Source organism: Pseudophryne corroboree, chromosome 11, assembly GCF_028390025.1.
Source record: "Pseudophryne corroboree isolate aPseCor3 chromosome 11, aPseCor3.hap2, whole genome shotgun sequence".
Taxonomy (NCBI): Eukaryota; Metazoa; Chordata; class Amphibia; order Anura; family Myobatrachidae; genus Pseudophryne; species Pseudophryne corroboree.
In genome coordinates this window covers 16667494-16739582 of record NC_086454.1, presented here as the reverse complement: position 1 = coordinate 16739582, position 72089 = coordinate 16667494, and positions in this window count along the sequence as shown.

The following is a 72089-nucleotide window of genomic DNA, read 5'->3' as shown; positions in this document are numbered from 1 at the left end:
GACATTTCTGCAATGGTACAAATGTGGCAATTCGACAAAAGTATATTCAATTGAAGTTTGGAAAATCGACAACAGTGCTTTTAGACAGTAAATTCGTCATTTTCAATCCGCCACACTTTGGTGGCGGAATCTAATAAAATTTAAAAAAAAAACATGTTTTTTTTGGTGTTTTTTTTTATTGGTAATAGCATATCTATTTCTATTAGAAGGGATTAGGTACTTGGTTTGTCTATTTAGGAGGCACAAGTATTATTTATATATTTTTAAAAATATATATATATATTTTTTTAAATGGAATGGTAAAAATCAGAAAAAAAATTGCGTGGGGTCCCCCCTCCTAAGCATAACCAGCCTCGGGCTCTTCGAGCAGGTCCTGGTTCTAAAAATCGCTGACCGCGGGTAACCCCACCGCTGAACGCAAAGTTCCCACCATTGAAACTAATGGAGGGAGCTGTGCGATGCGCTGTCTGACAGCAGACGCACATACAGCCAATCAGGAGAGTGCCACAAAGTAGCGCTTCCTGATTGGCTGAAGGGACCTTCTGTGACAGCAGTCACGGGGGGTCTCTGCATTCGTGGAAAGGGGTCCCATGTGTAAACATGGGACCCCTTTCAGTCCGTTTGGTCCGGGTGTTCGTTTTTTTTTTTTGCCAAGTACGTGGATTATAATCTGGACACTGGATCAGGTGAGTATAATTTTATTCACAGGCACACGTGGATTCTACTTGGACAAGTGGACAGAGGTCGGCGTGTGAACATAGGTAAGTATGTGTGTGTCGACATGTGTGAAATAAAGTTGTACTTTCAAGGTGTGCGTGTCCTGTTTTTATTTGGGTATTTTTTCCCCAGCAGAACTACAGGTACCAGCGGGCCCGTTTTTCTCCCGCATGCTGGTACTTGTGGTTCTCCAAGTACCAGCTTGCGGGGGAGGCTTGCTGGGACTTGTAGTACTACTGGAAAAAACAATATCCTTTCATTTTTCTCAAGGCTATCAGTCCCCCATCCGCAGCCCTTGGATGGGGGGGGGGGGGGGGGGGGACAGCCTCGGGCTTCACCCCTGGCCCTTGGGTGGCTGGGGGGGGGACCCCTTGATTGAAGGGGTCCCCACTCCCCCAGGGTACCCCGGCCAGGGGTGACTAGTTGGATATTTAATGCCACGGCCGCAGGGCGCTGTATAAAAGTGACCCCCGGCTGTGGCATTATCTGTCCAGCTAGTGGAGCCCGATGCTTGTGTAAAAAATACGGGGGACCCCTACTCTTTTTGTCCCCCGTATTTTTTGCACCAGCACCAGGCGCAGAGCCCGGTGCTGGTTTTAAAAATACGGGGGATCCCCTGTCAGTTTTTCCCCCGGATTTTTAGAACCAGGACCGGCTCGAAGAGCCCGAGGCTGGTTATGCTTTGGAGGGGGGACCCCACGCAATTTTTTTCGGGTTTTACACAGTTTTTTCCCGTTTTTTAAAAATCGGATCAAAATCCATCAAATCGGCCGTTTTTCGACAGCGGGACTGTCGAATCCGTTTTTTATTGAATATGTTGAATTGCGGCACCCACTTGCCGGAATTCGACGGTCGAATTGTGTCGAATTAAAAAACGGGCGAAAAATTGCCGCGATTCGCCGCTAATTGCATATACCCCTTAGTGCTGTATAACCAATACCCAATAGAGTGGGATACAGGGAGACTTACCCCGCTTCCAGGATCGATCAATACGTCTGCGAACGCCGAGTGGATCAAGACACTATTAGTGTACAACGCCGCTCCGTGAACCTATAGTGAACACAGACGCCCAAGTGAACACTGACGCAGCAATCACACAGCTGCCTATGCTGCGACTGGGTCCCTTAGTACACAGTGACTCAGACGGAAGCGGGAAAACAGTTCATGGCGGGAAACTCAGAGGAAACTGGTCATGAACCGGGGGAGGGAAGACCAGGAGAGCGTCTGACTCCCCACTGCTGACATCAACCCTAGGGATCGCGGTCTCATACTACTCCTGGAGCCTATGATCCCCAAGGGCTAGCGCTGGAGCACCCGAGGTGGCAGCCGCATCAGCGACTGTTTGGTAGTCTCCTCCCAAAGCAGTGCGGCTGTGTCCGTATTCCCCCTCTAAGCGGGACCGATGCCTTACCTTCTCCCCGTGCTCCAACCACAGCCTGGTAACGTCTGCTGGACATGCTAGTATATCCGACACAGACGCCCGCCGAAACAGCACTGTACTCGTCCCGGCGGAGAGTTGTTGGAGCGACTCTTTCTAACGTACGTATAAGGCGCTTTTTGGAAAGGTCACTCAAAAAAATAGTAAGACTATAAAAATAAAATAAGAAAGCTTATGGCTGCTAAAAACCAGCGGCCCTCTGACCATGGTCCGGCTCCTGCCGCACCAAACAAAAAACTGATTTGTCTGAGCCAGGAGGCACAGATATATGGACGGGCCCATTGCCAAAAAACTTTGACCGATTAGTGCAAATCCGCTGTCGCTTCATCATATCCCGAATGTTATCCTGTGGATAACCTGTGGACCCTGCCGGAGAAATTTAATTTAGTACATTTGAGGATTAAAACGTCAAATCAGTTTTATTAATGTACTTTCATTTTGGAGAAAATTTTGTCACTTTTTGACATTTTTTGGTATCAAGACAATTCCATAGAAAACAATGAGTTCCTAAACTGGAGATACAAAGTATTATTTGAAATAAAAATAATTTAATTCCAATTAATCCCATCCAAGGCAAATTAGAATATCATTTTATTCCTCCTCCACGTTTATAGAACACTCCTTTAATTCAACCGAAAGGATAACTGCAGCTCCACATTTACCATATTTCGGCAATGAAACTGCAAAGCGCGGTCTTCCTACCAAATTCTATTAGTATAGAGGAGGACTATGAAAGCTGTCTGTTTACGCAGATGAAGAGTCAGGTATGAAAGATGTGCTATAAGGTACAAAACCACCAGACAAACATAGGGGCTGATTTATCAAGGAGTTTTACCATGTCCAGTCAGCTCCCAACTGTCATTCTTCACACACGTGACAGTTGTGATATGAATTCCTGACAGTTGGGAGCTGATTGGCTGGAGTGCCATTTATCATATGCAGCTCCATTTATCAAATGAGCCCCATAACCTGGGACATTCATGGAGAATACGCAGAACGGAACACACTTTTGAAGCTATGAATCTGGAGTTGGTTGTTTTGGACGTATTTATTTGAACAAATCAATGTGAAACAAAAAAACAAAAGAAGTCAAATGTAAATGAAAAATCAGGTTCATGAATTACATTTGGGGATTTGTGAGTGACGGCGGAGGGCAATGCTTACCACTGCACACGACCGAGCTGACGTTGTACAGCAGTGGGTACAGCTGCAGGCACCGGATCATCTGTAAGCTTCCCTCGCACTCGGGACACTGTTTGCGCAGATCCAGCGCAGAACGGAAGACTTGGAGGGCAGCTGACATGTTCTTGAGTGACAGGTACGCGTTACCCAGGCTCAGAAGAGTAAGAGGCTGAAAACGAACGTATATGTTACACGACTGCTCACATAGTATACGTATCATTATTATAATATAACGTGCTCTTTCAGGACCTCTAAACCTCATTTGTCTTGTCATACATAAAAGGACTACCAATAACATTCACAGAGATATGTAAGAAGGACCCATTAGATGATCACCACTATCAAAACCAATTCTCCACAACACAAACCTCCTGGCAGGTTATGCTGTGACTTGTAGTTCTGCAACGGATTATGAGCATTATGAGTGTGAGTGGAGGTGGGACGTGAGAGGGAGAACACTCCCCACAGTGGAGTAATTTACCTATATATGCTTGGATACACCATAATACCAATATTGGGAATGTGAACACAGGTTAAAAGTTGGATGTAACCTTGTAGGAATGTGACGGCCAACTGCTCAGATAAAGCATACATGTGCCTTCCGTTCATATCAGAACATTTCCACTGCCTCGTGTTCTAATGTGATCCAGAAAAATGTTCCCAAACCATTGAGGGGGCTTATTACACTGAGGGGTCATAGTTACACTGTCCAAGCTATGGCTTACAGTAGAAGACAATGTAGGACCAGTACATGGTACATAAACATTGCTGCATAAGCGAGCAGGACACTAAGGTAATTATCATTGTGGCTGAGGGTTAGGTGCCACTATAGGGAGTATGGAGGTGAAATGTAGTCTTATACCCCTTTTCCACTAGCTCAAACAACCCGGGTTTTTGAACGGGGGTGCACATTTACCCGGGTTTTTTGGTAGTGGAAAAGGCTCTCTCTGAAATAACCCGGGTCAAGTGACACAGAATGACCTGGGTAAGGGTGTAGTGTAAACGGGTTACCCGGGTCATCTGACCCAGGACCCGTTTACAGAATGACAAGAGCCCATTCCTCCCTGACCACAGTGTCCCGCGGGCGGTCAGGAGGTTGGGGGGGGGGGGGGGGGGAGACAGCGCTGCTGTCTGTCCTATTATCCAGTGCGTGCCAGAGGCTGGGGGCGGCCCAGTAGCTTCCAGAGTGCTGGGCTTGCCCCAGCGTGACGGTGGGCAGCATTGCATGGGGGGCGTGGCCTAACGGGACTGAGGACATGCCCCGAGGGTCCCAATCTGACGGTTTTCCCCACGCTTGGAGATGACGTCATCTTCAAGCGCTGACCAGAAGACACGGTACCCGGCGCCGTTGTGGAAAAGGATTCCGTCTCGGGTCTGACCTAGCTTGGAACCGTGTTACAAATCCCGGGTCAGACCCGAGACTTCTAGTGGAAAAGGGGTATTAGAAAGGAAAAAGCACACGAGGGGAGAGGGCCCTGCTTGTGAGAGCTTATATTCTGAAGGGGAGGGGCAGACAGACGGGTGACACAGGTGGTGCAGACTGAGCGTGGAACACAGGGTTAGGATGAGATTTGGCTGGGTTTGATGAAGAAGTGGGCCTTGAGAGCCTGTTTAAAGTTTTGTAGAGAAAATGACAGTTGATAGGAGAGGCAGAGAATTCCAGAGGTAGGGAGCACCACGGCCAAAATCTTGGAAGCAGTAATGGGAGGAAGCCGTGAGCAGGAGAGGCGGCGTGCATTTGTGGAGTGAAAGGGGTGGGTGGGACTGTTAAGGGAGATAAGGTCAGAGATGTAAATGGGAGAGAGGTGAGGGCTTTGTGAGTGAGTGTAAGAAGCTTGAATTGGATTCAAAAGAGGAAGGGAAGCCAGTGTAGGACTTGTAAGAGAGGGGAGGCGGCATTGAGGATAGATTGAAGTGGAGAGGTGTCTGTCAGGAAGGCCAGATAGGAGATTACAGTATTCCAGTCTGTGAGTGGATGAGGGTTTTAGTAGCATCCTGGGTGAGAAAGGGTCTGATGCTGGAAATATTTTTGAGATGGAAGCAGCAGGACTGTGAGAGCTACTGAAATGCGTGGTTTGTAGGAGAGGGAGGAATCAAGGATACAAGACTCCAAGACCACGAGGGCTAGAGGAGATAGTAGTGCCATCAAAAGCTAGTAAAAATGTAGGAGGTGAGGTTATGCTGGAGGGTGGACAGATAGTCAGCTCAGTTAAGTTTAAGAAAGTGCTGAGACATCCTGGAAGAGACAGCAGAGAGACAGTTGGAGATATGAGTGAGGAAAGAGGAGGAGAGGTCAGAGGAGGAAAAGTAGATTTGAGAATAATCAGCATATAGATAATATTCTAAGTCGAAAAAGCGATTGAGCTCACCTAAAGAGGACATATATAGAGAGAGAGAGAGAGAGAGAAAAGGAAAGGTCTAAGAACAGATCCTTGGTGGACACCTACTCTTAGGGGAAGTGCGTGAGATGTGGAGTCATGAGAGGAGACAGAAGGAGCAGTCAGAAAGGTAGGAGGTCAGCCAGGAGAGGCCAGTCACCAGACTGATGGAGTGAAGGATTTGCAGGAGGAGAGGGTGGTCCACAGTGTCAAATGCAACAGTGGTCAAGGAAAATATGCAGAGTAGTTGCCCTTGGATTTAGTAGCAAGCAGGTCATTGCAGAGGGCAGTTTCAGTGGAGTGAAGAGGACGGAAACCATTCTGAAATGGGTCGAGCAGGGAGTGGGAGGAAAGAAAGGCAGTAAGGCGGCTGTAGACAATATGCTCAAGGAGTTTGGAGGCAAAAGAGAGGAGAGATATGGATTGGTAGTTGAAGAGAGTGTGTTAGGATCAAGGGTAGGTTTTTTAAGCATAGTGGAGAAAAAGGGCATGCTTGAAGGGGGCAGTGCCTGAGAGGGAGACAACGGGCAAGATGGGAACAGAAAGAAGGAGATTGGCAGCAGAGGTGGCGGAAGGTGATAGGGTCTAGTGGGGGGGTGGGGGGTGTACCGGAAGAGGACCATTATTTAATCTCCAGATACAGGGGAAAAAGAAGTCAGAGTTGGTGAGATGGATGCGGAGGGGTGGCAAGGGAAAGGAGGTTGCTGATTGTTGATGGTCTGTTGAGATATGATGTCCTGGCGTATAGAGTCAATTCTGGATGTGAAGTAGGTGTCAAAGTCAAGGGCAGAGAGTGAAGAAGGGAGTTGGGGTGGGGGTGGGAAGAGGAGGGAGTTGACAGTGGCAAAGAGGCCCCGGAGGTTGGAAGACTGGGAGGATATGAGGTTCTTGAAGTATGATTGTTTAGCGAGGGAAAGGGCAGCACTGAAGGAAGGAAGAGAAAATAGGTGTGAAATGAGGAAAATCTGCTATAGAGCGCGATTTCCTCCACTGTCGCTCGGCAGTACGTGAGCATTCTTCTTTTTTTTATATCTGGTAAATTTGGAATGTCAGGGTTGAGATGTTGATCTGCAAGGATGAATAGTGGTTGAATGAGTAACAGAGTCAAGGGCAGAGGTAAGGGAAGCATTGTATAGGGAAGTGACTTGTTCAGGACAGGAAAGAGAGAGAATGAGAGAAAGTAATGAGTCAAGCAGGGAGGATAAGGAAACAGAGTCGATGACTTCAATGTTACACTTAGTGATGATAGCCTTAGGAAGTAGAGATGGAGAAGCAGAGAGGCATTAGTTAAAAGAGAGCGGGTTATGGTCAGAGATGGGGAATGGTCAGTTGGAAAAGTCAGAAATATCACAACAGTGAGTGAAGACAATATCAAGTGAGTGCCCACTCACATTGGAGGGTAAGGAGATCCACTTGGAAAGACCACGCGATGTGAGATTCTGTTTAGAGGTAGAGGATTCTGTTAGACTATTGATTGGGATGTTGAAATCATCTAAAATAATGGAGGGAATGTCTGTAAAAGAGGAAGTGAGTGAGTCAAAGCACAGTGATCAAGGAATTTGGTCAGAATGCCAAGGGGACGGTAAATGACAGCTACATGAACGTGAACAGGTTGCAAGACACATATAGTATGGACCACAAAGTAGAGAACGTAAAGGAAGGTTCTGGTGGTATGAGGTGGTAGGAGTTACCGGAGGATAGACGGACCCCCAACACCACCACCACGATGACCCCTGGGCCAGGGGGTGTGTGTGAATGTAGGGCCACCAGCAGAGAAAGCAGCAGGAGAAGTGGTGCCAGGGGGGGAAATCCAGGTTTCTGTAAAGGCTAGGAGATTCAGGGGCAGATTTATTAAGCTCAGTGAAGTGATAAATTGGAAGGTGATAAAGGACCAGCCAGTCAGCTCCTAACTGTAATTTTTCAAACCCAGCCTGTGACATGGTAGTTAGGATCTGATTGGCTGGTCCTTTATCACCTTCCACTTTATCACTTCACCGAGCTTAATAAATCTGTCCCTCAGGGAGTTGGAGATGAAAAGGTCATGGGTGGCCAATTTGTTAGACATATCTGTCATTCCAGATGTGAATGAGATTATCAGGGTTGCTGTAGCGTTGAGGTGAGATTAATTTGGAGGGCCGGGATGATGAGAGAGTATTGATGGTGCAGGTGGCTGAGCTAGAAATACAAATTTCAGGAGGTGGGTAGGGAGGGAGATAAGCGTGATGCGAATAGAAGTGAGAGGACGGGGGGAGCAGGGCTGAGTGGTGGGGTAGTAGGACCATGGTGGTGCAGAGGTGAATTAAAGTGGGGTAACAGGAGAGGAGGGGAAGGGAAGCAGACGGGTGGAGGGGAGACAGATGAGAGGAGAGATGAGGAGGTCCATGAGACTAGAGGTTTCAGTGCTGAATATTCAGGTTTTTCCAGATTTTTGATACAGTGTTATCCTTCGGTTTTCTTTGGTTTAGAGCGCATTTATCCACTGTAGACTTCACTGTACTGTATCGGGGGCAGTAACATTGGGTACAGATATGTCTGACTCCTCCAGGAAGTGATCCCTAAGTAAGAACTAAACGACAGCACTTACCGACCATTCCCCCAAAGACACCAGCGGACCAGTCTTCTCATTATGCTGTTAGACTGGCCTATATGTCGTAGCGGCTTCCAGTCAGCATGGTTTCCTCTGGTTCCCACCCAGCTGGGCCTGGTTAATGGGTATAGGACATCCCCACCATTACTGTGCTCCTCATCTGCCATTCATTTGGTCACACTCGCATCACATCAAGCCCTAAATGGCATCAGATCTCTCCCTATGGCTCTAAGATGTTGCCTTGTGTTGCATTATCACATCAATAAGACTGATAGGAAGGTTTCCCAGAGCAGACAAATACAACAGATGTATGCTTGCAGACTGTCATGTGTGTAAAGTAGGGACACATCAATATACACTGGCATCTTGGCGTTTGTATCACAGGGAATAAACAGAGAAGAATAAAGTAGTATTGGCTCAGACGTGTGCACTGCAAAACACGAAACCTGCCACAGAAATCATCGCCTTAACATATTTACCCATGGGTTCTTCAACACAGGACAAGGGCAGCAACTCACCTGGGAGTGATCCATGGCCATCGCGTGCAGCAGTAATTTACTGGCATCCAGGTGCAGTCCATGATGCATTAGTAGGTTGGCCAGATTAAAAAGCAAAACGTGCTGCTGCGGAGCCGGAGCCAGGTGCAATGCTCTGCGCAGGCAAGCCACGGCCTGGGTGCAGTTTCCTATGGCTCGCCAGTACAGGGCCGCCTCGTTCAGCACCGTCCACAGGGGCCCAGCTGGCTGGAAGGAAGGAAAGCACCATGTTAAGCCAAGTCCCCAAATTTCGTAGCAGTCTGCATTACATTTTCTGCATGCGTATGGTAATATCAACGTAAAGTATACAATTACATTTCACCCAAAAAATACAAGACCAGGCATACGCTGGAGGCAGCCAATTCCGCATTATTAGCAGCCATAATGTTACCACTGGGTTTGAATAACCCGATTCCATTTTCAGGAATGTTTATTTAAACAATGTGGAGGAGACCGCTGCTATTATGAACATTTTCCTCATTTAATGAAACTTTTATATATTTCTGTTAAATCGTTTTCTCAAAATTCTCTGGGGAGACTGGAACACTGGGGTATAGGGGATTCATGCTGGAGTTTGGGCACTTAGCATTCAGAGTCTGAACTCCACCCCTCTACACCCCCCACAGCCTGGGCTGCTCTGAGGAGACTGGAGCACTGGGGTATTGGGGATTCATGCTGGAGTTTGGGCATTTAGCATTCAGAGTCTGTACTCTACACCTCAATACTGTCACAAAACGGAGGCTTTCAGTCCTACCCAGCAGCGCTCTGTCTTACCTCCGCCGCAAACTCTGGCGCGGTCCGTCATCTGTGCAATCTCCAGGCGTCCTGCACGGTTATCTGCTACAGTGTGGCTGCCCTGTCAGTGCTGAAGCATCCAGCGGCCATAGCAAACCTCCTAGGCCGCACCACGCCAGTGTTCCCGTGAAAGTTCCCCAAGGACAGCGCAATGACAGTTCTTGATCAGCTGATCGTCCAAGGCCCAATCGGGAATCACTTCCTCGTCATATGAACCGTTCATCCAATCAGCAGTGAGCTCAGGGTATAAGTTCCAAGTCCCAGCACTGGCAAGCTGTCAATGCTTTGTTGTCTCTCAGTCTGTAGTGAGCTTTTTCATCTCCAGCTGTATTAGACTAAGTGCTTTATCCATCACAGCACCACCTGACTTTCCCTGGCTTATATTAAAGGGCCATACCGCTAATAACATCACAGTGTATCCAGGTGCACTGGTGTGCCATCCCAGTGTCCCCTGGGACTGTTCTGCATTCCACCGCGGCAAAAAAGCTGCATTGCTAGCTCCATCAAGGATTTTCTGAAAACCTGCGCTGCTGGTTCCGCTCAGCACTCCAGAAAACCTGCAGTGCTAGCTCCATCCAGCTTTCTCTGAAAACCTGCACTGCTGGTTCCGCTCAGCACTCCAGAAAACCTGCATTACTGGCTCCATCCAGCACTCCTAGTGAACCTGCATTGTTGACTTCATTCAACATTCCAAGAAAACCTGCATTGCTGGTTCCGCCCAGCATCCCAACAACTTGTCTAAATTAAGACTTCCCGTTTCTGGTGACATTCCAGCTACACTTTGCACTGGTGGTCCACTGCACCAGTGTATCAGAACCCGTATAGCTGGTCACCTCCACTCCCACGTTCCTCAGCCAATGCCAACTCTGTATGAGGAGATCGTACTTAAAGCCTGCACAATTCTGTCTGCAGCTCTCAAGCTCAGACCCAGTAATCTGACCTAGTCCGGTTTCACAAATACCCACAGCTGTGACATATACTGTACTCCCCACATCCAGGGCTGCTGAGACAAACTGCAGGCTTGGTAGAGATATGGTTGAGGCCAAATTCTGCAAGGTGTGGCCATACATTTTCTGAACCTTCCCCCCCATAAAAACAATGAAAGAGATTGGTGGTATGTGCTGCAGAGGTGGTCATTTCTCACCCATCACAGCTCGCTATGCCACTCAGTCAATGATGGGCCTGGGTAATTAGTACCCGCTCCTCTCCCTCCCGGCACCCCTGCCCACAGCACGCCACAGAGTATAGAACAAGAGTAAGGGAGAAGGGGGAAAAAAAATGGAGTTTGGTTCCTACATGCTAAATCTTTTTCAATGAACCTATGGGGGACACTGGAGCACTAGATAGTTACATTTTGAGGGCAGCTCAGGCTCCTCCTCCCTATAACCGCCGGTCAGGGGAGAGGTGAGAAGAGGCAGAGGAGAAGAAAAAGAAAACACCAGACACACAATCCTTCAAATAGGAGGGCAGGGTGTCTGGACAACTAAACCATGAACACAACCAGAAAACAAAAATCAAGGAGCGTCCAGTGTCCCACATGGCTTCAGAGAAACAGATTTAGCAAGGAAGAACCAAAATCTCTTTTTTTTCTGTCAGCTCATGGGGGACACTGGAGACAACGGAGACATCACAAAGCTGTCCACTAAGTTCCGCCCCTGAGCTACACGGAGAACCCTTCGCCCAAAATCAGCATCCCGGGAAGAACCAGATGAAAGTGTGTGCAGAGGACCAGGCGGTGGCCCTGCATAGCTGCTCCGCTGAGGGCCCAAGCCCAGCCGGCCAGGAGGTCACAACCGACACTGTAGAACGGGAGAAAACCAAATGAACCAAAGTCTGTTTGGAAGTAGGCCATCCCCTCTTTTGAATACCAAATAAAGGACATAGAGCGAGTCCGTCAAAAGTCCTTAGACCCATCCACATAAATGTGGAGAGCTGGAACCACGTCCAAGGATTCGAGAAAAGGCCGGGAATTTCCTTCACCCTGGAAGTATGAAACCACAATGTCCTGATTGATATTAAACTTGGATACCACCTTCAAAAGAAAAGACAGAGTAGTGTGCAACAACGCACGGTCATGGTGGAATATCATAAATGGAGCCCAATGCTATAATGCACTCAGCTCTGAGACCAGATGGCCTGAAGAGATGGCCAAAAGGAACACAGTTTTCCACATGAACCATTGGGTATCCCACCAATTCCGGAGGTTAAAAAGAAGAGAGTTGGAGAGCCCATAGAACAAATACCAAATACCAGAGGCACAAACAGGGGTTGAAGATGGAGAACCCTCCTGTACAAAAGTTTGAATAGCAGGAACAGTTGTTACCATCTCTGGAAATATACTGAAAGAGCAGAGACATGGACTTCCAGAGATGACAAGCGAAGGCTTACATCAAATCCCGACTGTACATATGACAAGATCTTAGAAACCCAGAAAAATCTCTTGCTTCAGTTTCTGTCGAGCACATCAGGCAAAGTAGGCTCTCCAGACCCTGTGGTAAGCCTTAGCCAAAACTGGCTTCCCATCAGTAAGCATAATACGGATAACAGAATTCGTAACACCCCTAGCCTTCAGGAGGGCTGTCCCAACAGCCATCCCGTCAAAGCCAGACATTGAGGAACTGGGTGGAAGCAAGGCCCTTGGGAGAGAAGGTCTGGCCTGACCGGAATTTTACAAGGGGCTGTTATCAACAGATGCATGTGATCAGCATACCACATCCGGTGTAGCCAATCAGGCAAACAGAATAAAGGTCCACCCCCCACCTCCAGTATCCACAGGTAGAAGGGATAGCGGAAGAAACAGGTATATCAGAGGAAAAAGTTCAGGGCAACGACTGTGCTTCCATTAGAAAGGGCCCCAGATCCAGACCTGCGCTCGCCACAGGTTCTATTCCCACTCTATGGGTGTCGTGGACACCCACGAGTGTGAATAGACCCTTCTAGTCGGCATGCCGACTGTCAGTCTTTTTACTGTTCGAGATGCAGGGGGAGTTATTGTGACAGTCGGTCACATAACTACATCCCGGCAGCTGAGATACTCTGCCTCCCAATTTTCTATTCCCAGAATGTAAGCTGTCGACACAGCTGGCAGCAAACGTTCCGCTCACTTTGTGCATGGCCTGACAGCTTCTTGTGCTGCCTGATGGTTTATCTAGCCGACAGAGGTGGCGTTCTCCGACCAACTCTTGACTGAAAGGCCCTAGAGAAGACCCTGAACCTGACAAAACCCCCCGTAGATTGCTCGAATCTCCAAGATGTTTATGGGGAAACAAGATTCCATGTCCGCCCAGCGACCTTGAAAAGTCACTGACTGTGCGACCGCCGCCAGCTCCTGAGGATGGTGTCCGTAGTCAGCAGGACCCATTGGCGTACCAGAAATGGATGGCTGTGTCCAGGTGAGATGTGTGCAGCCACCAACAAGTGAGATGTGTGCAGCCACCAAAGAAGTGAGTGGCGAGTCTCTGGGGACAATGAAAGGAACGGAGACTTGATCTGAACAGGACATTACTTCTACATGGATTGAGAGAATTCTGGAATGGAACTGGGCAAACTCCACCATAACGAAGGTGGACACCATCTTCACCAAGGCCCTCAAGCAACGATGCATGGATACTCCCGAAAGCCTGAGCAGGGATTGGATCAGCAACTGCGGGGAGATAATCTTCCCCCAGGGAAGAAACTCTTTTTGAGCCCGAGTGTCCAAGAGGGCCCCCAAGGAGAATTAGATGTTAATAAGGCATCAGACTGGACTTGTGCCAGTTGATGATCTACCCGTGAGATTGAAGGACCTGAACTGTCAGGGAGAGGTGAGTCTGTAGCATGTCTTCCGACTGGGCTGCTAGTAGTAGGTCACGCAAATAGGGGATGATGCGAATTTCCCAGAGCCATAGAGAGGCTGCCATCACCTTGGTGAATACGAGAAGTGCCGTGGGTCCGAGAAGATTGCAAACTGAAGGCACCATTAAAGTTCCTCCCGAATCAGGATTAGTAGGTAAGTGTCCTGGACATCCAGGGATACAAGGAAATCAGCTCCAGCTCCTGAACAAAGGACATTTACAATCTGGGGACTCAGAGGTAAACGTTTAGAGACTTGAAGTTGAGGACGGGCTGGAAGGAACCATCTGGTTTTCTCACAAGGAAGACGTCTGAATAGAAAGGACTGTTGAAAACGGGTAGTGAAAAGGTCAAAACTTAGAAGGCTTATACTTAGCGATGGAGAACAGTAAAAATGCAGAAGTCCAACTCTTCCAACTCCTTTATAGATATCTGCATCAGCCCTCCAGGTGCGAAGCCAGAGAGCACTCCTGGCTGTCCCAGAAGACGCAGAGACCCCAGCTGAGAGGAAACTGGAGTCAATAGGCTGAAACCTCTCCAATCTACAATAGGCAGAAAGTTCGATCTCTGTACCGCTGAGCGAAGGCCCACGTACAGGGAACCTGCCCAATGCTCCAAAGCCTTGGAGCCCCAAGCCTAGGCCATCACTGGGAGCGTGGCTGCAACAGTAACAGAAAAAACAACCTTAAGAAAACCCTCCAGCTTTCTATCCATGGTATCCTTAGCCAACCGCTTCATGGGAGCATTCACAGGATGAGGTATTTCCCATCTAGACCAATCAGCCTGTGGGAGAGGATAAAAGTACATAACCTGTTGTGAAACCTGGAAGCATTTACTGGGACCAGCCGAAGTTTCTGCGAGGAGATCCTCAGACTGAACCGACGGCGGAAAGATTTCTGCCCCTTTTATTCTTACATTTAAATACAGGCAGATCTGGGGAGGAAGCATCTTCTGTGTCCTTGATATGCAAAATCGTCTTGAGCGCAGCGATCAAGGCCTCCACATTGACCAGACTGAGCAGAGGAAAATTTGACCTTGAAGACCTGCTGCAAATCATCCTCAGGCAAGGAGGAGACTTCAGAGTCGGATTCATATCCAGAATCTAAAGGTGTGGGTGAATTTCTCTTAGAAGGCTGGATACCGAATCTACTGTAAGGATATACAAACTTAAACCATGCCCTGAACTGACTGAGAAAGGCTGTGTGCCCAAGGACAATCAGCAAACTGTTGGGAGGGTGCCACGGAAGGGCCCGTTCTGAAGGAAGCTGGCTGGACATAGCAAACTGTTTAGCCAGCTCTGACATGGCCTGCGACAGATTGAAGCACACACTGGTTCCGACTGTGGAACGGATACCTGGGACCCTGGCTGCTGTGCAAGAAACACAGAGGCCACCATGATCCAGTGCAGAAGGCACAAAATAATCTTGCTAGGAGAGGGTAAAAGACATCCACAAAGCCTGAACTGTTGCTCGGACTTGCGGGCTGGAATGGAGAATCACTGCTTTACTGAATGCAATAATAGGATTTTAATACCTACCGGTAAATCCTTTTCTCCTAGTCCGTAGAGGATGCTAGGGTCACATAGGAAAGTGGTACATTGCACAATCGAGTCTATCCAGATAAGACAAATTAATTTTACCAATTAGTGGTAATAGGGATATATTCCTTTTTTAATTGTTTTATATATGAAATGTTAATAAATTGTTCATAATTTTACACACGAAGCAAACCATCTCTGTATTAATCTGTTAGCCAGCGCTGGTATATACATTTTTTCACTCTAGTTTACATTTGAGGATTTGACCTTCCTCATACCTGCTGCTGTTGGTTGCGCATTTACATATCTCTTACACTGGCTATAGGACCCAGACCCACGGAAAGCCTGTTAGACACACACAGAGGGAGTTTTACCAGCTCACACCCCAGCGCCTTTCCCGGTACTGAGAGCAAATACACACTGCCTCAGACCTGTTTGCGCTGTAATTATCAATGGGTAATCGCACCAAATTACTGTGGCCCCCCCCCCCCCCCGTTTTGCTCCCTGTTACTTGTGTAGGAGTGTGGATGTCCGGGCCAGCATCTCTGCATCCTGTGAAGAGAAAATGGCGCTGGTAAGCTGTGAGGGCTAAGCCACGCCCCCTCACCGGCGCGCTGTAGTCCCGCTCAAATTTAAAATATTTATACTGGCGGGGGCTATATCTAGTGCCTAGGCACTTCCAACAAATATACTTTTGCCAGATTTATTGTCAAACTTCAGTAATCATGCTGCCCAGGGCGCCCCCCCCTGCGCCCTGCACCCTGCAAGTGCTGCGCGGTACCTCATCACTGAAGTCTTCTGTTCTTTATACTCACCCGGCTTCTTTCTTCTGGCTCTGTGAGGGGGGTGACGGCGCGGCTCCGGGAACGAGCAGCTAGGCGCACCAAGTGATCAGACCCTCTGGAGCTAATGGTGTCCAGTAGCCTAAGAAGCAGAGCCCTTGAACTCAGAAGAAGTAGGTCTGACTTCTCTCCCCTCAGTCCCACGATGCAGGGAGCCTGTAGCCAGCAGTGCTCCCTGAAAATAACAAACCTAACAAAAGTCTTTCTGGAGAAACTCTGTAGGGCTCCCCTAGTGTGTGTCCAGTCTCTCTGGGCACAGAATCTAACTGAAGTCTGGAGGAGGGGCATAGATGTAGGAGCCAGTTCACACCCATTCAAAGTCTTATAGTGTGCCCATGTCTCCTGCGGATCCCGTCTATACCCCATGGTCCTTTTGGAGTCCCCAGCATCCTCTAGGACGTAAGAGAAATAAAATACTTCTACTAAACATAAAGATGTGTTGGCAACCCGTAAGACTCCACCTGCTGTGGAACTGCACATACCAGCATTCCCTAAAAGCAAAACTGTGGCAGGGCAAGCTTGGAGGTGTTGTTCCATAGCAGCTTGAGTGCCAGAGCTTGCCTACCCCAGCTACAGACTGTACGTTTTGATGCAGGACCCTCTTATCCCTCTGTGTTAATAGTCTCATTTTATTACTCTGCATGCAACTGTTAAGCGCAATATATGATATGTTCTATCAATGGTACTAAATAAATGAAACTAGCTTCCAGTGGCAGCATAAGATATAAGTGCCAACGATTTGCCAGTGGGCTGCGGGGTTATAAAGGAGGGAGGAATTCAGACGTCTAGTGCCAAATGTAAAGTGCCCAAACTCCAGAATGAAGCGTCTATACCCCAGTGCTCCAGAAAAAGGATTACCGGTAACATTTCCCTGACACAAAGTATAGGACCCCCTATCAGTACGAGTTACTATCTCTTCCATTCTCCCATCTCGCTAACTTGGCTCGGTGCCTCTAATCCAAACTCCATACTCACTCCCATTCCTGGCAACAGGACGCAACAACCTCTACGGAACCCCACTTACACAAGAGAACTGGCCTCCAAACCTCTTTAGGAACTTTATCAATTGTCCAAACCACCTTCTTAAACTCCCTGGGCCAGACCCAAAACCGCATTGGACACATTCACTAAGGAAATGAATATGCAACAGGCTCGCTGTGAAGTGAGTGAAACCAACCTGAGCGAGAGAGTGGTACAGAGAGACCCTCATTTCCTCTTCTGATATACTGAGGTTACTGATCAGTGAGAGTAAGGCCTAAGCAAAGAGAAAAGTGTTACCAGTGTGTCAGTGTTTGTACATCTGTACAGCAAGGCGACAAGGAAACTGCTCCCCGCATACCTGCTGTGCGTGTCTGTCCGGCTTCAGCTGCTGCAGATCCAGCTTCTCCTCCAGCTCCACCAGCAGCCTCTGCAACGTCTCATTCTTACGCACGTCTGTAATAGACGTGCAGTCTGGGTTGTGCGGGTCACTTCCGGCATCTATCTGTTTCAGTACAGCCGGACTGACGCTAGAGGAGGAAGAAGACGTTTGTTTCAGGTCTGACATACCAACAACGCCAGGTGTGTACTCATTGGACATCTTAAAAGGACCACTAAACTCTGCACGGAGACTTGTAGGAATGCACTATAGAAGCACAATACAGGTTCTTCTGCTAATATGAATGATCACTGCAGGTCTACACCCTGCCCCTCACCCCCTTCTTCACAGACAGCTGAAGCGCCTTTAGGACAGTGCGCTGATGGAATCTCATACTGGTCAGAATCCGAGAGACGGACTTATTCCTGCTGTCCGTGTGCAGGAATCGTTCCATCCACATAGTGCATTTATAGAAGGCAACTCTGCAAATCTGTCACTCACTCGCTGCCTGCTCCGCTAGAGAAATGCCTCTCTCCTAACACAGTGACCTGCTGCAGACAGTGAGCAATGAGTGTCAGTACCCCAGTCATTTCATCTGTAATACTCCGCTCAGTAACACATTCATGTATCCATTTCTTATAGCACATGTACTCACTGACAGGACGGGGGACGGTCTCTAGGTCGAGCACTATTGGTTGACAGGAAGTAGGTTGACATGGTTTCTAGGTAGACAGGAACTCTAGGGTCACATGTACTAGGTCGACGTGACAAAAGGTCTAAATGAGTTTCTCACATTTTTTATTTATTTATTTTTTTACTTTTTCATACTTTCCGATCCACGTGGACTACAATTGGGAACGGTGACCTTGCTGCGAGGGGACATGGAGCACTAATTGAGGTTCCTGGTCACTCTACAAAGAAAACAACACAATTTTTTTTTTTTTAAATAAACCTCAGGTCGACCTAGAAACCATGTCGACCTACTTCCTGTCGACCAATAGTGGTCGACCTAGACACTGTCGACTAGGTCTACTCGATCTAACATACCACACCCTTACAGGACACAGTGCCTCGTGTGAGCGTGACACCGCCGCTCCATCAACCCACCCTTTCTACTGCCGCTCCATCTCCTCCCTAACACACACTCCTGGCTAATGCACAGCTTGCCAGTAGAATGGGGGTGGGGTTAAACTGTCCAAAATGCTAGTGGCCTGTAGGAGAGTGAGGAGGTCAAGCGCTATTAGTGCAGGGACCAGACTGAGATTCTCTCCTATCAAACACGGCTGCATGTGTGTTTCTTTGGGGTGGTCTTCAGTTTGCCGGCTGTCGGGATCACAGTATACCGGCACCGGAATCCCGACAGCCGGCATACTGACACTTTTTCTCCCTCTTGGGGGTCCACGACCCCCCTGGAGGGAGAATAAACACGTGCCCGCAGCGTGGCGACCGCAGCGAGCCCACAAGGGGCTCTTTTGCGCTCCCCACTCTGTCGGTATGCCGGCGCCGGTATGCTGGTCGCCGGGAGCCTGGCCGCCGGCATACCATACTACACCCGTTTCTTTGTATATACAACGATTTGCCCCAAACAATTCCAAAAAATCCATAATATTTCATATATGCCTCCGGGGATTATTATGTACCGTGATGGTTTTGTACAATTCGGCTTGCTGGGACAGGATCAGCACACATAGGGTGTAGCACACTAGTGGCCAAACCCATGCAGGGGGGGCAGATGTAACATGTGCAGAGAGAGTTAGATTTGGGTGGGTGATATTGTTTCTCTGCAGGGTAAATTTATTTTTACACTGCAATTTAGTTTTCAGTTTGAACACACCCCACCCAAATTTGACTCTCTCTGCACATGTTACATCTGCCCCTCCTGCACTGCACATGGTTTTGCCCATTAGAGTGCTTTTTTGGTTTGCTAACAAACCTGAATAAGGCCCCTAGTCCAGTTGAGTAGAAGGAATACTATACAGTGGGGATTGAAAGTTTGGGCACCCCAGGCAAAAATTTATTTTAATGTGCAAAAAGAAGCCAAGGAAAGATGGAAAAATCTCCAAAAGGCATCAAATTACAGATAAGACATTTTTATAACATGTCAAAAAAAGTTTGATTTTATTTCCATCATTTACACTTTCAAAAGAACAGAAAACAAAAAATGGCGTCTGCAAAAGTTTGGCCACCCTGCAGAGTTAATACCTTGTACTGCCCCCTTTGGCAAGTATCACAGCTTGTAAACGCTTTTTGTAGCCAGCCAAGAGTCTTTCAATTCTTGTTTGAGGTATCTTCGCCCATTCTTCCTTACGAAAGTCTTCCAGTTCTTTGAGATTCCTGGGCTGTCTGTGACGCGCTGCTCTTTTAAGGTCTATCCATAGATTTTCAATTATGTTGAGGTCAGGAGATTATGAAGGCCATGGCAAAACCTTCAGTTTACGCCTCTTGATGTAATCCACCGTGGATTTTGAGGTGTGTTTAGGATCATTATCCATTGGTAGAAGCCAGCCTCTCTTTAACTTCAGCTTTTTCACAGATGGCATCAAGTTAGCGTCCAAAATTTGCTGGAATCTTATTGAATCCATTTTTCCTTCTACTTGTGAAATGTTCCCTGTGTCACTAGCTGCAATACAACCCCAAAGCATGATTGATCCACCCCCATGCTTAACAGTTGGACAGAGGTTCTTTTCATTAAATTCTGTGCCCTTCCTTCTCCAAACGTATCTTTGCTCATTCCGGCCAAAAAGTTCGATTTTATCCTCATCGGTCCACAGAACTTTATTCCAAAATGCATCAGGCTTGTCTATATGTTCATTTGCAAACTTCAAACGCTGATTTTTGTGGTGAGGACGTAGAAGAGGTTTTCTTCTGATGACTCTTCCATGAAGACCATATTTGTACAAGTATCTCTTTATAGTGGAATAGTGTACCACAACTCCAGTGTCTGCCAGATCTTCCTGGACGGATCGTGCAGTCAAAAGTGGATTTTGACTTGCTTTTCTCACAATCCTGCGAGCTGTTCTGTCTGATATTTTTCTTGGTCTTCCAGATCTTGCTTTAACTTCCACTGTTCCTGATGACTGCCATTTCTTAATTACATTCCGAACAGAGGATATGGGCATCTGATAACGCTTTGCTATCTTCTTATAGCCTTCTCCTGCTTTGTGAGCGTCAACTATGGTCGACCATGTTGTGGTCGACAGTCATTGGGCCGACCACTATTGATTGACATGGACACATGAAAATGGTCGACACACGAAAGGGTCAACATGAGTTTTTAAAAAAAAAAAATATTTTGTGGAACTTTTCCATACTTTACGATCCACGTGGACTAGGATTGGGAACGGTAATCTGTGTCGAGCGCAGCGGTAGCAGAGCGAGGCACCTTGCCCGAAGCATGCGAGGTGACGCGGTGTACTAATTGGGGTTCCCCGTCACTTTACAAAAAAACGATACACAAAACAGTAAAAAAACTCGTGTTAACCTTTTCATGTGTCGACCATTTGTCCATGTCGACCATGCCAATGTCGACCAATAGTGGCCGACCTAGTGACTGTCGACCATAACATGGTCGACCATTCATACCGGAACCTCCTTGTCTGCGTCTTTTGCCAGTTGCACATCTGCAACTTTGTGCAAGTGCAGCTATAATCCCTTCCTCGGTGTACAGCCGTGCGCCTGAATGTGCAGGGACTGAGACACCTTCTTTAAACGTCTTTAGATACAAATATTGGCTGAACCATCAAACCTTGCCCCAGTCCCATGCTAGGTGCAGAGTTCAGCGATGCTTCCGTAACGCGCCCATAATAGGGACCATATCCATGCGTCTGACACCTCCCTGTCACTGCCCAGTAGCTCCCGGTACATTTTCCAGACGTTTCTGAGACCATGCATCTCCATAGCAACAAGACTGGGCCTAATTCAGACCTGATAGCTAGCAAGCGATTTTTGCTGTCCTGCAATCAGATAGTCGCTGCCTACAGGGGGAGTGTATTTTAGCTGTGCAAGTGTGCGAACGGTGCAAACAGATTTTGTGCAATCTCTGCGCAGCCCAGGATTTACTCAGCCGCTGCGATTACATCAGCCTGTCTGGGACCGGAATTGACGTCCGGAACCCTCCCTGCAAACACATGGACACACCTGCTTTTTTCCAGACACTCCCTGAAAACAGTCTGTTGACACCCACAAACGCCTTCTTCCTGTTAATCTCCTTGTGAACGACCGGGCGAACGGATCAGTCGCACAAACCCATCGCTGAGCGGCGATCTGCTTTGTACCCGTGCAACGCGCCTGCGCAGTTTGGACCAGATCGCCGGCTGGGCGAAAACGCACAGCAGCGATCAGGTCTGAATTACCCTTTCTGTGTGCACAGATGCAATAGTAATAGAAAAGAAAAAAATTGCTCAGCTGCGCAGTGCATTCGACTCATAAGCAGAGAAGGGAAAGGGGGAACATGATAGTAACTTTCAAATATATCAAGGGTTGTAACCAGGTACAGGAGGGAGACATTCTTTAACGGAAGAGAAGTATTAGAGCTTGAGGACATTCACTGAAACTGGAGGGAGGTAGATTCAGGGGAAATTTCAGGAAAAAAGGGTAGTGAATAAGTGGAAGAGCCTCGTGGTAGAGGCTAAGACAATAGAGCAATTTAAATATGCTTGGTATAGACATAAGGATATCCTTACAAAGAACTAAGGATCTGATAGGGTTTAAGATAACAAAAAGGTTAAAAAAATAAGGGCAGACTAGATGGGCCAAGTGGTTTTTCTCTGCCGTCAAATTCTACGTTTCTATGGAACTATTCTCAGTTTCAGTGTTCTACACAACTGCTTAGAGGAACCCATGGTGCTGACTGTTGGAGCAAGGTCAGATGAGTCTGGGCTTTTAAAACCTTTGAGATTGACATCACCTGGTCTTTCCAGACGATGATTGAGAACAATCCATGACACTGCCAGGTCTCAGCTGTCCAAAGGGGGCAGTACAAGGTATTAACTCTGCAGGGTGCCCAAACTTTTGCAGACGCCATTTTTTGTTTTCTGTTCTTTTGAAAGTGTAAATGATGGAAATAAAATCAACCTTTTTTTGACATGTTATAAGAAGGTCTAATCTGTAATTTGATGCCTTTTGGAGATTTTTCCATCTTTCCTTGGCTTCTTTTTGCACATTAAAATGAATTTTTGCCTGGGGTGCCCAAACTTTCAATCCCCACTATATGTATTGTGAATAGTGCATCACAATGTTCTGCTCAAACATTTTTGCTGCAGTCACGCCAAACAGCCTCTCTTGGCACGTCAGATCGCATGACAATCTTCAAGCATCGGGTGTCTTTTTCGCCGAAATTGCAACGCGACTCGGACACTCGTGTAATCTGTGTGCGACTGAGTCTCTGAATCTGTATACAAAGTGATACAATGTAGCAGCCGCAGCTTTTTTCCAATACAAGTTCTGTTCTGTACGCAGTTTCAGTCACACAGTATACAAGTGTCACATATCAAATTAATCAGCGCATATCCTAGTTGCACTGCATTGCAACTAAGATGCATTTCCAGCAAAAATAAGGAAAGAAGCCAAATGTTAACAGAGTCTTACAGGACCGGGTGGCTCACTCACGCCAAGCCCACATAAAATATGAGTGATAACCGCGTCTGGAAAACCCTCAGACCCACTGCAGTGGCTCAAAGTTCACTTTGCAATATTTGGAAAAACTATAGGGGCATGTCCATGTGACCGCTGTGCATTTTTGGTGACCCATGATGTACTGTCCACTCTGGCCATCAGTCCACAGACAAGGCATGCTAAATTGCTGCCCCAGATCCAGTGAGAGACTTAGAAGATGCGCCGAAGCTGGTCGGTGACATTCAAAAGAGGGCAAACACAACGTACAAGGAAGGGAGAGAGAGAGGTGCAGACGATTCACCACACTGAAGGACTGAAGTGCTGCTCCCTTGCAGTTGCTAGGGCAAAGGAACAAAGATACAACCACCAGCTTTTAGCTAATGTCATAGTAAAAGAACTTTAGTTTGAAAGAAGGGAAACTCATGAAGAATATACGGACACCAGAGGCAAAGGCTTTTCCGCACGCAGACCCATCCAGCTACAAGAGCAAAGAGATAAAATGGCCTCCCCGAGGAATACAAGGTAAACAGAACAAACGGTTATAAAAAGAGTAATGGCATGGCAACCTGGCAGCACTTCCATTGGTGCTGCTTGGCAAAGCCAGACTTACACCAGCTGAGTGTGGACTACAAACTAATATGGTATCCACAACTGTAACTAAGGCTCCTTCAGCGGCACCTGAAACCAATCATTGATCTTGGACATAACGACATTGGTTCTGGACCAGCACTGCAGGTTAAAAAACTTTGACAACGCAGTACAACCAGTGGTGGACTCCTCTTCAGACGACGCCAGACAGTGTCACCAATGCAGTTTCCAGAAGCTATACCAATTCCAGCGAGTGTTTGAGGACGTGACTTCTAACTAAGAAACTGATTTAGCAGATGTGCAATCATTTTGTACATTAAATTGCACACAACTGTCCAACTGCTGCCCCATTTTCCATTTCTGGGCGAGCAATGTGCGGCATTGCTGGAAAGTGGAATTTTGGGACGCTCTCTTTTTTGATAACCTCTTGACACAAGTAAATATGGAGGAATCCCAACTGGTAAGCTGGGCAAAGCATAGAGACGACAGCGCCATGGCCAGTTTCAAGAAGGATTGGCTTTGAACGATGACTGCTGAAATTGTGAGTCTTCTCCGTTAGTGCAGAAGGGGTTGGTTCAAAGAGCCATGGTGGAAGAAGAGGGATTCCCTGGTGATTTTGGTCAGTGATGTTTCAAAAACAATTCATTTAGATACTTTGCCAATGATCAGGCATAAGACGTCCACACTACACCTAAGAGCTGCAAAATATGGCCCATTGATTCATACGTGAATATACATTTTGCCAATGCTGACCCAAGAATGATACATCTCTATTGACGAAAGCAAACTGGGAAGAAACGTGTACATAGCTTCCAAAAGAGCTAGGTTTGGAATCAAAATCTATGTGCTTTGTAAATCCAAACTTGGTCTATGGCCCTCATTCCGAGTTGATCGCAAGCTGCCGTTGTTCGCTGCGTAGCGATCATTTAAAGAAATGGCAAAACTGGGCATGTGTATGCACCGCAATGCGCACGCGTGGTGTACGGGTACAAAGAGCATCGTGGTTTTGCACTGGTTCTAGCTACGCTTTCAGTCGCACTGGCGAACACAGGGAGATTGACAGGAAGAGGGCGTTTCTGGGAGTGTTTGGAAAAACGCAGGCGTGGCCGAGCATTTTTCTGGGCGGGTATCCGACGTCATTACTGTGTCATTCGTCGCAAGTAATCATCGCACAGAATAAGTAACTACAGGGCTGGTCTTGTTTTGCACAAAATGTGTTTGCAGCCGCTCGGCTGGACAGGCGTTCGCACTCCTGCAAAGCGAAAATACACTCCCCCGTGGGCGGCGACTATGCGTTTGCACGGCTGCTAAAAGTAGCTAGCGAGCGATCAACTCGGAAAGAGGGCCTATATACAGTATGGCCCAGTATTATAATAAGATTTTAAACCTACCGGTAAATCTTTTTCTTGTAGTCCGTAGAGGATGCTGGGGACTCCGTAAGGGCCATGGGGATAGACGGGCTCCGCAGGAGACATGGGCACTTTAAGAAAGTCTTTAGACCTGGGTGTGCACTGGCTCTTCCCTCTATGCCCCTCCTCCAGACCTCAGTTAGAGAAACTGTGCCCAGAGGAGACGGACAGTACGAGGAAAGGATTTTGTTAATCCAAGGGCAAGATTCATACCAGCCCACACCAATCACACCGTATAACTTGTGATAACTACCCAGTTAACAGAATGAAACCAACATACCATCAGTTCAGGACCGATGCAACTATAACATAACCCTTATTGAAGCAATAACTATATACAAGTATTGCAGAAGTAGTCCGCACTTGGGACGGGCGCCCAGCATCCTCTACGGACTACGAGAAAAAGATTTACCGGTAGGTTTAAAATCTTATTTTCTCTTACGTCCTAGAGGATGCTGGGGACTCCGTAAGGACCATGGGGATTATACCAAAGCTCCCAAACGGGCGGGAGAGTGCGGATGACTCTGCAGCACCAATTAAGCAAACATGAGGTCCTCCTCAGCCAGGGTATCAAACTTATAGAACTTTGCAAAGGTGTTTGACCCCGACCAAGTAGCAGCTCGACACAGCTGTAGTGCCGAGACCCCTCGGGCAGCCGCCCAAGAAGAGCCCACTTTCCTAGTGGAATGGGCTTTGACCGATTTCGGTAACGGCAATCCAGCCATAGAATGCGCCTGCTGAATCGTGTTACAGATCCAGCGAGCAATAGACTGCTTTGAAGCAGGGGCACCAATCTTGTTGGTTGCATACAGGACAAACAGTGCTTCTGTTTTTCTGACCCTAGCCGTTCTGGCCACGTAAATTTTCAAAGCCCTGACCACATCAAGCAACTCGGAATCCTCCAAGTCACGCGTAGCCACAGGCACCACAATAGGTTGGTTCATATGAAATGATGATACCACTTTTGGCAGGAATTGAGGACGGGTCCGCAATTCCGCTCTATCCATATGGAAAACCAGAAAGGGGCATTTATGTGACAAAGCCGCTAATTCCGACACTCGCCTAGCCGAAGCCAAGGCTAATAACATGACCACCTTCCACATGAGATATTTCAACTCCACCGTTTTCAGTGGTTCAAACCAGTGCGACTTTAAGAAACTTAACACCACGTTAAGGTCCCAAGGTGCCACCGGAGGTACAAAAGGAGGCTGAATATGCAGAACTCCCTTCACAAAAGTCTGAACTTCTGGGAGAGAAGCCAATTCTTTTTCAAAGAAAATGGATAGGGCCGAAATCTGGACCTTAATGGAGCCTAATTTCAGGCCCAAATTCACTCCAGTTTGCAGGAAGTGAAGGAAATGGCCCAGATGGAATTCTTCCGTAGGAGCATTCCTGGCCTCACACCAAGAAACATACTTTCGCCATATGCAGTGATAATGTTTTGACTTTACGTCCTTCCCAGCCTTTATTAGCGTAGGGATGACCACCACCGGAATGCGTTTCTCTGCTAGGATCCAGCGTTTAACCGCCAAGCCGTCAAACGTAGCCGCGGTAAGTCTTGGAACAGACAGGGCCCCTGTTGCAACAGGTCCTGCCTTAGAGGAAGAGGCCACGGATCTTCTGTGAGCATTTCCTGCAGATCCGGGTACCAGGTCCTTCGTGGCCAATCTGGAACAATGAGGATTGTTCTCACACCTCTTTTTCTTATTAACCTCAACACCTTGGGTATGAGAGGAAGAGGAGGAAATACATAGACCGACTGGAACACCCACGGTGTCACTAGGGCGTCTACAGCTACTGCCTGAGAGTCTCTTGACCTGGCGCAATACCTCTGTAGCTTTTTGTTCAGGCGGGACGCCATCATGTCTATCTGTGGCAGTTCCCACCAACTCGCAATCTGTGCGAAGACTTCTTGATGAAGTCCCCACTCTCCCGGATGTAGGTCGTGTCTGCTTAGGAAGTCTGCTTCCCAATTGTCTACTCCCGGAATGAACACTGCTGACAGTGCGCTTACATGATTCTCCGCCCAGCGAAGAATTCTGGTGGCTTCCGCCATCGCCACACTGCTCCTTGTGCCGCCTTGGCGGTTTACATGAGCCATTGCGGTGACGTTGTCTGACTGAATCAGAACCGGTTGGTCGTGAAGTAAGGTCTCCGCTTGACGTAGGGCGTTGTATATGGCCCTTAGTTCCAGGATGTTGATGTGAAGACAAGTCTCTTGACTTGACCAAAGACCTTGGATATTTCTTCCCTGTGTGACTGCTCCCCAACCTCGGAGGCTTGCATCTGTAGTCACCAGGATCCAGTCCTGAATGCCGAATCTGTGACCCTCGAGAAGGTGAGCACTCTGCAGCCACCACAGGAGTGACACCCTGGCCCTGGGGGACAGGGTGATTAACCGATGCATCTGTAGATGTGACCCGGACCACTTGTCCAGTAGGTCCCATTGGAAAGTCCTCGCATGGAACCTGCCGAAGGGAATGGCCTCGTATGATGCCACCATCTTTCCCAGGACTCGAGTGCAGTGATGCACTGACACCTGTTTTGGTTTCAATAGGTTCCTGACCAGAGTCATGAGTTCCTGAGCCTTTTCTATCGGGAGATAAACCCTCTTCTGGTCCGTGTCCAGAATCATGCCCAAGAAAGGCAGACGAGTCGTAGGAACCAACTGTGACTTTGGAATATTGAGAATCCAGCCGTGTTGCTGTAACACTTCCAGTGAAAGTGATACGCTGTTCAGCAACTGCTCTCTTGATCTTGTTTTTATGAGGAGATCGTCCAAGTACGGGATAATTGTGACACCTTGCTTCCGCAGGAGCACCATCATTTCCGCCATTACCTTGGTGAAAACCCTCGGGGCCATGGAGAGACCAAACGGCAACGTCTGAAATTGGTAATGACAATCCTGTACCGCAAATCTGAGGTAGGCCTGATGAGGTGGATAAATGGGGACATGAAGGTATGCATCCTTTATGTCCAGAGACATCATAAAATCCCCCCCTTCCAGGCTTGCGATGACCGCTCTTAGCGATTCCATCTTGAACTTGAACCTTTTCAAGTATAGGTTCAGGGATTTTAAATTTAATATGGGTCTGACCGAACCGTCCGGTTTCGGGACTACAAACAGGGTCGAGTAATATCCCCTTCCTTGTTGAAGGAGGGGAACCTTGACCACCACCTGTTGAAGATACAATTTTTGTATTGCCTATAATACTATCTCCCTTTCCTGGGGAGAAGTTGGTAGGGCCGATTTGAAAAATCGTCGAGGAGGCACGTCCTCGAATTCCAGCTTGTAACCCTGAGAAACAATTTCTATCGCCCAGGGATCCACCTGGGAGTGAACCCAGATGTGGTTGAAACCCCGAAGACGTGCCCCCACTGGGGCGGACTCCACCAGTGGAGCCCCAGCGTCATGCGGTGGATTTTGTAGAGGCCGGGGAGGACTTCTGTTCCTGGGAACTAGCTGTGTTGTGCAGCTTCTTCCCTCTGCCCCTACCTCTGGCAAGAAAGGACGCACCTCGCACTTTCTTGTTTCTTTGTGATCGAAAGGACTGCATTTGATAATGCGGTGCTCTCTTAGGCTGTGAGGGAATAAAAGGCAAAAAAATTTGATTTTCCAGCAGTAGCTGTGGAGGCTAGGTCCGAGAGACCTTCCCCAAACAATTCCTCACCCCTGTAAGGTAACACCTCCATATGCCTTTTTGAGTCGGCATCACCTGTCCATTGCCGTGTCCATAGGACTCTTCTGGCAGAAATCGACATAGCGTTTATTCTAGAACCCAGAAGACTAATGTCTCTTTGAGCATCTCTCATATACAGGACAGCATCTTTTATATGCCCTAGGGTCAATAATAGTATCCTTATCTAGGGTATCAAGCTCCTCTGATAAGGTATCTGATAAGGTCCATGCTGCTACAGCACTACACACCCAGGCCGACGCAATTGCCGGTCTGAGTAAAGTACCTGAATGTGTATAAATGGACTTCAGGGTAACCTCCTGCTTGAGGGTAGCCGTATCCTGGGACGGCAGGGCTACCTTTTTGGATAAACGTGTTAATGCTTTGTCCACCCTAGGGGATGATTCCCATCGTAACCTATCCGTTGGCGGGAAAGGATACGCCATAAGAATCCTTTTGGAAATCTGCAGTCTTTTATCTGGAGATTCCCAAGCTTTTTCACATAACTCATTCAGCTCGTGTGAGGGGGGAAAGGTTACCTCAGGTTTCTTTCCCTTATACATATGCACCCTCTTGTCAGGGACAGGGGGTTCCTCTGTGATGTGCAAAACATCCTTTATTGCCATAATCATATATCGAATAGTTTTAGCCAATTTTGGCTGTAACTTTGCATCATCGTAATCGACACTGGAGTCAGAATCCGTGTCGGTATCTGTGTCAACTATTTGGGATAGTGGGCGCTTTTGGGACCCCGACGGTCCCTGCGACATAGGATCAGGCATGGGCTGAGACCCTGACTGTCCCAAAGCTTCAGCTTTGTCTAATCTTTTGTGCAATGAGTTTACACTAGCATTTAAAACATTCCACATATCCATCCAGTCAGGTGTCGGCGGAGACACCGCATTCATTTGCTCCCGCTCCTCTCTAATATAGCCTTCTCCCTCAGACATGTCGACACACGCGTACCGACACCACACACACACAGGGAATGCTCTTTCTGGAGACAGTTCCCCCACAAGGCCCTTTGGAGAGACAGAGAGAGAGTATGCCAGCACACACCCCAGCGCTATATAACCCAGGAATCACACAGTTAATTAATGTTTACCCAGTAGCGCTGTAGTATGTAATTGCGCCGAATTATGTGCCCCCCCCTCTATTTTCAACCCTCTTGTCTACCATGTAAGCAGGGGAGAGTCTGGGGAGCTTCCTCTCAGCGGTGCTGTGGAGAAAAAATGGCGCTGGTGAGTGCTGAGGGAGAAGCCCCGCCCCCTCGGCGGCGGGCTTCTGTCCCGCTAAAACTGTAAACTTGGCGGGGGCTCATACATATATACAGTGCCCAGCTGTATATATGCTTATTTTTGCCAAACGATGTTTATATTGCTGCCCAGGGCGCCCCCCCTGCGCCCTGCACCCGTACAGTGACCGGAGTATGTGAGGTGTATGGGAGCAATGGCGCACAGCTGCAGTGCTGTGCGTTACCTCAGTGAAGATCAGTGAAGTCTTCTGCCGCCTGTGAAGTCTTCTTTTCTTCTCATACTCACCCGGATTCAATCTTCCGGCTCTGAGAGGGGGACGGCGGCGCGGCTCTGGGATGGACGGCGAGGGTGAGATCCTGCGTACCAGTCCCTCTGGAGCTAATGGTGACCAGTAGCCTAAGAAGCAGGACCTTGCAACTCACATGAGTAGGGCTGCTTCTCTTCCCTCAGTACCTCGATGCAGGGAGTCTGTTGCCAGCAGAGCTCCCTGAAAATAAAAAACCTAACAAAATACTTTCCGTCAGCAAGCTCAGGAGAGCTCCCTGAAAAGCACCCAGTCTCCTCTGGGCACAGTAGTAAACTGAGGTCTGGAGGAGGGGCATAGAGGGAGGAGCCAGTGCACACCCAGGTCTAAAGACTTTCTTAAAGTGCCCATGTCCCCTGGTGAGCCAGTCTATCCCCATGGTCCTTACGGAGTCCCCAGCATCCTCTAGGACGTAAGAGAAATATAGTATACTAGTAAGACATCTGTAGTTTGTGACTAATAGAGAATTGACGACTTCTAGAACAGACGTGTATGGGACCCGGAGGGTGAACAGGAAAAGGATGTTCCAGACGCTCTGAAGCCCCCCAGTCAAATTATAGGGCTATAATTTCACAATGGGTGGAGTAAATGACGTTGAGTAAAATGTGACGAACTTCTCCATAAGTCATAATCGGGGTAAGAAATTTAACGCAACATTTTATACCTGCCTATTGGAACATGCAATTAGGAACACTTTAATTTTCTTTAAAAAATAAAAAGTTTGCTAAAACAATGTCCAATTTAGAATGTAGTTGCTCGCTGAAAATAACCTCATAGCGTAAGCCACAACATCAAAGCAGGGTTGGCCAGGAACCAGCCTGTACCCCTCAGCTATCGCAAAAAACGTGCTATAGCGTGTATTTTACCCCAACGTGAGGACCGGGGACTCGCTTTTACAAAATGAGTCCTTGGGGACTCGCTCCGTTGTAGGCAATCCTGTAGCTCCTTTGATCTCTTTGCCGGGTCCCGCTGCCAATCTTGTGTTTTTTTTCCGTCTCTGGGTCCTGCGGCCAATCCTGTGGTGCCTTTTAGGTCTCCAGGTCCGGCGGCCAATCACGTGGATCCTATGAAATCTCCAGGTCTCGCGGCCAATCCTGTGGCTCCTTTGAGGTCTGTAGGTCCGGCGGCCAATCACGTGTATCCAATGAGATCTCCCTCTCAAACCCTTCCAATAGCCAGGCTTCCGGGAGGACTATAAAGACTGGGAGGAGGAGCTGTTGGTGCATTTCACTCCTGTTTACTGCGCCACCCGGCGTACTCAGAAGGCGGACACAACACCCAGCATATTGTAAAGGCGGCTTAGAATCACAGCGAGGCACTAAAGAGAAGAGGGGTCTCTGAACATCTGGTTCTCAAGCAGCCCCTGGCATGGAGGATTCATGTTAGTAATAAACATATGGGCAACTGGAGGGATGGCAACGGTTAACGATGCAAACACTGGGAGTTAGGGCAGTGCCCAGCATACACCAACACATATCCACATTGCCCAGCATAGTTACCCCACCCAAACCCATCCCCCATATACCTACACCCTCCATAGCCACACAGTGCCATCACATGCACCCCCTCCCCCAACCACACAGTGACCATCATACACACACCCAATATCCACACACTGACCATTACACACTCACACATTGCCAATTATACACACCCGATACTCACACATTGCCCATATTACACACACCCCAATACTCACACATTGCCCATTACACACACCCCAATACCCACACATTGCCCATTACACACACCCCAATACCCACACATTGCCCATTACACACACCCCAATAGTCACACATTGCCCATTACACACACCCCAATATCCACACACTGCCCATTACACACTCACACATTGCCAATTATACACACCCGATACTCACACATTGCCCATATTACACACACCCCAATACTCACACATTGCCCATTACACACACCCCAATACCCACACATTGCCCATTACACACACCCCAATACCCACACATTGCCCATTACACACACCCCAATACCCACACATTGCCCATTACACACACCCCAATACTCACACATTGCCCATTACACACACCCCAATACTCACACATTGCCCATTACACACACCCCAATACTCACACATTGCCCATTACACACACCCCAATACTCACACATTGCCCATTACACACACCCCAATACTAACACATTGCCCATTACACACACACACACACATTGCCCATTACACACACACACACACACACAAATACTCACACATTGCCCATTACACACACACACACCCCAATACCCACACATTGCCCATTACACACACCCCAATAGTCACACATTGCCCATTACACACACCCAAATATCCACACATTGCCCATTACACACACCCAATATCCACACATTTCCCATTACACACACCCAATATCCACACATTTCCCATTACACACACCCAATACTCACACATTGCCCATTACACACACCCCAATACCCACACATTACCCATTACACACACCCCAATAATCAAACATTGCCCATTACACACTCACACATTGCCCATTACACACACCCCAATACTCACACATTGCCCATTACACACACCCCAATACTCATACACTGCCCATTACACACACCCCAATAGTCGCACATTGCCCATTACACACACCCCAATATCCACATACTGCCCATTACACACTCTCACCTTGCCAATTATTCACACCCGATACTCACACATTGCCCATATTACACACACCCCAATACTCACACATTGCCCATTACACACACCCCAATACTCACACATTGCCCATTACACACACCCCAATAGTCACACATTGCCCATTACACACACCCCAATATCCACACACTGCCCATTACACACTCACACATTGCCAATTATACACACCCGATACTCACACATTGCCCATATTACACCCCCCCAATACTCACACATTTCCCATTACACACACCCCAATACTCACACATTGCCCATTACACACACCCCAATACTCACACATTGCCCATTACACACACCCCAATACTCACACATTGCCCATTACACACACCCCAATACTCACACATTGCCCATTACACACACCCCAATACCCACACATTTCCCATTACACACACCCAATACTCACACATTTCCCATTACACACACCCCAATACCCACACATTGCCCATTACACACACCCCAATAGTCACACATTGCCCATTACACCCAACCAAATATCCACACATTGCCCATTACACACACCCCAATACCCACACACTGCCCATTACACACCCCCAATATCCACACATTTCCCATTACACACACCCAATACTCACACATTGCCCACTACACACACCCCAATAATCAAACATTGCTCATTACACACTCACACATTGCCCATTACACACACCCCAATACTCACACATTGCCCACTACACACACCCCAATACCCACACATTACCCATTACACACACCCCAATAATCAAACATTGCCCATTACACACCCCCCAATACTCACACATTGCCCATTACACACTCACATACTGCCAATCATACACACTCCCCACAATATGGTCACAGTGCACATTATACACACAACCATCACGAGCACACAGCGCCCTTCATACACCCCCTATACCCACAACACCAAGCATATGCACACAACCATACCCACACTGTGCCCATTATACACCCCCATACCCACTATATATACATTTCTCCCCAACAACAGTGCCCAGTATACACCCTCCATACCAACACAGTGCCCATCATATGCACACCCCATACCAACAAGTGCCCATCATATGCACACTCCATACCAACAAGTGCCCATCATATGCACACCCCATACCCACACAGTGCCCATTATATACCTTTCATACGCACACAGTACCCAGAATACATACCCCATACACACAGTGCCCAGCATACATACCCCCCCCCCCATACACAGTGCCCAGCATACATACCCCCCCATACACAGTGCCCAGCATACATACCCCCCCATACACAGTGCCCAGAATACATACCACCCCATACACACTGACCAGCCTACATACCCCACATACACAGTGCCCAGCATACATATCCCCACATACACAGTGCCCAGCATACATATCCCCCCATACACAGTGCCCAGCATACATACCCATCCCCCCCCCCCCCATACACAGTGCCCAGTATACATACCCCAACTGCTACATTCTCCCAGCACTGCATAAGCTACCACCTAACACCCACCCCCACATGGTGAAGCCAGGACAGAGATACTGTGATGGGAGAGGGCAGATGGAATATAAGTAATGCTAAATAAGATCAAATAAGCACTGTGTTGACTTCCTGGGAAACGCCAAGGAAAGAGAATCATCAATGAATAGAGATGTATAACAACAAGGAGTCTCACTTTGCCAGCGTTTGCCTTCAAAGGGTAAAAGACAACCTGATGTCTGGGTTCTCCTGCTGATAGAAGGATAATGACAGCACAATGGTAGACAACCAACCTGCACTGAAACTCACCTCAGACCGGACTGCACAAGAGGTAGGTGATATGTTGGAAGCTCTCCAGCTAGAGGAACCGAGGGGAACCTCTTAGTGCAATCTGCTTTCTTGGGCCATAGTTGGTCCGTTTCTTGCTAAAAAATAAATCAAGAGAAATTAATTAAAATGCAAAAAGAACAAACAAACAAAAAAACAACAACAACACAGCACTGACATGAATCGGTTATATGCAGTACAGGTTGAGTATCCCATATCCAAATATTCCAAAATACGGAATATTCCGAAATACGGACTTTTTTGAGTGAGAGTGAGATAGTGAAACCTTTGTTTTTTGATGGTTCAATGTACACAAACTTTGTTTAATACACAAAGTTATTAAAAATATTGTATTAAATGACCTTCAGGCTGTGTGTATAAGGTGTATATGAAACATAAATGAATTATGTGACTGTAGACACACTTTGTTTAATGCACAAAGTTATAAAAAATATTGGCTAAAATTACCTTCAGGCTGTGTGTATAAGGTGTATATGTAACATAAATGCATTCTGTGCTTAGATTTAGGTCCCATCACCATGATATCTCATTATGGTATGCAATTATTCCAAAATACGGAAAAATCCGATATCCAAAATACCTCTGGTCCCAAGCATTTTGGATAAGGGATACTCAACCTGTAATAGCTAATTGTCGGATTGGCTTCTAGGTCTTTCACCATCACAAATGGTCTTTTAGATTAAGCAGACAATAGAACTTAAAAAAAAAAAAAAAAAAAAAAGTGCTCTCCATATACTGAATAAGATGTGATCTATTCTCCCTATCACTGGTCACCATCGTAGCTTTGTGACATTGGGGAGAAATAAATAGGTGAGGTTTAGTTGTAGATGACAAATACAATAACGCCTGGCAGCCGGCTTCCTTAGTTTCCGAGGAGGATTTCATGTCAATATGGAGCAGCGGCCAAAATACTGATGGGACTGCAGCCGTTAGCAGGGAGAAGGCGGATAACAGGGTATGGATAAAAGCCTTGGTTTCTGCAATGTTATTCAGGGTGACCGGATAAAGGAGATCAAGTAGTGTGAGCATTCATTTTAGGATCTCTACCCCGTGCTGATGAGGATATCAACACAACTTTTTTTTTTTATTATTTTTTAATTAAAACTAGAGTATTGAATGGAAGCTGCAAAAACTATGAATCAACTCAGGGAATCATGTATGCGTGCTGTCTAGGGAAAGTGCAGTCTCAGCTCAGAGACAGCGGCCAAGTGGGAATTAAAATAAGAATTTACTTACCGATAATTCTATTTCTCGTAGTCCGTAGTGGATGCTGGGGACTCCGTAAGGACCATGGGGAATAGCGGCTCCGCAGGAGACTGGGCACATCTAAAGAAAGCTTTAGGATCACCTGGTGTGCACTGGCTCCTCCCCCTATGACCCTCCTCCAAGCCTCAGTTAGGATACTGTGCCCGGACGAGCGTACACAATAAGGAAGGATTTTGAATCCCGGGTAAGACTCATACCAGCCACACCAATCACACTGTACAACTTGTGATCTGAACCCAGTTAACAGCATGATAATAGAGGAGCCTCTAGAAAAGATGGCTCACTACAACAATAACCCGAATTTTTTGGTAACAATAATTATGTACCAGTATTGCATACAATCCGCACTTGGGATGGGCGCCCAGCATCCACTACGGACTACGAGAAATAGAATTATCGGTAAGTAAATTCTTATTTTCTCTGACGTCCTAGTGGATGCTGGGGACTCCGTAAGGACCATGGGGATTATACCAAAGCTCCCAAACGGGCGGGAGAGTGCGGATGACTCTGCAGCACCGAATGAGAGAACTCCAGGTCCTCTTTAGCCAGGGTATCAAATTTGTAGAATTTTACAAACGTATTTGCTCCTGACCAAGTAACTGCTCGGCAAAGTTGTAAAGCCGAGACCCCTCGGGCAGCTGCCCAAGATGAGCCCACCTTCCTTGTGGAGTGGGCATTTTAAGATTTTTGGCTGTGGCAGGCCTGCCACAGAATGTGCAAGCTGAATTGTACTACAAATCCAACGAGCAATCGTCTGCTTAGAAGCAGGAGCACCCAGTTTGTTGGGTGCATACAGGATAAACAGCGAGTCAGATTTTCTGACTCCAGCCGTCCTGGAAACATGTATTTTCAGGATCCTGACCACGTCAGGCAACTTGGAATCCTCCAAGTCCTTAGTAGCCGCAGGCACCACAATAGGTTGGTTCATGTGAAATGCAGAAACCACCTTAGGTAGAAAATTTGAGGACGAGTCCTCAATTCTGCCCTTTCAGAATGAAATATTAAGTAAGGGCTTTTATATGATAAAGCCGCCAATTCTGACACACGCCTGGCTGAAACCAGGGCTAACTCGTCACTTCCATGTGAGATATTTTAAGTATACAGTGGTGAGTGGTTCAAACCAATGTGACTTTAGGAAACTCAACACAACATTGAGAGCCCCAAGGTGCCACTGGAGGCACAAAAGGAGACTGTATATGCAGCACCCCTTTTACAAATGTCTGAACTTCAGGCACTGAAGCCAGTTCTTTTTGGAAGAAAATCGACAGGGCCGAAATTTGAACCTTAATGGACCCTAATTTTAGGCCCATAGACAGTCCTGTTTGCAGGAAATGGAGGAAACGACCCAGTTGAAATTCCTCTGTAGGGGCCTTCTTGGCCTCACCCCACGCAACATATTTTCGCCAAATGCGGTGATAATGTTTTGCGGTTACGTCTTTTCTGGCCTTGACCAGGGTAGGGATCTTCAGGATCCGGCATTCAACCGCCATGCCGTCAAACGCAGCCGCGGTAAGTCTTGGAACAGACAAGGCCCTTGCTGGAGCAGGTCCTTTCTTAGAGGTAGAGGCCACGGTTCGTCCGTGAGCATCTCTTGAAGTTCCGGATACCAAGTCCTTCTTGGCCAATCCGGAACCACGAGTATAGTTCTTACTCCTCTCCTTCTTATGATTCTCAGTACTTTTGGTATGAGGGGCAGAGGAGGGAACACATACACTGACTGGTACACCCACGGTGTTACCAGAGCGTCCACCGTTATTGCCTGAGGGTCCCTTGACCTGGCGCAATATCTGTCTAGTTTTTTGTTTAGACGGGACGCCATTATGTCCACCTTTTGTTTTTCCCAACGGTTTACAATCAGGTGGAAGACTTCTGGGTGAAGTCCCCACTCTCCCGGGTGAAGGTCGTGTCTGCTGAGGAAGTCTGCTTCCCAGTTGTCCACTCCCGGAATGAACACTGCTGACAGTGCTATCACATGATTTTCCGCCCAGCTAAAATCCTTGCAGCTTCTGCCATTGCCCTCCTGCTTCTCGTGCCGCCCTGTCTGTTTACGTGGGCGACTGACGTGATGTTGTCCGATTGGATCAATACCGCCTGACCCTGAAGCAGGGGTTTCGCTTGACTTAGGGCATTGTAAATGGCCCTTAGTTCCAGAATGTTTATATGAAGAGATGTCTCCAGGCTTGACCATAAGCCCTGGAAATTCCTTCCCTGTGTGACTGCTCCCCAGCCTCGCAGGCTGGCATCCGTGGCCACCAGGACCCAGTCCCGAATGCCGAATCTGCGGCCCTCTAGAAGATGAGCACTCTGCAACCACCACAGGAGGGATACCCTTGTCCCTGGTGACAGGGTTATCCGCTGAAGCATCTGAAGATGCGACCCGGACCATTTGTCCAGAAGGTTCCACTGTGCGTGGAATCTGCCGAATGGGATTGCTTCGTAGGAAGCCACCATTTTTACCCAGAACCCTTGTGCATTGATGCACTGAGACTTGGTTCGGTTTTAGGAGGTTCCTGACTAGCTCGGATAACTCCCTGGCTTTCTCCTCCGGGAGAAGCACCTTCTTTCTGGACTATGTCCAGAATCATCCCTAGGAACAGAAGACAAGTCGTCTGAATCAGCTGCGATTTTGGAATATTGAAAATCCAATCGTGCTGCCGCAACACTACCTGATATAGTGCTACACCGATCTCCAACTGTTCCCTGGATCTTACCCTTATCAGGGAATCGTCCAAGTAAAGGATAACTAAAATTCCCTTCCTTCGAAGGAATATCATCATTTCGGTCATTACTTCAGTAAAGACCCGGGGTGCCGTGGACCATCCCTACGGCAGCGTCCGAACTGATACAGTTCTGTACCATAACCTGAAATACCCTTTGAGAAGGGTAAATTTTGACATGAAGGTAAGCATCCTTGATGTCCCGAGACATCATGTAGTCCCCTTCTTCCAGGTTTGCAATCACTGCTCTGAGTGACTCAATTTTGAATTTGAACCTCTGTATGCAAGTGTTCAAAGATTTTAGATTTTAGATTTTAAAATCGGTCTCACCGAGCCGTCTGGCTTCGGTACCACAATAGTGTGGAATAATACCCCGTTCCCTGTTGCAGGAGGGGTACCTTGATTATCACCTGCTGGGAATACAGCTTGTGAATGGCTTCCAAAACTGCCTCCCTGTCAGCGGGAGACGTCGGTAAAACAGACTTTTGGAAACGGCGAGGGGAATACGTCTCGAATTCCAATTTGTACCCCTGAAATATTATCTGAAGGATCCAGGGGTCTACTTGCGAGTGAGCCCACTGCGCACTGAAATTCATTGAGAACGGGACCCCACCGTGCCTGAACTTGTAAAGCCCTAGCGTCATACTGAGGGCTTGGCAGAGGCGGAAAAGGGTTTCTGTTCCTTGGAACTGGCTGATCTCTGCAGCCATTTTCCTTTCCCTCTGTCACGAGCAGAAAAGAGGAACCCTTTTGTCCGCTTGCTAACCAGGACTGCGCCTGATAATACAGCGTCTTATTTTGAGAGGCGACCTGGGGTACATCCCCTCTTTTAAGGCAATACTTCCAAATGCCGTTTGGAATCCGCATCACCTGACCACTTTACTGGAATAATTGGACAACGCACTTATACTTGATGCCAGTCGGCAAATATTCCGCTGTGCATCATGCATATATAGAAATGCATCTTTTAATTGCTCTATAGGCAATAATATACTGTCCTTATCTAGGATATCATATTTCCAGTCAGGGAATCCGACCACGCCAACCCAGCACTGCACATCCAGGCTGAGGCGATTGCTGGTCGCAGTATAACACCAGTATGTGTGTAAATACATTTTAGGATACGCTCCTGCTTTCTATCAGCAGGATCCTTAAGGGCGGCCATCTCAGGAGAGGGTAGAGCCCTTGTTTTTACAAGCGTGTGAGCGCTTTATCCACCTTAGGGGGTGTTTCCCAACGCACCCTAACCTCTGGCGGGAAAAGGTATACTGCCAATAACTTTTTAGAAATTATCAATTGTTATCGGGGGGAAACCCACGCATCATCACACACCTCATTTTATTTCTCAGATTCAGGAAAACTACAGGAAGTTTTTCCTCACCAAACATAATACCCCTTTTTTTGGTGGTATTCATATTATCAGAAAAGTGTAAACTTTTTCCATTGCCTCAATCATGCAATGTGTGGCCCTATTGGAAATCACGGTTGTCTCTTCACCGTCGACACAGGAGTCAGTACCCTTGTCGGCGTCTGTATCTGAGGTAACGGGCGCTTTAGGGCCCCTGTATGAGACGTCTGGACATGCACAAGCTGAGTAGCCGGCTGTCTCATGTCAACCACTGTCTTTTATACAAAGCTGACACTGTCACGCAATTTCAACAGTACATCCACTCAGGTGTCGACCCCCTAGGGGGTGACAACACTATTTCAGACACTCTACTCCGTCTCCTCATCATTTTTCTCCTCATACATGTCGACACCAACGTACCGACACACAGCACACACACAGGGAATGCTCTGATAGAGGACAGGACCCCACTAGCCCTTTGGGGAGACAGATGGAGAGTTTGCCAGCACACACCAGAGCGCTATATATATATATATACAGGGATAACCTTATATAAGTGTTTTTCCCTTTATAGCTGCTGTTATACTGCGCCTAATTTGTGCCCCCCTCTCTTTTTTAACCCCTTTCTGTAGTGTAGTGACTGCAGGGGAGAGCCAGGGAGCTTCCCTCCAACTGAGCTGTGAAGGAAAATGGCGCCAGTGTGCTGAGGAGATAGGCTCCGCCCCTTTCTCGGTGTCCTTATCATCCTTTTTCTGTATGTTTTGGCAGGGGTTAAATGCATCCATATAGCCCAGGAGTTATATGTGATGCATTTATTTTAGCCATATAAGGTTTTTTTATCGATTTATTGCGTCTCTGGGCGCTGCCCCCCCCAGCGCCCTGCACCCTCAGTGACCGGAGTGTGAAGTGTGCTGAGAGCAATGGCGCACAGCTGCGGTGCTGTGCGCTACCTTATCTGAAGACAGGATCGTCTTCTGCCGCCGATTTTTCCGGACCTCTTCGCTCTTCTGGCTCTGTAAGGGGGACGGCGGCGCGGCTCCGGTGACCCATCCAGGCTGAACCTGTGATCGTCCCTCTGGAGCTAATGTCCAGTAGCCTAAGAAGCCCAATCCACTCTGCACGCAGGTGAGTTCGCTTCTTCTCCCCTTAGTCCCTCGATGCAGTGAGCCTGTTGCCAGCAGGTCTCACTGAAAATATAAACCTAAACTAAAACTTTCACAAAGAGCTCAGGAGAGCCCCTAGTGTGCACCCTTCTCGTCGGGCACAGAAATCTAACTGGGGCTTGGAGGAGGGTCATAGGGGGAGGAGCCAGTGCACACCAGGTGATCCTAAAGCTTTCTTTAGATGTGCCCAGTCTCCTGCGGAGCCACTATTCCCCATGGTCCTTACGGAGTCCCCAGCATCCACTAGGACGTCAGAGAAAAATAAATGAAGTGAATATTCTTTTGCAAGTAAATTACAAATAGCCACAATGAGTTAAATGTTGGGAGCAATTTGATAAAAGCGCGGTGGGAAATTCCAGGCACGCACAGCGGTACGGGAGAAAGCCTGACGAATGACCCAAAGACGACAACGGGATACCATTTACTTTGATGCAGGACATCCCCGTTTGTGAGAATCATGGTAGACAAGTCCTCTGTCTTGTGCAAGGCCAAAGAGATGAGAAGGAGGTGACCTTCGTTAAGCAGGAGGCTTTAGTACGGAGCTTCATCCGGTGGTCATGAAAGACAAAATATGGGGAGAGACGAGATAAGGCACTCAACTCGAACACTTCCGGGCCGGCCAATCGCTAGGAGGAGAGCGGTCATCCAAGTGAGATGTAAAAAAAAAAAAAAAAAAAAAAAGAAGTAAAAGCGTCTCAAACTGATCTGCTGCACTAAAAACAAAAAATCAAGGCCTATATTCAGCTCCCACGCAACCAATCGGAGAAAGAAAACAAGGATTTTAGATGGAGGATCCTCTGCATAAATGCCTGCAATTCTAGAAACAAGGTCAGTCGATGCTGGAAAAAGACAGACAGCTGCACTATTAACAAAACTAGGTGTAAGCCCACATAAAGGCCCATATGAGGAAACAAAAAAAAGACGATGGGAAAGATGAAAGGAGGAAGGCAGAAGTTATGCCGCTCGCCACAAGCAGTGGTAATGTTGAGCAGAGACTGGCTTGCGAGCCTTCAGCATGGTTGGAATAACAGCCTCCGGAATACCCTTCGCCCTTAGGATGGTGGCCTCAAGAAACATGCTGGTAAATGCAGTAGATGTTAGGAATGGTAGACGAATGGCTCTTGTTGAAGTAGGTTTGGATGAATTGGAAGACGCCAAGGCGTTTACAATAAAGTCTCCAAAAGGTCCGAGTACCATACCTGGAGCCATCAGATCACCGTCGCTTGTTCCCATTTGATATGTGTCAGAACCCAAGGAAGAAGCAGAAACGGTGGGAACTGTTAGATTAGGTGAAAAGTTCACGAAACCGATAAAAGCGCTTCCATAGCTCCCATGTAGTTGAGCTGAGACACCATCAGATTCACATCTGGCAGCCTTCATTGTGCTACCAGGCACTGGAAGATGTCCAGGTGAAAAGATCATTCGCCAAGGTGAATATTCTGCAACTGAGGTAATCTGCCATAACATTTTCGACTCAGGGAATGCACACAACCACTATGGCCGGAACGTAACATTCTGCTCACTAGAGGATGTGAGCAGTCTGCCTCAGGGCCAAAGGCCTCTTCATGCCACCTTGGAGACTCATGTATGCCACCACCATGGAATTGTCCAAGGGATCTTTACTTTACAGGACATTCCTGCAGGTGAAGAATGCCCTGAGTTCCGGCAGGAAGATGTGTGGACTCCAACCACCAGAGGAGCGACAGACAAGCCCAAGGAGAGAGATGAATGACTGGAGATAGGTGAAGGGTAGATCCATGACACTTTGAGAGCAGGTCCAATTGAAGATTCTGGGAGTGGAACATGCCAAAGGGACAACCTTGAAGGAAGAAAAACTTTCTAGAAGTTGGATGCAGACTGCCCATTTCTTGAGAACCATACCCACCAGTGCATTGGGTAGGGGTGACAGGCAGGCGGGATCCCGGCGGTCAGCATACCGACACCGGGATCCTGGCCTCCAGGGAGGTGAGCACAACAAAGCCCCTTGTGGGCTCGCTGCACTCGCCACAGGTTCTATTTCCACTATATGGGTGTCGTGGACACCCACGAGTGGGAATAGTCCTCGGCCCCCTGCCGGCATTCTGGCAGCCGGGATCCTAGCGTTGGTATGCTGACCGCCGGGATGGTGACTACATCCCCCACCAGTACGTCAGAAGGAAAATCAGTCTCAGAGACAGAGTCAGATTGGATTTATTGAAATTCACAATCCACCTGTGAGATATGAGTGTCTGATGAGTTAGAAGGACATGGGAGTGAAGGATCTCTGAGTACTGGGCCTTTACCAGGAGATCGTTGAGGTAAGGGACAATAGTCACACCTAATAATTGAATGTGCACCACCTAGACCGCCACCACTCTGGTAACTCCCCATGGGGCAAAAAAGACCAAAGGAGAGTGCTCTGAACTGGTAAAGGGCATCCCTTATCACGAAACGAAAAAAGGATTGATGGGCTTCCCAGATGGGGATGGGTAAATAGGCATTCCGAGTATCCATGGATACCAGAAATTCTCCTTGCTCTATGCTCGTGAACATGGATTGCAGGGAATCCATTTTGAATTTCTGCAAACATAAATATTCAGAGATTTTAGATTAAGTATGGATTATACTGTGTCGTCCGGCTTTGGTACTACAAACAGGTTTGAATAAAAACACTTGGATCTCTGGCCAATTGTGACTGGGACAACCACATGGGACAAAATTAGGTTATTCAATGCCCCTTGCAAGGCAAGGCAATGGACAATGGACATTCAGACAAATAGGTTAAATTTGTGCTTTAACCAATTTGACTCAACAACCGTTTTTGTCCGGTTTCCAGTGTTTGGGAGCAAATGGGCGATTGTCACTTGCTCTCATACATTACCAGATAATGTATAGTATGCCCAGCTTTAGGATTGCTTGGATTCTGCATCCACCTGCAATGCCTTCAGCCAGAAGACCCTGCGAGCGACAATAACTGCAGTGAAAACCTTAGAACAAACTAGGGCTGTATTGGGTTCGGTACGAAATCCCAAATGTCGGGATCCAGGCAGTCAGGAGTCCGACGCCGGAATCCCGATAGTCAGAATTTCTACCTCAAGTGCAGCGAGTCCTCTCGCGGGCTCGCCACGCTTCGGGCTCGGTGGCAAGCGACACTATTATTTTCCCCCTCTGGTGGTGGTGTGGACCACCACCCGAGTGGGAATACCGGGCGTCGGTTGGGATTTCAATCGCGGCGTTTACCCTGCCGTCAAGATTCCGGTGTCTGTATTTTGACCACCGGGATCCCATCGTTCCGAGAAATTAACTGCGTCCACCTGTATCAATAGCAGCTTGCCATAAATACAGTAATTAGCAGACTCCTTAATGTGCTCAATCAATGGGAGAAGATCGGTCCGAGGAGTACCCGAGTAAGACCTTCTGCAATGAGATCCATCCTAGCAAGTGCTGTTCTGAGCCTTCACAGTGCACGAGTCGCAGACTGCCCCCAGTCTCACCATACAAGTGGAAATTTTATTTTACACTTGGCACAAGCAAAATCTTTTTGGGTAGCTCCGCCTTTTCTGGGAGTGACCCCGCAGCATTGCCCTTCTAAGACATAATACTACAAAGTGCAGCAAATGACATGCAACAATGACAGAAGTACACTGGCAGCTAGGACACAAAAGTGCAACAAATGACATAATATAGTGACAGAAGTGTACTAGTAGCTGTAAGAGACACTAAACGTAGCGTATAGCTGATAGTTACTTAATACAATATGAACCAATAGTTTGGTAGAAGTTAGAAGTCCCTGGCTGGCTACCTTGTCACACACACAACTGCAGTGTGTGAAAATGACACGCATACAGCATACACAACACCCCCACAAAGCAGTTACACAACCCCAGTTTCATATAGGAGTGGTGGGTAGAGAAGGATGTACCCAGAAACTGTGTTCCCTGCAGAGCGGAGCACTGCAGCGAGATCTGTGCCACGTGTAGGCAGGCGGCAGAGAATAGGACTTTAATTACCTACCAGTAAATCCTTTTCTCTTAGTCCATAAGAGATATTGGGGAGACTTAGTACGATGGGTATAGATGGCGTCCAAAGGAGACAGTGCACTTTAAATTTCTTCACTGGGTGTGCTGGCTCCTCCCCTCTATGCCCCCTCCCACAGGCACAGGTTATAGGTAAAACAGTGCCCGAAGGAGAAAGGACATATATGAGAGAAGGAACATAACAATGAGTGGTGAGATTTATACACCAGCACACCACTAACATACAACAACCAGCAACGGCTGGTAACAACAGCAACAGCTGAACAGGTAGCCATATAAAAGAGAACTTGCAGAAAAGTCAACGCACTGAGGCGGGCGCCCAATATCCCTTATGGACTACGAGAAAAGGATTTACCGGTAGGTAATTAAAATCCTATTTTCTCTAGCATCCATAAGGGATATTGGGGGAGACTTAGTACGATGGGGTCATCCCAAAGCTTCCAGAACGGGCGGGAACGTGCGGAGACTTCTGCAGCACTGCCTGCCCAAACTGGGTATCCTCTTTGGCCAGGGTATCAAACTTGTAGAACTTCACAAAAAAAAGTGTTCTTCCCCGACCAGGTAGCAGCTCAGCATAGTTGCAAGGCTGAGACTCCACGGGCAGCCGCCCAGGAAAAGCCCACCAATCTTGTAGAGTGGGCCTTCAGAGACTGTGGAACAGGTAAGGCTGCTGGATAGTTAGCCTAAGCCAACGAGCAATGGACTGATTTGAAGCAGAGCAACCCTTTTTCTGCGCATAATAGAGCATGAACAAGGAATCAGTTTTTCTGATCCGAGCCATTTGCTTGACGTAGATTTTCAAGGCTCGCACAGCATCCAATGCCTCGGGAGGACCAGAAGTGCCGGAAACCGGACGGGACCACAATAGGCTGATTGAAGTGGAAGGCAGAGACTACCTTCGGCAGGAACTGTTGCCAAGTCCTGAGCTCCGCTCTGTCCTCATAAAAGACCAAGGCCCTCATTCCGAGTTGTTCGCTCGCAAGCTGTTTTTAGCAGCTTTACACACGCTAAGCCGCCGCCTACTGGGAGTGAATCTTAGCATCTTAAAATTGCGAACGAAAGATTCTCAAAATTGCGATTACACACCTCTTAGCAGTTTCTGAGTAGCTTTAACCTTACTCGGCATCTGCGATCAGTTCAGTGCTTGTCGTTCCTGGTTTGACGTCATAAACACACCCAGCGTTCGCCCAGACACTCCTCCGTTTCTCCAGCCACTCCCGCGTTTTTCCCAGAAACGGTAGCGTTTTTTCACACACACCCATAAAACGGCCAGTTTCCGCCCAGAAACACCCACTTCCTGTCAATCACATTACGATCACCAGAACGAAGAAAAAACCGTGAGTAAAATTCCTAACTGCATAGCAAATTTACTTGGCGCAGTCGCAGTGCGAACATTGCGCATGCGCACTAAGCGGAAAATCACTGCGATGCGAAGAAATTTACCGAGCGAACAACTCGGAATGACCTCCCAAGTAAGGGCTTTTACACGATAAAGCTTTTAACTCTGAGACACGCCTAGCAGAAGCCAGGGCCAGTAACATCACTGTCTTCCACGTGAGGTACTTGTCCTCTACCGTCATCAGAGGTTCAAACCAGGAGGACTATAGAAATTCCAACACGATATTCAAATCCCAGGGTGCCGTGGGTGGCACAAAAGGAGGTTGAATGTGAAGTACACCTTGCTAGAAGGTCTGAACTTCTGGCAAGAATGCTAATTTCTTCTGGAAGAAAATTGAGAGGGCTGAAATCTGGACCTTAATGGAACCCAGACGTAAGCCCTTATCCACACCAGCCTGCAGGAAACGTAAGAAACGTCCCAAGTGGAAGGCCGCAGGCGGATACGTGCGTTCCTCGCACCAAGAGACATGTCTCCTCCAGATATGATGATAGTGTTTTGACGTCACAGGTTTCCTGGCCTGAACCATGGTAGCAATAACCTTTTTGGAAAGGCCCTTGTGAGCTAGGATGTTATGCTCAACTTCCATGCCGTCAAACAAAGCCGAAGTAAGTCCGGGTAGACAAACGGTCCTTGTTTAAGAAGATCTCTTCTCAGTGGCAGAGGCCAACGGTCTTCTACGTACATATCCAGAAGATACGAGTACCACGTCCTCCGAGGCCAATCTGGGGCAATCAGAATTGCCTGGACTCTTTGACTCCTGATTCGCTAGAGCACCCTTGGGAGCAACGGAATCAGAGGAAACAGGTAGACCCACTGGTAAGGCCAAGGCCACATCAGTGCATCCACTGCCCCCGCCTGAGGGTCCCTGGTTCATGAGCAACACCAAGGAAGCTTCCTGTTGAGCCAGGAAGCCATCATGTCTATCTGTGGGCAGCCCCACTGGTCGATGATCTGCTGAAACACATGATGATGAAGCCCCCACTCTCCCGGGTGGAGATCATGACGACTCAGGAAGTCCGCTTCCCAGTTGTCCACTCCCGGAATGAAGATTGCGGACAGTGCTCTTGCATTTCTTTCTGCCCAGAGGAGTATTTTTGACACCTCTCGCACACAGGCCCTGCTTTTTGTCCCTCCTTGTCGATTGATGTACACCACTGCTGTGGCGTTGTCCGACTGTACCTGGATCGCATGATCCCTGAGTAGAGGAGAGGCCTGAAGCAGAGCATTGTAGACCGCCCGAAGTTCCAGAATGTTGATCGGCAGGAGAGCTTCGTGGGCTGACCACCTGCCCTGGAACTGAGCCCCTTGGGTGACAGCTCTCCATCCTCTCAGACTCGCATCTGTCGTGAGGAGGATCCAATCCTGAGTCCCGAAATTCCGCCCTTCCAGGAGATTGGAAGACTGCAGCCACCACAGGAAGGAAACCTTGGCCTGAGGTGACAGCCGTATCATCCTGTGCATCTGAAGATGTGATCCGGAGCACTTGCTCAGGAGATCCAATTTAAATTTTCTGGCATGGAACAAACCATATTGGATCGCCTCTGGGAGGAACACCTTATGGGCCAGAGTATCCAGTAACATCCCCAGGAACAGGAGCCGCTGAGTTGGATCCAGGTGGGACTTCTGTAAATTGAGAATCCACCCAGGGCGTGACAGAAGTTGGATAGTGTGGTCGATATGGAGCAATAAAAAGGGACAACATTGACCCCCTGAACACGGAGCTAGAACATCATCTCCGCCATTACCTTCGTGAACACTATCGGAGCTGTGGACAGGCCGAAGGGTAGCGCCTGGAACTGGTAGTGATCTTCCAGTAGGGCAAACCTCAGATAAGCCTGATGAGGTGGCCAAATAGGAATATGAAGATAGGCATCCTTGATATCCATGGAGACCATTAATTCCTGTTCTTCCAGGCCCGCAATCACTGCTCTCAAGGATTCCATTTTGAACTTGAAATCCTTTATGTAAGGGTTCAAGGACTTTAGATTCAAAATGGGCCTTACCGAACCGTCCGGCTTCGGTACCACAAACAGGTTCCTCGTTGTTGTATTGGTACTGGAACAATGACGTGGGACTGGACCAACTTCTGGATGGCCTGTTGCAACGTAACTTGCGTATCCTCCAAAGCTGGAAAGCTTGATTTTAAAAATCGTTGGGGAGGCGTACCGTTGAACTACAGCTTGTAGCCCTGAGAAATTAGGTCCTTGACCCAGGTATCCTGGCAGGAACCCTCCCAGAGGCGGCTGAAGTGACGCAGTCGAGCTCCCACCTCGAGATCCCCTCGGGGTGCGTGGTCACAGTCATGCTGAGGACTTAGTGGAAGCAGAACTGGTGCTCTGTTCCTGAGAACCAGTGGTCGCAGATCTTCTTGTCTTACCTCTGGTGCCCCTAGCCACATTGGAGGCACCTCTGGCCCTAGATCGAAATCTGTTAGACCGAAAAGGACTGAACAGACGGCCCCAGGTAGGAACGCCTAGCCGGCGGGGTCCCAGAGGGGAGAAACGTGGATTTCCCTGCAGTAACCATGGAAATCCATGTATCCAACTCAACCCCGAAGAGCCATTCCCCAGTAAAGGGGAGAGATTCTACACTGCGGTTGGACTCTGCATTCGCTCTCCATTGACGCAACCACAAGGTCCTGCGTGCCGACACTGCCATGGCAGAAGTCCTAGCATTAATATTACTCATCTCCTAGCATTAAAATTACTCATCTCCTTGAGCGAATCACACAGGACGCGTGCAGTGTCTTGAATGTGCTTCAGGAGAGTCACCGTAGTGACCAGAGGCATATTACTGGAGAGGCCCTCCTGAATTTGAGTAGCCCACGTATGAATGGCATGGATCATCCAGCAACCCGCTATGACCGGCCTTTGTGATACACCTGCTGCTGTGTAGATAGACTTTAGAGTCGTCTCTATTTTTCTGTCCCCAGGGTCCTTTATGGTAAAGGAGCCCAGGGCCGGCAGCACCGCCTTTTTAGACAGCCGAGAGACTGATACGTCAACCCACGGGGGTTCTTCCCAGAAATTCCTACCTTCAGGAGCAAATGGGAAAGTGTGCAAAAATCTTTTTGACACTAGGTATTTTTTGTCTGGATTTTTCCAGGCTAACTTAAACAGGTCATCTAACTCTGCAGAGTCAGGCAAAGTGACACTAGGCTTGTTTTGTATAAAGAAAAAAGACTGCTGTGATGCAGCTCTAGAGGGAGTTTTAACACGTCCCGTATAGCCAGAATGAGGGGTTCAATACTGTCAAAGTCAGAAAAATATCACACTACACACTGCCATATTTGCACCTCATGCGAGTGCCTGTTGCACGTTCATGAGCCCTGCCGTGCGTGCGCATACTCGCCGTTGCGGGCACCCGCAGGCGCACGGTGTGCGCATTTACGGTAAAGTTTATGTGCGTCTAGCGGGCGACTCGTTCATAACATATTTTAACTGTATAACGTATTTTGTAGATCATGGTCCCGTTGATAGATTCTGAAAGTTTAGTTAATGTAGCATGTTCATAGACAAAGAGATCCCTCTTTGTTTGATACGAAGGGTCAGACAGAGGTTATACAGTGGTGTTTAGTATCCATCGGAAGAGTATTTAATTAGCAATATTCCGGTGTTGGTTTGGAGCGGATAAATCGCTCGTGCGAATAGTTATGGACATAAGAAGTTTATGTCCATTTACTATTATTTGCACTTACTTATCCATGCGGCGGGAAACCTAGTTTCCCACCCACCTGAGCAGTTGGAAATGGTCTCAGCCCACCTGTATGAATCAACCTATGACCTTTTGTTATAATACGAAGACGAATTCCTGTGTCCAATGAACAATGAGATTGTAGGGACCATTGAATTGTATTGTGTGTGGGGCATAAATAGACAAGCCGATCATATCCAGCTCACTCTCTTCAATGGTTCTCATTGCTGATAATCGGGAGCTGGATATCGAGGCGCATGCGATCGTTCCCCTTGTGCGCAAGTTTTTCTCCGCAATCACATTGTCTTTCTTGTTATTGTGAGCCACATCTCTCTCTCTCTCTCTCCTCCTCTTTCTCTTTCATTTTCCCTTAAACGTAATTGTATTGTATCATATTTCCTGTGTAGTTATCTGGTTAGTTAGTCTATGTTATATTGTAGTGTATGACTTGTATTGTATTATTCTTTTTCAAGTATAACATTCATATAAGGCGTTAGACCCTAAGCCCGGTATTTGTGTATTTCTTATAGTGTTAAGTATTCTCAGAGCGTCGGTGACGCTCGAACAGCTTTTAAGTTAATAAGGTTACACTGTGTTGCATCTACACCCTATCACTACACCAAGGTTTACTGCATAATACACTGTTTTATGGTATAGTTATAAAGGTTTAACATTGTGAGCGTCTGCGCCGCTGGTGATCTCCTCGTGGTCCCGAGCGTCCGCTACGCTATAGCAAACCATAACGTTAGTCAGCAACCGATAGCGGGCCTGCCTGTGATCTCTTGGCCGTGAGCGAACGTAACGCGTGAGCGTCTCGACTACGGCTAAGCGATTATTACGCAACGTGCGTACCCTTACGGTACTCCAGACTTCAATAGCGTACAGTGTTCTTAGGCCTCTTAAAGGGTTTTAAGTAAGATAAATATTTAGCTTTATCAATACCCTGAGCAGAAGTGGAATCCCCACTAACGGGATCCAAGTCCTCCCCATCCTCCTGTACATCTTCATCTGAATCAGAGAGTAGAGCAGGTAAACCACACTTTTGTGGTCCTGAGTTGAGGGGGAAGAGGGGGGGGGGGGGGGGGGCTGTGTAACATCTGCCCTGGCAGCTAAGTCTGCAACAGCCTGTTTTAGTAGATGAGTTTTTTGAACATTAGCAGTGAGTTGTGATGGCATATCAGACATCATATTTTTAAGAGCACCTAGCCAGGAAGGCTCTTGACCCTCTCCCCAGCCCCCTCACTGAGTTGTGAAGATTGGCAGCATTGTTCACATGTGACAGAATCAGATGATAAGGGAGAGAATCTGGTTTCGCATACACTGCATGGTTTGTGTTTACCCATGTTCACAGTAAATCACAATGACATACACACAGACAGTAATACTTAGCAAGCCTGCCCCTACTGTATGTGAGAGGAGATATAGAGAGGAGACCAGCACACCCCAGCTACACAGCCCCAGTGAGGCTGTCAGCTTATTATATTATAGTGAAAACCTATGATTTCTGTCCTGTATAGGATTCAGATTGTGTGCAATAGTGGCTCTCCCCCTTTGCTACACCCTGTACCAGTTTTCCAGCGTGTCTTGTGTGTCAGGAGGAGCTTTGTGTGCCTGCTGCTGCAGTAAGCAGAGGAAGGCGCCAAAATGCAGCTGGTCTCGCTCTAAGGTAGCTCCGCCCCCCCAATGGCGCTGGACCTTCAGAGTTTTTTATACTGGCAATGTCTCCTAGTTTGCTTAAAAACATCACACAAGTGCTAGTTTAAGCCACCGCTAGCCAGTGTACACAGGGGGCTATAGTAAGTTTCCCCCCAGGAGGGTCCCGTATGCCTCCCCTGTGTTTCAGCTGCACCTTGAACCAGGGAACCCCCCTAGCGGGGCCCCTGGTTTGTACTCACCACTGTAGTCACCTTCAGGCTAGTGTTAGGGGTGTATGGCATTCTGCGGTTGCGACAACTAAGGCGCAGTGCCTCGCTGAACAAACAACCTCTCAGGACGGTGGTCCTGCAGCGGGGAAGCGGCTCTGACACCTCGCAAGGCCGGTGACTGCCCCGCCCTTAACTCCCACGGTGCAGGTATGCTGTTGCCCAAACAGTATACCGAAAATAACAAAGATTTAAAATAAACTGAAGAAAACCCTCTGGAGCAGCAGAGTGCGCATCCTCTCCTGAGGGCACGTTTTTCTAAACTGCCTGTATAGAGGGGAGGAGCCAGCACACCCAGTGGAAGAAATTTAAAGTGCACTGGCTCCTTTGGACCCCGTCTATACCCTCGTACTAAGTCTCCCCAATATCCCTTATGGATGCTAGAGAAAATAAGATTTTACTTACCGATAAATCTATTTCTCGCAGTCCGTAGTGGATGCTGGGACTCCGTCAGGACCATGGGGAATAGCGGCTCCGCAGGAGACAGGGCACAAAATTTAAAAGTTTGACCACTAGGTGGTGTGTACTGGCTCCTCCCCCTATGACCCTCCTCCAAGCCTCAGTTAGGATACTGTGCCCGGACGAGCGTACACAATAAGGAAGGATTTTGAATCCCGGGTAAGACTCATACCAGCCACACCAATCACACCGTACAACTTGTGATCTGAACCCAGTTAACAGTGTGACAAACGTAGGAGCCTCTGAACAGACGGCTCACAACAATAACAACCCGATTTTTTTGTAACAATAACTATGTACAAGTATTGCAGACAATCCGCACTTGGGATGGGCGCCCAGCATCCACTACGGACTACGAGAAATAGATTTATCGGTAAGTAAAATCTTATTTTCTCTGACGTCCTAGTGGATGCTGGGACTCCGTCAGGACCATGGGGATTATACCAAAGCTCCCAAACGGGCGGGAGAGTGCGGATGACTCTGCAGCACCGAATGAGAGAACTCCAGGTCCTCCTTAGCCAGGGTATCAAATTTGTAGAATTTTACAAACGTGTTCTCCCCTGACCACGTAGCTGCTCGGCAGAGTTGTAATGCCGAGACCCCTCGGGCAGCCGCCCAGGATGAGCCCACCTTCCTTGTGGAATGGGCCTTGACAGATTTAGGCTGTGGCAGGCCTGCCACAGAATGTGCAAGTTGAATTGTGCTACAAATCCAACGAGCAATCGTCTGCTTAGAAGCAGGAGCACCCAGCTTGTTGGGTGCATACAGTATAAACAGCGAGTCAGATTTTCTGACTCCAGCCGTCCTTGAAATATATATTTTCAATGCCCGGACAACGTCCAGCAACTTGGAATCCTCCAAATCGCTAGTAGCCGCAGGCACCACAATAGGCTGGTTCAGGTGAAACGCTGACACCACCTTAGGCAGAAACTGAGGACGCGTCCGCAGTTCTGCCCTGTCCGAATGGAAAATCAGATATGGGCTTTTATACGATAAAGCCGCCAATTCTGATACTCTCCTGGCTGAAGCCAGGGCCAGTAGCATGGTTACTTTCCACGTAAGATATTTCAAATCCACCGATTTGAGTGGCTCAAACCAATGGGATTTGAGAAAATCCAAAACTACATTAAGGTCCCACGGAGCCACTGGGGGCACAACCGGGGGCTGTATATGTAGTACTCCTTTTACAAAAGTCTGGACTTCAGGAACTGAAGCCAATTCTTTCTGGAAGAAAATCGACAGGGCCGAAATTTGAACCTTTATGGACCCTAATTTGAGGCCCATAGACAATCCTGTTTGCAGGAAATGTAGGAATCGACCCAGTTGAAATTCCTCCGTCGGGGCCTTCCTGGCCTCACACCACGCAACATATTTTCTCCAAATGCGGTGATAATGTTGTGCAGTCACCTCCTTCCTGGCTTTTACCAGGGTAGGGATGACCTCTTCCGGAATGCCTTTTTCCCTTAGGATTCGGCGTTCAACCGCCATGCCGTCAAACGCAGCCGCGGTAAGTCTTGGAATAGACACGGTCCCTGCTGAAGCAGGTCCCGTCTTAGAGGTAGAGGCCACGGATCTTCCGTGAGCATCTCCTGAAGTTCCGGGTACCAAGTTCTTCTTGGCCAATCCGGAGCCACGATTATCGTTCTTACTCCCCTTTGCCGTATAATTCTCAGTACTTTTGGTATGAGAGGCAGAGGAGGAAACACATACACTGACTGGTACACCCATGGTGTTACCAGAGCGTCTACAGCTATTGCCTGAGGGTCTCTTGACCTGGCGCAATACCTGTCCAGTTTTTTGTTGAGGCGGGACGCCATCATGTCCACCATTGGTCTTTCCCAATGGACCACAATCATGTGGAAGACTTCTGGATGAAGTCCCCACTCTCCCGGGTGCAGATCGTGTCTGCTGAGGAAGTCTGCTTCCCAGTTGTCCACTCCCGGGATGAACACAGCTGACAGTGCTAACACATGATTTTCTGCCCAGCGGAGAATCCTTGCAGCTTCTGCCATTGCCCTCCTGCTTCTTGTGACGCCCTGTCTGTTTACGTGGGCGACTGCCGTGATGTTGTCCGACTGAATCAACACCGGCTGACCCTGAAGCAGAGGTTTTGCCAGGCTTAGAGCATTGTAGATTGCTCTTAGCTCCAGTATATTTATGTGAAGAGACGTCTCCAGGCTTGACCACACGCCCTGGAAGTTTCTTCCCTGTGCGACCGCTCCCCAGCCTCTCAGGCTGGCATCCGTGGTCACTAGGACCCAGTTCTGTATGCCGAATCTGCGGCCCTCTAACAGATGAGCACTCTGCAACCACCATAGCAGAGACACTCTTGTCCTTGTGGACAATTTTATCCGCTGATGCATCTGCAGATGCGATCCGGACCATTTGTCCAGCAGATCCCACTGAAAAGTTCGTGCATGGAATCTGCCGAATGGAATCGCTTCATAAGAAGCTACCATTTTTCCCAGGACTCTTGTGCATTGATGCACAGATACTTTTCCTGGTTTTAGGAGGTTCCTGACTAGATCGGATAACTCCCTGGCTTTCTCCTCCGGAAGAAATACCTTTTTCTGAACAGTGTCCAGAATCATCCCTAGGAACAACAGACGTGTCGTCGGGATCAGTTGGGATTTTGGAAAATTCAGAATCCACCCGTGGTGTTGGAGCACTACTTGGGTTAGTGCTACTCCGACCTCCAGCTGTTCTCTGGATCTTGCCCTTATCAGGAGATCGTCCAAGTAAGGGATAATTAAGACGCCTTCTCTTCGAAGAAGGATCATCATTTCGGCCATTACCTTGGTAAAGACCCGGGGTGCCGTGGACAATCCAAACGGCAGCGTCTGAAACTGATAATGACAGTTTTGGACCACGAACCTGAGGTACCCTTGGTGTGAAGGACAAATTGGAACATGAAGGTAAGCATCCTTGATGTCCAAGGACACCATAAAATCCCCTTCTTCCAGATTCGCTATCACTGCTCTGAGTGACTCCATCTTGAACTTGAATTTTTGTATGTACAGGTTCAGAGATTTTAGATTTAGAATCGGTCTTACCGAGCCGTCCGGCTTCGGTACCACAAATAGCGTGGAGTAATACCCCTGTCCCTGTTGTAGGAGGGGTACCTTGACTATCACCTGCTGAGAATACAGCTTGTGAATGGCCTCCAATACCGTCGCCCTGTCGGAGGGAGACGTTGGCAAAGCAGACTTTAGGAAACGGCGAGGAGGGGACTTCTCGAATTCCAACCTGTAACCCTGAGATACTACCTGCAGGATCCAGGGGTCCACCTGCGAGTGAGCCCACTGTGCGCTGAAATGTTTGAGGCGACCCCCCACCGCCCCTGAGTCTGCTTGTAAGGTCCCAGCGTCATGCTGACGCCTTTGTAGAAGCCGGGGAGGGCTTCTGCTCCTGGGAAGGAGCTGCTTGTTGCAGTCTCTTACCCTTTCCTTTGCCTCGGGGCAAATAGGAATGTCCTTTTGCTCGTTTGTTCTTATAGGAACGAAAGGACTGCGGCTGAAAAGCCTGCGGCTTTTTCTGCTGGGAGGTGACCTGGGGTAAAAAGGTGGATTTTCCGGCCGTTGCCGTGGCCACCAGATCCGATAGACCGACCCCAAATAATTCCTCCCCCTTATACGGCAATACTTCCATATGTCGTTTGGAATCCGCATCACCTGACCACTGGCGCGTCCATAAACTTCTTCTGGCAGATATGGACATCGCACTTACTCTTGATGCCAGAGTGCAAATATCTCTCTGTGCATCTCGCATATAAAGAAATGCATCCTTTAACTGCTCTATAGTCAGTAAAATACTGTCCCTATCCAGGGTATCAATATTTTCAGACAGTGACTCCGACCAAGCCACGCCAGCACTGCACATCCAGGCTGAGGCGATTGCTGGTCTCAGTATAACACCCGTATGTGTGTATATACTTTTTAATGTATTCTCCAGCCTCCTATCAGCTGGATCCTTGAGGGCGGCCGTATCAGGAGACGGTAACGCCACTTGCTTTGATAAGCGTGTGAGCGCCTTATCCACCCTAGGAGGTGATTCCCAGCGCGCCCTAACCTCTGGCGGGAAAGGGTATAATGCCAATAACTTCTTTGAAATTAGCAGTTTTCTATCTGGGGTAACCCACGCTTCATCACACACTTCATTCAGTTCCTCTGATTCAGGAAAAACTATCGGTAGTTTTTTCACACCCCACATAATACCCCTTTTTGTGGTACTTGCAGTATCAGAGATATGCAAAGCCTCCTTCATTGCCGTGATCATATAACGTGTGGCCCTACTGGAAAATACGTTTGTTTCTTCACCGTCGACACTGGATTCAGTGTCAGTGTCTGGGTCTGTGTCGACCGACTGAGATAAAGGGCGTTTTACAGCCCCTGACGGTGTCTGAGACGCCTGGACAGGTACTAACTGGTTTGTCGGCTGTCTCATGTCGTCAACCGACTTTTGTAGCGTGCTGACACTATCCCGTAATTCCATAAACAAAGCCATCCATTCTGGTGTCGACTCCCTAGGGGGTGACATCACCATTACAGGCAATTGCTCCGCCTCCACGCCAACATCGTCCTCATACATGTCGACACACACGTACCGACACACAGCAGACACACAGGGAATGCTCTGATAGAAGACAGGACCCCACTAGCCCTTTGGGGAGACAGAGGGAGAGTTTGCCAGCACACACCCAAGCGCTATAAATATATATAGGGACAACCTTAATAAGTGTGTTCCCTTTATAGCAGCTCAAATATTATAAATATCGCCAATAAGTGCCCCCCCTCTCTGTTTTTACCCTGTTTCTGTAGTGCAGTGCAGGGGAGAGTCCTGGGAGCCTTCCTCGCAGCGGAGCTGGGCAGGAAAATGGCGCTGTGTGCTGAGGAGAATAGGCCCCGCCCCCTTTTCGGCGGGCTTCTTCTCCCGTTTTTTTTGGAACCTGGCAGGGGTTAAATACATCCATATAGCCCCAGGGGCTATATGTGATATATTTTAGCCAGAATAGGTATATTACATTGCTACCCAGGGCGCCCCCCCCAGCGCCCTGCACTCTCAGTGACCGCTGGTGTGAAGTGTGCGGAGAGCAATGGCGCACAGCTGCAGTGCTGTGCGCTACCTCATGAAGACTGAGACGTCTTCTGCCGCCGGTTTCTGGACCTCTTCTCTATTCGGCATCTGCAAGGGGGTCGGCGGCGCGGCTCCGGTGACCCATCCAGGCTGTACCTGTGATCGTCCCTCTGGAGCTAGTGTCCAGTAGCCTAAGAAGCAAATCCATCCTGCACGCAGGTGAGTTCACTTCTTCTCCCCTAAGTCCCTCGTTGCAGTGAGCCTGTTGCCAGCAGAACTCACTGAAAATAAAAAACCTAACAAACTTTTTCTAAGCAGCTCTTTAGGAGAGCCACCTAGATTGCACCCTGCTCGGACGGGCACAAAAACCTAACTGAGGCTTGGAGGAGGGTCATAGGGGGAGGAGCCAGTACACACCACCTAGTGGTCAAACTTTTAAATTTTGTGCCCTGTCTCCTGCGGAGCCGCTATTCCCCATGGTCCTGACGGAGTCCCAGCATCCACTAGGACGTCAGAGAAATAAGGCACACTGTAGAGGGGGAGGGAGGAGCACCCCCTCCCTTCTGGGTTAACAGACAGGCTGCCCTTCCAATGAGACCACTCTTCCCACTGTGGAGGCTCCTATGGGAGCCTGAGGGTTACTACACCATAAGAAGCCAACACTAAGAACTACACCATCACCCCTCCATAGCTCCAAGCTGGCATGCAGTGGCTGCTGTCATGTGGCCAAACTAGGAAGGCGGCTAAATCGCGCCTTTCTAACAGTGGTACTCCGTCCTCCAATAACCCGGAGGATGGTACATACTCACCCCTGCCGCTCTGCCTTCGGTGCGTGGTGCAGCTGCAGCGTCAGTGGCCAATGCGCTCAGGGAGCACAACTATAGGCCTATGCCAGCCGTGTCAGGTCCCTCATCACAGATGGACTCCAACAGCACAGGGTCGGGGGAGTGGGGAAGGGGGGGGGGGGGGTAAATGTACAGATCACTTGAGATTTGAAGTGACAGGCTCCACACACCCCTATCTATACCCTAGCGTACTCCAGTGTCTCCCAGTGGATGAAGGAGAAACAGGCATGTGGTACGCAAATCGTGACTGGTGAATTGATGTACTATTACCACTGAACTATCACTTTTACAGTCTATGCAGTAGAGCAGCGTCCTGGAGACAGATCCTCAAAACTTGGTGTAACAGCTGACATTTTACTTACATCATAAGTGGCAGCATCCATGCCCCAGACTCTTATTGCAGAACGGGACACCGGGGGGCGCTGCAGCAGCATGCTCTGATTAGCTTGCAGGTCTAGATTCACAGAGGTCATGTATGCAGATGAGGTATCGTCACCAAACTAAAACAAAAGAATATAGGGTCTGTAATAACTATAACAACAATAAAAACAACAACAACTTTGCATTTGAAGATAAGGGAGAAAAAAAAAAACACACAATACAAAATAAACTAGGCACTAAAGAACTAGGCACTTGGGCTGTTGTTTTTTTCGTTTTTTTTCTAACTAAAAGGGGCATTAACGAAATACGTGAGACACAGGAAAGTCTTCAGTCTGTCGTGGAGGTATCTAGAATGCAGGCCTCTTGTACCGTGCGAGGCAGCAAGTTCTGGAGAGTTGGAGCCGCAAAGATAAAAGCTCGTCCCCAAATGAAGTTAGGAAGATAGAGGATTTTTGGTCACTCACCCTTGAGTCCTTTTCTCTTAAGCAGGCTGGGCGGGGTGTGTGGTATAACATGTTAGACAGTACAAACGATCCAAAAAAAAAAAAAAGTCGACATAAAAAAAGGTAGACACCAATTTTTTTTTTTGCATTTTTGGGGTTTGTGTGGATAGTTTTGTTATCTGGGACCCCTAATTCTAGAAAGGCATCCCCCCCGCAGGGCTAGCTTTGCTCGCCACGCTCCGGCCGTGTATAGTTTTGTTATCTGGGACCCCTAATTCTAGAAAAGCATTTGGTGGTGGTGGTGGTGGTGGTGGGGGGGGGTTATAAAGGGTAGACAGTCAAGAACCAAAACGACTGGGAGTGAGGGATTGAACACAGGCCCAAATGTATTGAGAGATATATGATCGGCCAATCAGCTTCCTAACTGCCATGTAACAGGCTGTGTTTGAAAAAATTACAGTTAGGAGCTGATTGGTTGGTCATTTATCACTCTTTATTCATCTCCACTTTATCTCTTGTTAAGGCTTAATACATGTCCCCCTGCCTGCTTCAACAGTAAGTGACCAAAAATCCTCTTTTGTCTTTCAGCAAGGCTGTGGGACACTGGACCATCGGACGTTCAACAGACGCCCCCAGGGTAGGGAACGCTCAGGCTGGCCGACCGAAGAATTCTATGCCCAAAGTGGGCGTCACCATGAAAATGGTAGTAACGAGTAAACATATGGATCAAGTAGGTGCATGACAGAACTGTTCCGCCAAAGCCCTATGATGCGCTGCCCAGGAGGTCGCCACCACCCTTGTGGAATGCGCTGACACACAGTATGGTGCCAGTCGGAGCACACTAGAATAGGCTCGAGTGATGACCCATTAGATCCAATGCTTAATGGTCTGCTTGTAGCCGGCCAATCATGTTTACGCGTGTCGTAAAGAAAAAGCAGAGGATATGTGCGGCGGACAGAAGTAGTCTTGTCCAAGTAAATCCGCAGAGTGCGGACAACGTTTAGCAGAGCCAGATCATCCCAGTCACCGAAAGAGTGAAAAACTGGAAAAATAAGAATTTACTTACCGATAATTCTATTTCTCGTAGTCCGTAGTGGATGCTGGGAACTCCGTAAGGACCATGGGGAATAGCGGCTCCGCAGGAGACTGGGCACAAAAGTAAAGCTTTAGGACTACCTGGTGTGCACTGGCTCCTCCCCCTATGACCCTCCTCCAAGCCTCAGTTAGGATACTGTGCCCGGACGAGCGTACACAATAAGGAAGGATTTATGAATCCCGGGTAAGACTCATACCAGCCACACCAATCACACCGTACAACTTGTGATCTGAACCCAGTTAACAGCATGATAACAGAGGAGCCTCTGGATAGATGGCTCACAACAATAACCCGATTTAGTTAACAATAACTATGTACAAGTATTGCAGACAATCCGCACTTGGGACGGGCGCCCAGCATCCACTACGGACTACGAGAAATAGAATTATCGGTAAGTAAATTCTTATTTTCTCTGACGTCCTAGTGGATGCTGGGAACTCCGTAAGGACCATGGGGATTATACCAAAGCTCCCAAACGGGCGGGAGAGTGCGGATGACTCTGCAGCACCGAATGAGAGAACTCCAGGTCCTCCTCAGCCAGGGTATCAAATTTGTAGAATTTAGCAAACGTGTTTTCCCCTGACTAAGTAGCAGCTCGGCAAAGTTGTAAAGCCGAGACCCCTCGGGCAGCCGCCCAAGATGAGCCCACCTTCCTTGTGGAATGGGCTTTTACAGATTTTGGCTGTGGCAGGCCTGCCACAGAATGTGCAAGCTGAATTGTATTACAAATCCAACGAGCAATAGTCTGCTTAGAAGCAGGAGCACCCAGCTTGTTGGGTGCATACAGGATAAACAGCGAGTCAGATTTTCTGACTCCAGCCGTCCTGGAAACATATATTTTCAAGGCCCTGACTACGTCCAACAACTTGGAGTCCTCCAAGTCACTAGTAGCCGCAGGTACCACAATAGGTTGGTTCAGATGAAACACTGAAACCACCTTAGGGAGAAAATGAGGACGAGTCCTCAATTCCGCCCTGTCTGAATGGAAGATCAGATAAGGGCTTTTACAGGATAAAGCCCGCCAATCCTGACACGCGCCTGGCCGAGGCCAGGGCCAACAACATGACCACTTTCCATGTGAGATATTTTAACTCCACAGATTCAAGTGGTTCAAACCAATGTGACTTTAGGAACCCCAAAACTACATTGAGATCCCAAGGTGCCACTGGAGGCACAAAAGGAGGCTGTATATGCAGTACCCCTTTTACAAACGTCTGAACTTCAGGAACTGAAGCTAGTTCTTTCTGGAAGAAAATTGACAGGGCCGAAATTTGAACCTTAATGGACCCCAATTTTAGGCCCATAGACACTCCTGTTTACAGGAAATGCAGGAATCGACCTAGTTGAAATTCCTCCATCGGGGCCTTACTGGCCTCGCACCACGCAACATATTTTCGCCAAATGCGGTAATAATGCTTTGCGGTTACATCCTTCCTGGCTTGATCAGGGTAGGGATGACTTCATCCGGAATGCCTTTTTCCTTCAGGATCCGGCGTTCAACCGCCCTGCCGTCAAACGCAGCCACGGTAAGTCTTGGAATAGACAGGGTCCTTGCTGGAGCAGGTCCCTTCTTAGAGGTAGAGGCCACGGGTCCTCCGTGAGCATCTCTTGAAGTTCCGGGTACCAAGTCCTTCTTGGCCAATCAGGAGCCACGAGTATAGTTCTTACTCCCCTCAGTCTTATAATTCTCAGTACTTTTGGTATGAGAGGAAGAGGAGGGAACACATACACTGACTGGTACACCCACGGTGTTACCAGAGCGTCCACAGCTATTGCCTGAGGGTCCCTTGACCTGGCGCAATACCTGTCCAATTTTTTTGTTTAGGCGGGACGCCATCATGTCCACCTTTGGTTTTTCCCAACGGTTTACAATCATGTGGAAGACTTCTGGGTGAAGTCCCCACTCTCCCGAGTGGAGGTCGTGCCTGCTGAGGAAGTCTGCTTCCCAGCTGTCCACTCCCGGAATGAACACTGCTGACAATGCTATCATATGATTTTCCGCCCAGCGAAAAATCCTTGCAGCTTCTGCCATTGCCCTCCTGCTTCTTGTGCCGCCCTGTCTGTTTACGTGGGCGACTGCCGTGATGTTGTCCGACTGGATCAGCACCGGCTGACCTTGAAGCAGAGGTCTTGCTTGGCTTAGGGCATTGTAAATGGCCCTTAGCTCCAAAATATTTATGTGAAGTGATGTCTCCAGGCTTGACCACAAGCCCTGGAAATTTCTTCCCTGTGTGACTGCTCCCCAGCCTCGCAGGCTGGCATCCGTGGTCACCAGGACCCAGTCCTGAATGCCGAATCTGCGGCCCTCTAGAAGATGAGCACTCTGCAACCACCACAGGAGAGACACCCTTGTCTTTGGTGACAGGGTTATCCGCTGATGCATCTGAAGATGCGATCCGGACCATTTGTCCAGCAGGTCCCACTGGAAAGTTCTTGCGTGGAATCTGCCGAATAGAATTGCTTCGTAGGAAGCCACCATTTTTCCCAGGACCCTTGTGCACTGATGCACTGACACTTGGCCTGGTTTTAGGAGGTTTCTGACTAGTTCGGATAACTCCCTGGCTTTCTCCTCCGGGAGAAACACCTTTTTCTGGACTGTGTCCAGGATCATCCCTAGGAATAGAAGACGTGTCGTCGGGATCAGCTGCGATTTTGGAATATTGAGAATCCAACCGTGCTGCCGCAACACTACTTGAGATAGTGCTACCCCGACTACCAACTGTTCCCTGGATCTTGCCCTTATCAGGAGATCGTCCAAGTAAGGGATAACTAAAACTCCCTTCCTTCGAAGGAGTATCATCATTTCGGCCATTACTTTGGTAAAGACCCGGGGTGCCGTGGACAAACCAAACGGCAGCGTCTGAAACTGATAGTGACAGTTCTGTACCACAAACCTGAGGTACCCTTGGTGAGAAGGGTAAATTGGGACATGGAGATAAGCATCCTTGATGTCCAGAGACACCATATAATCCCCTTCTTCCAGGTTCGCAATCACCGCTCTGAGTGACTCCATCTTGAATTTGAACCTTTGTATGTAAGTGTTCAAGGATTTCAGATTTAAAATAAGTCTCACCGAGCCGTCCGGCTTCGGTACCACAAACAGCGTGGAATAATACCCCTTTCCCTGTTGTAGGAGGGGTACCTTGATTATCACCTGCTGGGAATACAGCTTGTGAATGGCTTCTGCTGCAGCCTTTTTCCTCTCCCTCTGCCACGGGGCAGAAATGAGGAGTCTTTTGCCCGCTTGCCCTTATGGGGCCTAAAGGACTGCGCCTGATAATATGGCGTCTTCTTATGTTGAGAGGCTACCTGGGGTAAAAATGTGGATTTCCCAGCCGTTGCCGTGGCCACCAGGTCTGTTAGACCTACCCCAAATAACTCCTCCCTTTTATAAGGCGATACTTCCATATGCCTTTTGGAATCAGCATCACCTGACCACTGTCTTGTCCATAACCCTCTTCTGGCAGAAATGGACAGCGCACTTACTCTTGATGCCAGTCGGCAAATATCCCTCTGTGCATCACGCATATATAGAAATGCATCTTTTAAATGCTCTATAGTCAGTAATATACTGTCCCTATCTAGGGTATCAATATTTTCAGTCAGGGAATCCGACCAAGCCACCCCAGCACTGCACATCCAGGCTGAGGCGATTGCTGGTCGCAGTATCACACCCGTGTGAGTGTATATACATTTTTAGGATATTTTCCTGCTTTCTGTCAGCAGGTTCCTTAAGGGCGGCCGTATCCGGGGACGGTAGTGCCACCTGTTTAGACAAGCGTGTGAGCGCTTTATCCACCCTAGGGGGTGTTTCCCAACGTGCCCTATCCTCTGGCGGGAAGGGGTATGATGCTAATAACTTTTTAGGAATTAACAGTTTTTATCGGGGGAAACCCACGCATCATCACACACTTCATTTAATTCCTCAGATGCAGGAAAAACTACAGGCAGTTTTTTCTCACCCAACATAATACCCTTTTTAGTGGTACTGGTATTATCAGAAATATGTAAAACATTTTCCATAGCCTCAATCATGTAACGTGTGGCCCTACTGGAAGTCACATTCGTCTCTTAATCGTCGACACTGGAGTCAGTATCCGTGTCGGCGTCTGTATCTGCCATCTGAGGTAACGGGCGTTTTAGAGCCCCTGATGGCTTTTGAGACACCTGGACAGGCACAGGCTGAGTAGCCGGCTGTCTCATGTCATCAATCTTTTGTAAAGAGCTGACACTGTAATTCCTTCCATAAGCTCAGCCACTCAGGTGTCGACTCCCTAGGGGGTGACATCTCCATTACAGGCAATTGCTCCGCCTCCACACCATTTTCCTCCTCATACATGTCGACACAATCGTACCGACACACAGCACACACACAGGGAATGCTCTGATAGAGGACAGGACCCCACTAGCCCTTTGGGGAGACAGAGGGAGAGTATGCCAGCACACACCAGAGCGCTATATATATATATACAGGGATAACCTTATAGAAGTGTTTTTCCCCTTATAGCTGCTGTTTTATTAATACTGCGCCTAATTAGTGCCCCCCTCTCTTTTTTAACCCCTTTCTGTAGTGTAGTAACTGCAGGGGAGAGCCAGGGAGCTTCCCTCCAACGGAGCTGTGAGAGAAAATGGCGCCAGTGTGCTGAGGAGATAGGCTCCGCCCCTTTTTCGTGGACTTTTCTCCCGCATTTTTATGGATTCTGGCAGGGGTTAAAATACATCCATATAGCCCTGGGGGTTATATGTGATGTATGTTTGCCAGCCAAGGTGTTTTTATTGCTGCTCAGGGCGCCCCCCCCCAGCGCCCTGCACCCTCAGTGACTGCAGTGTGAGGTGTGTATGAGGAGCAATGGCGCACAGCTGCAGTGCTGTGCGCTACCTTGGTGAAGACTGATGTCTTCTGCCGCCGATTTTCCGGACCTCTTCTTGCTTCTGGCTCTGTAAGGGGGCCGGCGGCGCGGCTCTGGGACCGGACTCCGAGGCTGGGCCTGTGTTCGGTCCCTCTGGAGCTAATGGTGTCCAGTAGCCAAGAAGCCCAAGCTGGCTGCAAGCAGGCAGGTTCGCTTCTTCTCCCCTTAGTCCCTCGATGCAGTGAGCCTGTTGCCAGCAGATCTCACTGAAAATAAAAAACCTAAAACTAAACTTTCACTAAGAAGCTCAGGAGAGCCCCTAGTGTGCACCCTTCTCGGCCGGGCACAAAAATCTAACTGAGGCTTGGAGGAGGGTCATAGGGGGAGGAGCCAGTGCACACCAGGTAGTCCTAAAGCTTTACTTTTGTGCCCAGTCTCCTGCGGAGCCGCTATTCCCCATGGTCCTTACGGAGTTCCCAGCATCCACTAGGACGTCAGAGAAAAACATTTTCTGGTTCAAGTGAAAAGCCAAACAACTTTTGGCTGGAACGTAGGAACAATACAGAGATCCGCTCTATCATCATGGAATATGAGAAAAGGTAGCCTGCAAGACAAAGCCCCCAACTCAACAGAGACGAGGCAATAGCCATAAGGAAGATCAGCTTCCAGGAAATTAACTTTAGATCCGCTGAATCTAAAGGCTCAAATATAGCCCCTTTGAGAGCTGATAGCTCCATGAGTTCTTAATCTGGACCTACCGACAGATGAAACGGAGGTTAAATATGCACCACACCTGTTAAAAGGTTTGAACCTCTGGAAGCAGGGCCAAACAGAGCTGGAAATAAATGGACAGGGCTGAAATTTGTAATTTTAAAGAACGAAGCTTTAAACCGGCCTCCAAACTCCCCTGAAGGAAAGCCCAAAATAAAGAGAGAGAGACTAAACTTGGGAGGAATGAACCCTTCTCTGTTCACATAGGATGTAGAGTTTCCATACTCTGTGGTAATTGCACGACAAAACTGGTTTCCGGGTTTGCAGCATAGTACAGACTACTGAGAGAGAAAAACCTTTAGCTTTTCAAAGCTCTGTCTCAAAAGCCAGGCTGTTAAAGCCAACCGAGGAAGGTCCTCTTGTAGAAACAGACCTTGTAGTAGGTCTGGTCGAAGTGGAAGATGCCACCCAGGACCTACCGACATTTTTAGAAGCCATAAAGATTACAGTCCTTTATGTGCTCTAGTATCCGAGGCAACATTGGGGTCAGTGGACACTAGATGAAAATTCCACAGAACCGTCATTTTGAGAATGTTGGCTTACCACAGCCTGTGCGGCTAATCTGGAGCCACTAGGGTTGCCGTCACCCGTTGATCATTGATGTGCTTGAGTACCCGAGGCAACATTGGGGTTGGTGGAATCGGATACGATAGATGGAAATTCCACGGAACCATTCCAGCAAAAGTGAACGGGTCCCTGAATCTTGCAAATAAAATGTGGAATCTTGAAGTTGTGTCGAGACGCCATGAGATCCACCTGCAGAAGGCACCACTTCCAAACAAACTGTTGGAAGACTTACGGATTGAGAGACCACTCCCCTGGGAGAAACGAGAACCTGCTGAAGAATTCTGCTTTCCAAATGTCGGGAGGCAGTCAAGATCCCGCTGGACGGTATCCCGGTGGTCGAAATACCGACGCCGGAATCCCGACCAGCACAATCCCGACATAGTCTCCCTCCGTGGGTGTCCACAACACCCATAGAGGGAGAATATAATAGTGTGCCGAGCGGAGCGAGGCACCGTGCCCGCAAGGGGCCGTGTTCTGCTCTCCACCCCTGTCGGGATTGTGTGGTCAGGATTCCGGCGTCGGTATTTCGACCGCCGGGATCCCGTCCAGCGGGATTTAGTACTGATCCCCCAAATGTCTACTCCTGTATGAACACCAGTGAGAGTGCAGGAACAAAGGTCTCTGCTCAGGAAAGGATTTGGGCTGCCGCGCTCTTTTGTGCCTTCCTGATGGTTTTGGATAGAACGAGAAACTGAGATGAGAGGGATGCTGAGCATCACGTCCAATTCTGGAGGCTTTCCCACTGGAATTTGCGTGAGTGGAAACTGGCATACTGAATGGTCTTGTAGGTGGAGACCATCGTGTCCAACATCACCACGCACAACAAGATCAACAGACGAGGCGCTGACAGTATCATCGTGACCAAATTCTGTAGGGTCCATGCTTTGGACGCTGGAGAGAGGTGTCGAAGACCACCCCCCAGAAATTGAAGGCGCTGTCAAGGTATTAGATGAGACGTCTCAAAATTCAGGATCCAGCCATGATCCTGAAGTACTTGAACTGTGCGATCTAGGTGCTTTTGTAACTGTGAAGCTGAATCGGCCTTCACAAGCAGATTTTCTATGTAAGGTATGACCGCGATACCTTCTTTGTGAAGTAAGATCGCCATTACTGCCATGATCTCGATGAAACTCGCGGAGCTGTGGCTATACCGAATGGTAGGGCCTGAAACTGATAGTGGATGCATCCGATTGCAAAATGGAGGAGAGAATGAGGACTTGCCCAAATTGGACCGTGAAGATACGCGACCCTAACATCCAGTGAGGCCAAAAATGTGTTGGCCTCCATGCCGTTGATCACTGATCAGAGATCCCATTCGAAAATGATCAACCCACAACTTGGTGTTTAAGGTACGAAGAGTCAAGATTGGCCAGAATGAGTCATTTGGCTTCTGAACCAGGAACAATTTAGAGTAAAACTACAATTTCCGTTCTAGCAGTGGAACTGGAGCAATGACGCTGTCTGAGGGGAGTGAACGGATAGCCTGCTCCAATGACACTCTTCTCACTAGACACCCCAGGGTAGAGTGCTGGCAAAAATGCAGTGGTGGCGGATCTGTGAGGTCGATGATGTAAACTCTGGAAATAATACCCAGCACGCAGTCATCTGAAGACGACTCCATTCAACGGTCTCTTAACTGGAGCAACCACCCTGTCTTGTGACTGGACTGAGTGGAAAAAGACCCCGTCAGACGCTAGGCTTCTCTGGAGCCTTAGCCCCCGTGTGTGCAGGTTGTTACTTAGAGGACGAAACCCTGCCGGGGAAGCAGCCGCCTCTGGAAGTTACAAATAAAAACAAAAACGGTCTACAAGAAGGGCTGCTACGCCAAAATGTGCCCTACTCCGAGAGGCACCTAAAAAAGACTGCCATTACGGAGTTGCAGTGGGGAAGAGGAGCTTACATTTTAAAGTTACAGCTGTTTAAGTGCTAACTGCAGCCCCAAACTGCAATCCCACAGTCCAGTTTCCCCGAGCCTTGCTGCCGATGAAAAAGGTACTGCTAATTGTACTTATTTAATACCCAGAAAAAAAAAATCTATTTTTTTTCCCCTCAAAATGTTGAGCTAGGAGAGTACACAGATGCCACGATGTGGGGATTTTCATGTCAGAGTACACAGTTGCCACGATGTGGGGATTTTCATGCCAGAGTACACAGATGCCACGATGTGGGGATTTTCATGCCAGAGTACACAGATGCCACGATGTGGGGATTTTCATGCCAGAGTACACAGATGCCACGATGTGGGGATTTTCATGCCAGAGTACACAGATGCCACGATGTGGGGATTTTCATGCCAGAGTACACAGATGCCACGATGTGGGGATTTATATGCCAGAGTACACAGATACCACGATGTGGGGATTTTCATGCCAGAGTACACAGATGCCACGATGTGGGGATTTTCATGCCAGAGTACACAGATACTACGATGTGGGGATTTTCATGCCAGAGTACACAGATGCCACGATGTGGGGATTTTCATGCCAGAGTACACAGATACCACGATGTGGGGATTTTCATGCCAGAGTACACAGATGCCACGATGTGGGGATTTTCATGCCAGGATATACAGTTTGAGCTCGTACATACTGGACAGTGTAATGTAGCACTAGGATTTACAGGTGAGCTTGGACACGCTCCCTCTCCCAGCCCTAAATCTGTCTGCACATTTTCAATTTGCTCCCATGCCGTACAACAGGGGTATTGAACACGCAGCCATCCAGCTTCTGTGGAACTACATATGCCAACATGGCCTGACAGTTTTTAACATGCCCCAATAACAAAATTGTTCCAGGGCATGCTGGAATGTGCAGTTCCACAGAAGCTGGAGGGACACACATTACATACCCCTGCCATAAAACACGGTGTTACCATGGAAATAAATACAATGACACTTACAAAATACATTTTATGCTTTAAAGTGGATCCATCACTTATACCTAGGGGAACGGCCATTTTGTGGGCGGGATGAACATTTAGGATACTGTAGCAGTCCGTGCACTAGAAACAGCTGATATTACCGATTATGTGATATGGGGTAAGCTAGTGAGCGGAACTTTCCACCTCTCTGCCCTATCGTCTGCTGCTGCTATACAACAGAATCTTACCAACACTTGCTCCACGTTCTCAAAGATGTCCCCCCTATGGTAACGCACGGGCAAATCCCAGGGGCAGTGCAGGCTGTGCTTCTGGCTGCTGATCTGACAGATCTGATGGTTGCCTAGAAAATTAAAAACATAAAATGGATTGTGTGTTTGTCTTTGAAATGTAAAGAAAAAAAAAAAAAAAAACTATGTGGACAGCAATAGTGATACCTACATTAAGAAGGAAATACAAATCACATACAAAACTAAGCACGATCTCTACTGCTTCCCGGGCTCACTGCCGCTTCCCGGGCGCCATGGGATCAACGCCGCTTCCCGGGCTCACTGCCACTTCCCGGGCTTCATAAGATCCCCGCCGCTTCCCGGGCGCCATGGGATCACCACCACTTCTTGGGCTTACTGCCGCTTCCCGGGCTTCATAAGATCCCCGCCGCTTCCCGGGCTCACTGCCGCTTCCCATGCGTCATGGGATCACCGCCGCTTCCCGTGCGTCATGGGATCACTGCCGCTTCCCGGGCTTCATGCGATCACAGACGCTTCCCGGGCTCATTGTGGCGCTTCCCGGACTTCATAAGATCACTGCCGCTTCCCGTGCTCACTGCCGCTTCCCAGGCGCCATGAGATCACAGACGCTTCCCGTGCGTCATGGGATCACAGACGCTTCCCGTGCGTCATGGGATCACAGACGCTTCCCGTGCGTCATGGGATCACAGACGCTTCCCGTGCGTCATGGGATCACAGACGCTTCCCGTGCGTCATGGGATCACCGACGCAACCCGGGCGCCATGGGATCACCGACGCAACCCGGGCGCCATGGGATCACCGACGCAACCCGGGCGCCATGGGATCACCGCCGCTTTCCGGGCGCCATGGGATCACAGTCGCTTCCCGGGCGCCATGGGATCACCGCTGCTTCCCGTGCGTCATGGGATCACTGCCGTTTCCCGGGCTTCATGAGATCACCGCCGCTTCCCGGGCTCACTGCCGCTTCCTGGGCGCCATGGGATCACCGCCGCTTCCCGTGCGTCATGGGATCACCGCCGCTTTCCGTGCGTCATGGGATCACCGACGCTTCTCAGGCGTCATGGGATCACCGACGCTTCATGGGATCACCGACGCTTCCTGGGCTTCATGGGATCACCGACACTTTCTGTGCGTCATGGGATCACTGACGCTTCCCCGGCGCCATGGGCTCACACCACCTCCCCTTCTTCATATTCTTTAGATCACTATTCCCTTTTAACAATCCCAGTTACTTTCTTATCACAGCTTCTATCTTCCCATTCCTTCCCTTCCCCAAACCTCTGGCTCTTCTGATTACTGCCCCATTTTTTTCTTTTACTCAGCAATGCTTTAAGTGTCCACCAGGGACCTCTAAGCCTGCCTCTAGCAGCCCCTAAGTCTATGACACGGATTAAAGGAGGTTGTTCTGCCATAGCATCCCACACAAACAAACACAAGAACGTGGTGTTACCCAGCTGAGCCTCTTTGGCCATTTGTGTCTCATGGATAATATTCCTCAGGATCTGCTCCTCCTGGATGAGCTTATGCTTCTCCAGCACCTCCTGCTGCCTCAGGTAATGGTCATGCTGCTTCTGATACTCTTTCAGCTCGTTCAGAGTCCTCTGGAGAGACCTAGAAGCAGAGATATAGACACCAGCCATCTCATTGTGGCATAACCAAGCCCGGGCAATCAGACCCCACCAATGGAGTAATGTGGCAGAGACTCACCTGTGCTGGGCCTCCAGCTTCTGCTCTAGCTTCTGCTGACATAACACAGCTCTCCTCCTTTTGTCAGCCTCATAGAAGAAAGGCCTGGACTCCAGGACTCGGTCATAGCACAGCACAGAGTGATTGTACTCCCCCAGCATCTACAGCAGCAGGAAGGGGAGAGAGGCCAGAGGTCAGCAGCTGTCAGATAACCGTGGTTAAACTTTATATTACAGTGTAGATAAGAGGTAGGCAGCAGGGGCATATCCAGCACGGGTGCAGTGCCCGCAGTCCATGAGTCAGCCCCTTGACTTGTGCTCCCACAGTTGTGCTGGCATGGTAAGAGGGGGGGGGGGGGGTTCCAGTACTCTGGTCTGGCCAGCACTGCAAGATGGTTCTTCTAGGTGACTGGCTCACCCCGGGGACCAGCCTGCATTCCTGCTTACTTAGGGGATCAGCCCCGTCCATCAACCTAGAGTAGGATGGATAGGCTGACAGACAGGGTGAACATATAATCAGGATGGGGGCTGATGCGATCCTCCTATCCGATCTGCCTGGCTCCCCTGACATCCTGCTCCTCCCCTACTTTCCTCTCTGCTCCACCTCCTGTCTCCTGCTGTTCTCACATTTATCATTCCTTTTCCACCCCCATTCCAGCAACGTCAGCAGACTAGGTAAGTGCAGCCGGATGAATGCATCACGG